We start from the raw sequence: 72,089 nt of genomic DNA, 5'->3' as shown, positions 1-72,089 counted from the left end.
TGGAAGCAATCCCATTAATCAACATCTCAACTGAGATAGTGGTCCAGGCTTTTCTTTCTGGATGGGTCGTCCATTTTGGCAGCCCCGCTATCATCATCATCGACCAAGGACGACAATTCAAATCATATCTATGGAAGGAACTTATGGAATTTCTCGGCACCACACACACACAACCAAACCGAAGCATACCACGCTGAGTCGACCGAATTGGTAGAACGCTTTCATAGACAACTAAAAGCCATCCTAAGATGTTAGGATACATTGACCATTGAGAGCTGGTAAATCTTTAAGACCAAAGCTAAGAGCTAAGAGCTATGAGCTTGACCTAAGAGCTCAAGCACGCCCTGATGATTGGATCGACAACCTTCCATTAGTTTTGCTTGGCATCCATTTGGCCACAAAAGAGGGCAGTGGATTCTCGGTAGCAGACTTAGTATACGGATGTAGCCTGCAGCTTCCGGGCGAATTCGCAACCTCGACGCCACTCGTCACACCTCCAAATCCCCTCTTTTGTTCAGAAATTACGGGCGGCCATGACAAGCATTCGACCTACACCACCACTCCAACCGACAACTCGTGCTACATGTGTGCCTCATGAGCTCCACTCAACTGAACACGTGTTTGTAAGAATCGGCGCTCTCCGACGCCCTCTGCAGTCACCTAACGAAGGACCATTTAAAGTGGTTTCTCGAACACCAAAGTTCTTCGCCATTGAACGCCGAGGACAGCGGGTAAACATCTCCATCGATCGCCTTAAACCAGCGCACAATGACGCTGCCCCAGACATACCTCCAGGGACAAATCCGCCGACAACGCCGTACATTTTTCGACAACAGTTACCACCAACACCACCACTTGATTTTACGACATCGGACGAACCTATGCCCACCCCACAACCGCAGTTACCAGCAGCACTGGCACCTACGACAATGGAAGATCCTGTGGGACCTCCCTCCCCACAACCCCCAGTTACCAGCAGCACCACCTCCTGATCCTACTACAACGGACGATCTTGTGCAACCTCCCATCCTACGACCCCCAGTTAGATGACAACAGCGAAGAGCAGGAAGTTAACTTTGAGGGTAATACAACGCGAGCAGGGCGTACAATTCACCGACCAGCCAGGTTCCTTGATCAAGTGTTTTTTCCTTTTGCAGGCGATGAGTCAAAATAACGTGGCTGAAGTATGTTGACCAATCCACACACTAGAAAATGAAGGGACAACGACGTTTCGGTCCGTCTTGGACCTTTCTCAAGTCGATTGTGATGAGGAAAAGAGATGATGGCAATAAATAGGCATCCGTTCGGCCACGAAAGAGGGTAGTGGCATTTATTGCCTATTTATTGCCGTCATCTCCTTCCCTCATCACAATATACTTGAGAATGGTCCAGGGACGGACCGAAACGTCGTCGTCCCTTCATTTTATTTTTCCTTTTATCCCCTGGGAAAGGGGAGTTATGTAGCGAGTAGAATATCCCAATAATACATTCGCTCCAACCTCATTAGCCTAATGAGAGAAGCAAAGCTCTCATCAGCACTAATTACAGAACTCAAACCTTTTTCTCTACTTACAGTTAAAATTCCTTCCATCCATTGGAGAACAGTGAGGTGTTGTCCGAGCAAATAAGCAGCAGAGAAGCGAGTAATAACCAGTCTACTTTTTAGTGTGGTTTAGAACAGACACTTGAGAGGCACTGTACCGACTCTCAGTGCACTCAACTCGATATCACACCATTGCTCGCCAAGTGTCACCTGCGAACTTGTGTATACTACATTCGTCCAAACATATAAATATTCTCTTGGTGACTGTGTTTATTGCCGCCGTAATTTATGTAACAATAGAAACGTTACATGCTCTTACAAATGAGAATAATCGATTGCGGTGTTATGGATCTTTATCAATACACAGGACCCACGACTATTTAGCTATGGCTATTGCTCTCTCTGACAACCTCAATGATCTTTAAATATTTACCACCTCTCAATAGACACTGTATCCTTACATCGTATAATATTCTTGTTGTCAACAGAGAAGGGATAGCTATTTTCACTACAACGACTGGTACCAATCAACCTGACGAATGTGTACAGTTGAAACGAGCCCTTAAAAAGGGTCACTTTTACCCATCCCCTAAACCTACTGTATCCGCAAATACTTCCCCCAAACATAGTACGCCAGCTACAAAATACTGTTAGACCTTTTGTTATTCCTTCTCATCTTCCTCTTCTCACCAATCAGACGAATTTTCTTACCTAACTCAGGTACTTGTTGTGCTTGTGCTGGTTGTTGTTGTTGTTGTTGTACAGGATTGGCTATAGGGGAGACTCCCATTGAAATACCTGGATAATTCATGTTTCCTATATTTTATATATATATATATATATATATATATATATATATATATATATATATATATATATATATATATATATATATATATATATATATATATATATATATATATATATATATATATATATATATATATATATATATTAGTATATTTTGGTAGCAGTCTTTCCTGTAGACATATATTATTAAATATGACCGAAAAAGTAAGATTAATAATTCTAACACGAATTTTCTCAATCTTTCGTACATTTCTTTTCACTGTTGGAGGTAATTCAAAAATCAATTCTCCAAAATTCATATTTATTTCTAGTCTAACACAACACCTGAGCGCGTTTCGTAAAACTTATTACATTTTCAAAGACTTTACACATACACAACTGAATAGAACTTACATATCTCCGATTTGTTTATATCTACATTTGAGTGAGGTGGATGGGGTGAGGTGGTATTTAATAGGGTATTAATTTCATCAACACAAGACAGAACACGAAACAATGGGTATTGAAATGGAAGTGATTGTAGAAAGCCTATTGGTCCATATTTCTTGATGCTTCTATATTGGAGCGGAGTCTTGAGGTGGGTAGAATATAGTTGTGCAATAATTGGCTTTTGATGGCTGGTGTTGACTTCTTAATGTGCAGTGCCTCGCAAACGTCAAGCCGTCTGCTATCGCTGTATCTATCGATGATTTCTGTGTTGTTTACTAGGATTTCTCTGGCGATGGTTTGGTTATGGGAAGAGATTATATGTTCCTTAATGGAGCCCTGTTGCTTATGCATCGTTAAACGCCTAGAAAGAGATGTTGTTGTCTTGCCTATATACTGGGTTTTTTGGAGCTTACATTCCCCAAGTGGGCATTTGAAGGCATAGACGACGTTGGTCTCTTTTAAAGCGTTCTGCTTTGTGTCTGGAGAGTTTCTCATGAGTAGGCTGGCCGTTTTTCTGGTTTTATAGTAAATCGTCAGTTGTATCCTCTGATTTTTGTCTGTAGCAATAACGTTTCTATTAACAATATCTTTCAGGACCCTTTCCTCCGTTTTATGAGCTGTGGAAAAGAAGTTCCTGTAAAATAGTCTAATAGGGGGTATAGGTGTTGTGTTAGTTGTCTCTTCAGAGGTTGCCTGGCGTTTCACTTTCCTTCTTATGTCTTCGACGAAACCATTGGAGAAGCCGTTGTTGACTAGGACCTGCCTTACCCTACAGAGTTCTTCGTCGACTTGCTTCCATTCTGAGCTGTGGCTGAGAGCACGGTCGACATATGCGTTAACAACACTCCTCTTGTACCTGTCTGGGCAGTCGCTGTTGGCATTTAGGCACATTCCTATGTTCGTTTCTTTAGTGTAGACTGCAGTGTGGAAACCTCGGCTCTTTTCCATGACTGTTACATCTAGAAAGGGCAGCTTCCCCTCCTTTTCCATCTCGTAAGTGAAACGCAGCACGGAACTCTGCTCAAATGCCTCCTTCAGCTCCTGCAGATGTCTGCCATCAGGTACCAGTGTAAAAATGACGTCAACATACCTGCAGTATATGGCCGGTTTCAAGTTCATGTCGACTAAGACTTTTTGCTCGATGGTACCCATGTAGAAGTTTGCAAACAGGACACCTAGGGGAGAACCCATGGCGACCCCATCTACTTGCTTATACATGTGCCCATCCGGGCTCAAGAAGGGTGCCTCTTTAGTACAAGCTTGTAGTAGTTTCCTCAGAATATTTTCTGGTATGTCAAGAGGAGTACAGGCTGGATCACGATACACTCTGTCGGCTATCATCCCGATTGTCTCGTCCACAGGTACGTTGGTAAACAGCAATTCTACGTCCAACGAGGCTCTTATCCCTGTGGCCCGTGTGCCCCTCAGTAAGTCAACAAATTCCTTTGGAGACTTCAGGCTGAAGGCGCAAGGAACATAAGGAGTCAGCAGGCCGTTGAGTCGCTTCGCCAGTCTGTACGTGGGTGTGGGTATCTGGCTAATGATTGGCCGAAGTGGGTTTCCAGGCTTGTGTGTCTTGACATTGCCGACAGAGTGTATCGTGATCCAGCCTGTACTCCTCAGGACATACCAGAAAATATTCTGAGGAAACTACTACAAGCTTGTACTAAAGAGGCACCCTTCTTGAGCCCGGATGGGCACATGTATAAGCAAGTAGATGGGGTCGCCATGGGTTCTCCCCTAGGTGTCCTGTTTGCAAACTTCTACATGGGTACCATCGAGCAAAAAGTCTTAGTCGACATGAACTTGAAACCGGCCATATACTGCAGATATGTTGACGACATTTTTACACAGGTACCTGATGTCAGACATCTGCAGGAGCTGAAGGAGGCATTTGAGCAGAGTTCCGTGCTGCGTTTCACTTACGAGACGGAAAAGGATGGGAAGCTGCCCTTTCTAGATGTAACAGTCATGGAAAAGAGCGGAGGTTTCCACACTGCAGTCTACACTAAAGAAACGAACATAGGAATGTGCCTAAATGCCAACAGCGACTGCCCAGACAGGTACAAGAGGAGTGTTGTTAACGCATATGTCGACCGTGCTCTCAGCCACAGCTCAGAATGGAAGCAAGTCGACGAAGAACTCTGTAGGGTAAGGCAGGTCCTAGTCAACAACGGCTTCTCCAATGGTTTCGTCGAAGACATCATAAGAAGGAAAGTGAAACGCCATGCAACCTCTGAAGAGACAACTAACACAACACCTATACCCCCTATTAGACTATTTTACAGGAACTTCTTTTCCACAGCTCATAAAACGGAGGAAAGGGTCCTGAAAGATATTGTTAATCGAAACGTTATCCCTACAGACAAAAATCAGAGGATACAACTGACGATTTACTATAAAACCAGAAAAACGGCCAGCCTACTCATGAGAAACTCTCCAGACACAAAGCAGAACGCTTTAAAAGAGACCAACATCGTCTATGCCTTCAAATGCCCACATGGGGACTGTAAGCTCCAAAAAAAAAACAGTATATAGGCAAGACAACAACATCTCTTCCTAGGCGTTTAACGATGCATAAGCAACAGGGCTCCATTAAGGAACATATAATCTCTTCCCACAACCAAACCATTGCCAGAGAAATCCTAGTAAACAACACAGAAATCATCGATAGATATAGCGATAGCAGACGGCTTGACGTTTGCGAGGCACTGCACATTAAGAAGTCAACACCAGCAATCAACAGCCAATTAATGCACAACTATATTCTACCCACCTAAAGACTCCACTCCAATATAGAAGCATCAAGAAATATGGACCAATAGGCTTTCTACAATCACTTCCATTTCAATACCCATTGTTTCGTGTTCTGTCTTGTGTTGATGAAATTAATACCCTATTAAATACCACCTCACCCCATCCACCTCACTCAAATGTAGATATAAACACATCGGAGATATGTAAGTTCTATTCAGTTGTGTATGTGTAAAGTCTTTGAAAATGTAATAAGTTTTACGAAACGCGCTCAAGTATCGCGTCAGACTAGAAATAAAAATGAGTTTTGGAGAATTGATTTTTGAATTACCTCCAACAGTGAAAAGAAATGTACGAAAGATTGAGAAAATTCGTATTAGAATTATTAATCTTACTTTTTCGGTCATATTTAATAATATATGTCTACAGGAAAGACTGGTACCAAAATATACTAATATATATATATATATATATATATATATATATATATATATATATATATATATATATATATATATATATATATATATATATATATATATATTAGTATATTTTGGTAGCAGTCTTTCCTGTAGACATATATTATTAAATATGACCGAAAAAGTAAGATTAATAATTCTACCACGAATTTTCTCAATCTTTCGTACATTACGCTTCACTGTTGGAGGTAAATAAAAAATCACTTCTCCAAAATTCATTTTTATTTCTAGTCTGACGCGACACGGGCGCGTTTCGTAAAACTTATTACATTTTCAAAGACTTCACAAATACACAACTGATTAGGACGTATCTCTGATTTTATATCTACATTTGAGTGAGGTGGGAAGGGTGATGTGGCATTAACACAAGACAGAACAGGAGGGGATATTAATAGGGTATTAAAAGTATCAACACAAGACAGAACAGAAACAATGGGTATTGAATAGAAGTGTTTGTAGAAAGCCTATTGGTCCATATTTCTTGATGCTTCTATATTGGAGCGGAGTCTTGAGGTGGGTAGAATATAGTTGTGCAATAATTGGCTGTTGATTGCTGGTGTTGACTTCTTGATGTGTAGTGCCTCGCAAACGTCAAGCCGCCTGCTATCGCTGTATCTATCGATGATTTCTGTGTTGTTTACTAGGATTTCTCTGGCGATGGTTTGGTTATGGGAAGAGATTATATGTTCCTTAATGGAGCCCTGTTGCTTATGCATCGTTAAACGCCTAGAAAGAGATGTTGTTGTCTTGCCTATATACTGGGTTTTTTGGAGCTTACAGTCCCCAAGTGGGCATTTGAAGGCATAGACGACATTAGTCTCTTTTAAAGCGTTCTGTTTTGTGTCTGGAGAGTTTCTCATGAGTAGGCTGGCCGTTTTTCTGGTTTTATAGTAAATCGTCAGTTGTATCCTCTGATTTTTGTCTGTAGGGATAACGTTTCTATTAACAATATCTTTCAGGACCCTTTCCTCCGTTTTATGAGCTGTGGAAAAGAAGTTCCTGTAAAATAGTCTAATAGGGGGTATAGGTGTTATACCTATATATATATATATATATATATATATATATATATATATATATATATATATATATATATATATGCAAACAAGCCTGAATGGTCCCCAGGACTATATACAACTGAAAACTCACACCCCAGAAGTGACTCGAACCCATACTCCCACAACTGGTATGTACAGGGACGCCTTAATCCGCTTGACCATCACGACCGGACATAAGGAAGTGATAGCCGAGGCTATATGAACCACTTCCCCGCCGGCACTCGGATGGTAATCTTGGGCATAGCATTTTATCAAATCACCTCATTCTTTGGGGCACACGTGAGGAACACAAATGCAAACAAGCCTGAATGGTCCCCAGGACTATATACAACTGAAAACTCACACCCCAGAAGTGACTCGAACCCATACTCCCACAACTGGTATGTGCAGGGACGCCTTAATCCGCTTGACCATCACGACCGGACATAAGGAAGTGATAGCCGAGGCTATATGAACCACTTCCCAGCCGGCACTCGGATGGTAATCTTGGGCATAGCATTTTATCAAATCACCTCATTCTTTGGGGCACACGTGAGGAACACAAATGCAAACAAGCCTGAATGATCCCCAGGACTATATACAACTGAAAACTCACACCCCAGAAGTGACTCGAACCCATACTCCCACAACTGGTATGTACAGGGACGCCTTAATCCGCTTGACCATCACGACCGGACATAAGGAAGTGATAGCCGAGGCTATATGAACCACTTCCCCGCCGGCACTCGGATGGTAATCTTGGGCATAGCATTTTATCAAATCACCTCATTCTTTGGGGCACACGTGAGGAACACAAATGCAAACAAGCCTGAATGGTCCCCAGGACTATATACAACTGAAAACTCACACCCCAGAAGTGACTCGAACCCATACTCCCACAACTGGTATGTACAGGGACGCCTTAATCCGCTTGACCATCACGACCGGACATAAGGAAGTGATAGCCGAGGCTATATGAACCACTTCCCCGCCGGCACTCGGATGGTAATCTTGGGCATAGCATTTTATCAAATCACCTCATTCTTTGGGGCACACGTGAGGAACACAAATGCAAACAAGCCTGAATGGTCCCCAGGACTATATACAACTGAAAACTCACACCCCAGAAGTGACTCGAACCCATACTCCCACAACTGGTATGTACAGGGACGCCTTAATCCGCTTGACCATCACGACCGGACATAAGGAAGTGATAGCCGAGGCTATATGAACCACTTCCCCGCCGGCACTCGGATGGTAATCTTGGGCATAGCATTTTATCAAATCACCTCATTCTTTGGGGCACACGTGAGGAACACAAATGCAAACAAGCCTGAATGGTCCCCAGGACTATATACAACTGAAAACTCACACCCCAGAAGTGACTCGAACCCATACTCCCACAACTGGTATGTACAGGGACGCCTTAATCCGCTTGACCATCACGACCGGACATAAGGAAGTGATAGCCGAGGCTATATGAACCACTTCCCCGCCGGCACTCGGATGGTAATCTTGGGCATAGCATTTTATCAAATCACCTCATTCTTTGGGGCACACGTGAGGAACACAAATGCAAACAAGCCTGAATGGTCCCCAGGACTATATACAACTGAAAACTCAGGCTTGTTTGCATTTGTGTTCCTCACGTGTGCCCCAAAGAATGAGGTGATTTGATAAAATGCTATGCCCAAGATTACCATCCGAGTGCCGGCGGGGAAGTGGTTCATATAGCCTCGGCTATCACTTCCTTATGTCCGGTCGTGATGGTCAAGCGGATTAAGGCGTCCCTGTACATACCAGTTGTGGGAGTATGGGTTCGAGTCACTTCTGGGGTGTGAGTTTTCAGTTGTATATAGTCCTGGGGACCATTCAGGCTTGTTTGCATTTGTGTTCCTCACGTGTGCCCCAAAGAATGAGGTGATTGGATAAAATGCTATGCCCAAGATTACCATCCGAGTGCCGGCGGGGAAGTGGTTCATATAGCCTCGGCTATCACTTCCTTATGTCCGGTCGTGATGGTCAAGCGGATTAAGGCGTCCCTGTACATACCAGTTGTGGGAGTATGGGTTCGAGTCACTTCTGGGGTGTGAGTTTTCAGTTATATATATATATATATATATATATATATATATATATATATATATATATATATATATATATATATATATATATATATATATATATATATATATATATATATATATATATATATATATATATATATATATATTAAAATAAAAAAGTAAATGTCAGCATCTTCTTCTTCATCTGTCCTTCAATCACTGTCATCACTATCAATAAAAATCCATCGGTTAATTTTATTAACGATAATGCTACTCTGTGTAATTTATTTTGAACAATTACTAGATAACAAATAAATATGATATGTAAATAATGATAGGTAAATAATGTATTGTTCAGTCTCCGTGGTGTAGTGGTAAGACACTCGCCTGGCGTTCCGCGAGCGCTATGTCATGGGTTCGTATCCTGGCCGGGGAGGATTTACTGGGCGCAATTCCTTAACTGTATCCTCTGTTTAACACAACAGTAAAATGTGTACTTGGATGAAAAAACGATTCTTCGCGGCAGGGGATCGTATTCCAGGGACCATAGGATTAAGGACTTGCCCGAAACGCTACTCGTACTAGTGGCTGTACAAGAATGTAACAACTCTTGTATACTGTATATCTCAAAAAAAAAAAAAAATGGATACATGCAAAATAACCTAATATAACAACCGAAGATTAGGATTGTTATTTACAGCGACTTGAACAGCTTTACATGAAAGACCAAGAAAAATTATCCATATCCAATGTATATAAATAAAAATGGAAATGTTCGTTTGTTCAAAATTGCTAATCTCTGAAAGTTCTTCACCGATTGTACTGAAATTCTGACACAACGTGCATTTGCATCCGAGCGGGTTTTTATACATTCTATATACATGTCACATCTGTGACGGAAAAAAACATGCATTTTTTTTTTAAACTTGCATTTTTCATGTGAGGGAAATCTTTGAAACATATTTACCGATTGTTTTGAAATTTAGACCCAACGTTGCATTCAAATAGGCGTGTGTTCTTATATACCTACTATATACATGCTTCACCTGTGACAGGAAAAAAAAAACTGTTTTTTTTTAAAAACAGCGCCATCTGTTGGATGTAAGAGCAACACATGCTGTAATCTCTGAAAGTTCTTCACCGATTGCTTTGAAATTTTGACATAACGTTGCATTATAATACGCGCGTGTTTTAATATGCCTATTATATAGCTGCCACACCTGTGACAGGTAAAAACATGCCTTTTTGAAAAACAGCCCTATCTTTTCCTTGAAATAGCAACACATGCTATACTAAATATGTTACTATTCCATTTCAGTGTTTCTGATTGCATTGATAAATTGAATTATAGATTTTGATTTATTTTCATTTTCATTTAATTATTTTGTGTGACATTGCATTGGAATTGGGCTGTGTTGTTTACCATACCTTTCATTTCATAAGTATAAGTATAGATGCCACACCTGTGACAAGTAAAAAATATTAAAAAAAAAAACAGCACCATATGTTGCACATAAGAGCAATACACATTATACTAAATATGCTACGATTCCATTTAAATGTTTCCAATTTCATTGATAAATAGAATTTTCATAGATTTCGATTTATTTTCATTTTGATTTAATTATTTTGTGTGACATTGCCTTGGAATTGAGCTGTGTTGTTTACCTTATCTATCATTTTGTGAGTATAGTTTATTTTCTTACTGTTTTAATTTTTTCATATCTGTTTTAACTCTTTTTCATATATTCAGTGATGGGAACATCAGATCATTTGATGTTCCCAATTTTCTTGAGGGAACATTAGATCCTTTGGGAATGCACTGGACGAAGGAATGGGGAATGGTGGGGAGGACGAGGGGATTGGAGTAGGGGAGAGTGGGGAGGACTAGGGGATGGGAGTGGGAGATAGTGAGGAGGACAAAGGGACAGGGGAGTTCGAGATGTTTGAGAGGACGAGGGGATGGTGGAGTGAGGGATGATGGGGAGTACAAACGGACGGAGGGGGGAGGGGTGGAATGGTGGGGAGGACGAGGGGACAGAGGAGTGAGGACTATGGTCGGGAGGACAAGGGGACGGCAAAGGGGAAATGGTAGGGACGAGGGGATGGGAGAGAGGGGGGGAATGGTAGGGAGGACGAGCGGACGGGGGAGTGGGAGATGATGGGGAGGACGAGGGGACGGAGGAGTGGAAGATGGTTGAGAGGACAAGGGGACAGTGGAGTGGAGGATGGTAGGCAGGACAAAGTGATGGGGTGGGGCGGAATCGTGGGGAGGATGAGGGGACGGGGGAGGGGAGAATGGTGGGGAGGACTGGGAGACAGGGGACGGTTCAGCAATCCACATGCGTTGCTGAGCCACAGCAACGCATGGCCGAGTACAGCTAGTACGTATATAAGTTTATCAGCTATTTGTCAACTTTGTTTATACGTTAAAATGGGTTTAATCTTTCAGGAAATTTTAAACGATTTTCACCTTAATGAGATGTGTCAAAACAGCAGAGGATTTACGCACACCTATAATTTAGGCTATTTCTGGCATGCTCTGTTTAGCGTTGATATTAATTACAATATCTATCCCCAGATGAAAAAAAAACACAAAATATTCTTCTTCCCAGGCTAAGTCATCTTACCCCTACCTAACATTTTATTACAAGATTTTAGCCATGCCGTCAAATCTCATAGATCAATGTGTTAAAATTATTTGGGTTAACACAAATGAGACAATAGATGAAATAAGTGCTGCTACAGATTTGGCTGAAATTTATAAAAAATATTGGAAAGTCTTCCCAATCCTTTGGAAAATGGTTATTATAAAAGTCCGTCAACCACAACAAGAGTAAAATGGAATGACAATGAGAAGTGAATAAGCTCTCCTCCTTCATCACGATTTATCAAAGTTTCAAAAAATAAGGCTAACTTAGATGATTTAAAAAACTTTTATATTAACAATATTATTCGTATGTATTATGTTAAGTTAGTTCCAGCTCAGTAGCGGCTCTTACAAATGAGAAATAATCGATTGCCGGGTTATGAACCTTTATCAACACACTGGATCCACGACTATTTAGCTATTGCTATTGCTCATTCTGACTCTCTCGATGATCTTAAAGATTTACCACCTCTCAATGGGCGATGTATCTTTACAACGCATAATATTCCCATTATCAACAAACAAGGAAGCGCTATTTTCACTACAACGACTGCTACAAGTCAACCCACCGAATGTATACAGTTGAAACGAGCCCTTATAGAGGGTAACGTTTACTCATACCCTAGACCTACAATATCCACCAATACTCCCCAGTGTATTACATCAGCTCCAAAATCCTGTTAGGCTTCTTGGTATTCACTCACCTATCAGACCGAATTTTCTTATCTGACTCATCGCAACCGAGAAACTCATGGATAAAACGTATCCAAACCGTTTAACTTCCAATACTGATCATTTGAAACAGTATTTTACGACATTTAATGATGATCTAAATGTGGATGTGGTAAACGTTAATAATCTCCATTCTCAATATTGCAATGGGCATATATCCTAGTAAAATATTAGATATAAATATGAAACCTGAAAAAGTTCATATATTGATATTCCCACCGATGATTTCAACGGGGAAAGAATAAGTATATTAGAAACCACTACTCCTAACGTTCTTTATTTTCTCCTCATATAGGATTTGCTAACCTTGAAAATATATGTTGTAATGAAAAGTTAGTTTTAAAGAATGCAAATACATTTTTACCAAATATATTAGCCTGAGGAACCGGCACAAACGTTATTGTTCAAAAATTCCTAGGGAATATTACCCAAAATACTTATCATCCATCAGTAATTATTTTGCTGAAATGAAAGATCCAGATGAGTTTAAATAATAATAAATTAAAACAAAAAATGACTACAATATCGACCGTTGATGTAAATAATCTTAGCAGTGCCTTAAAAAATAAACAGAGTAAAAAAGCTTTCGAAATCTACTTAGATTTTGAAAAATCTATTCTATAGACACTCCTTACACACACCACCATAAATTTTGTGATGAAAATAGTTCAGAAACTCTAAACCCATTTTCTCTGATAATATGTTACACCCTATTTAACTTAGCAACACAAGAAGATGGGAAAAGAGAGGTAAAACAATTTGAACTAAAGGAAAATACTCTAGAATTAATAAATTTCTAAAAAATACCAATAATATCGACCAAATAGTGGGTTTATCACTCATTAACGATTAATTAACTAACCCTATGTTTTGTGTGATCAAGGAATTTGAAAACGAAAATATGGACGGACCCAATCTCATGAACAGAATTTTTAGTGTAAATAAATTGTTTGAACAGTCTATCTGCCTTGAACGTAATCATCTTTATACACCCAATTCAATCATTGCCCAAAAGATTTACCTTTCTTATCTGTTACGTAAACGTATGAATGAACTCATTAAAGGTTGTTTAAATGTGACCACTGTCACTAATTCTAAAATAGATGAACTTGAAAACAAATTTCAAACTAATATGACCAAAATGGATAATAATAATAAATTTTGTAAACAACATTTACATGAACATTATCCATGGCAAATAAAAAATTCTCAAGAGGTCTTTGAAAGAACATTGAAGAAATTTATGGAAAAACTGAGGAAAGTGAAGATGATGAGTGTAGTTAATAAGTATGATAGAAATAAGAATACATAATATCAAAATATAAAGAACTTTGTTCTCATGGTGAGGAAATTTATACCCATGTGAGACGACGACATTGTCAACTGTTTATATGAGAATTTTCTGTTTTTTTTTTATTTATTAACAGTAACTGATCATTTTCAAATGAAATGATAAAGTAGTCACATTGTATCTTTTCTTTGTTTCGATAGTTGGTGATACTGTAACAATGGTTTTTTTTCACAGAAATATATTAAAGATAAGAAAGCTGTGTCACAATAAAAAGGACACTGGGCTAACTTTCCCTGAGGCTGGGAAGAACAGCTAGAAAATGCAAACCTGAACCAGTGCCTGGAAAAAATAAGCTCAGTAGCACTAGAAATATGTTCAAACCGCATACCCCTAAGAAAAAAGAGAAAGAGATGCAGATTGGAACGGGAACGTCGTTCCCTATATAGACGAAGAAAACGAATCGCGGAAAAACTTGAGAGTCGCACCCTACCTCAAGAACGGCGAAGAAGGTTAGGTAGAGAAATAGAAACAATTGAACTCAAGCTACAAGAATCATACAAAACCCAGGAGAGGCAAAGAGAGCAAAAGGCCATCAGTGAAATAGAAAGAAATCCGAATTATTTTTTCTCCTATGCAAAATCAAGATAAAAAACCACATCTAGTATCGGGCCCCTGCGAAAGGGAGATGGAACTTTCACCGATGACAACAAAGAAATGAGCGAGTTACTGAGGAAGCAGTACGACTCTGTTTTCAGCGAGCCAATAAATGCACTAAAGATTGATAACCCAAATGAATTTTTCATGGATATGATACCAACATCAAATCATATATCAGACGTCGCCCTATCCCCACTAGATTTTGAAGAAGCCATAAACAGTATGCCTATGCACTCTGCACCAGGCCCGGATCCTTGGAACTCCATATTCATCAAGAACTGTAAAAAAAACACTATCGCCGACCCTTCACATTCTGTGGAGACAAAGCCTAGATACTGGCGTTATCCCTGCCATACTAAAAACAGCAGAGATAGTACCACTCTATAAAGGAGGAAATAAGGCAGAGGCAAAAAATTACAGAACGATAGCACTAACAGCGCACATCATAAAATTTTTTGAGAGAGTGCTAAGAAGTAAGAGCACAAAATACATGGAATCACAGCATCTCCATAACCCCGGACAACATGGTTTCAGAACAGGGCGCTCTTGCCTGTCGAAGTTGCTGGACCACTATGATATGGCTTTAGATGCTATGGAAGACAAACAAAACGCTGATGTAATTTACACAGATTTCGCAAAAGCTTTTGACAAATGTGACCATAGTCTTATTGCACATAAAATGCGTTCAAAAGGAATTACCGGGAAAATAGGCAGATGGATCTACAATTTCCTGACTAACAGAACCCAATGTGTAATAGTCAACAAAATAAAATCCAGCCCATCAACCATGAAGAGCTCAGTCCCCCTGGGTACTGTGCTTGCTCCAGTACTTTTTCTCATCCTCATATCGGACATAGACAAGAACACAACCTATAGCACTGTATCATCCTTTGCAGATGACACTATCAATTTCATGAGAGTTGGCAACATAGAGGACACGGCAAACCTCCAATCAGATGTAGATCAGGTCTTTCTATGGGCTACAGAAAATAATATGGTGTTTAACGAGGATAAGTTCCAGCTCATGCGCTATGGAAAGATTGAAAATATAAAAACAGAAACCACGTACAAAACTCAGGCAAATCATAACCTAGAACGAAAAGGTAATGTAAAGGATCTGGGTGTACTCATGTCGGAAGACCTTACCTTTAAAGAACACAATAAAGTAGCCGTCACAACTGCAAGAAAAATGACAGGTTGGATAACAAGAACTTTTCACACTAGAGATGCTATACCGATGATGATACTTCTCAAAACGCTTGTGCTCTCTAGAGTGGAGTACTGCTGCACAATGACAGCCCCTTTCAAAGCTGGAAAAATTGCTGACCTGGAGAGCGTGCAGAGTTCCTTTACTGCTAGAATCCACTCAGTAAAACATCTAAATTACTGGGACCGACTAAAGAGCCTAAATCTGTACTCCCTTGAGCGCAGGCGGGAGAGGTACATAATAATTTACACGTGGAAAATAATTGAGGGGCTGGTCCCAAACCTGCAACACAGAAGTAAAATCACATGAGACCAGAAGACATGGCAGGATGTGCAAAGTACCCCAGTTAAAAAGCAGAGATGCAACAGGTACTCTGAGAAAGAACTCTATCAACATCAGAGGCCCGAGACTGTAGAACACGCTTCCACTACACATAAGGAGCATAACTGGCCGACCCTCACAGTGTTCAAGAGGGAACTGGATAAGCACCTCCAAAGGATACCTGATCAACCAGGCTGTGACTCATACGTCAGGCTGCGAGCAGCCGCGTCTAACAGCCTGGTTGATCAGTCCAGCAACCAGGACCGGGCCGCGGGGACACTAAGCCCCGGAAGCACCTCAAGGTAACCTCAAGGTAAGGAGGCGGTGCTTCTGTTCTTTTCCTACTACTATTATCATTTATTTTTCAATTTAAACCTTTAAAAAGAATAAAAATATAAATATTTGTTATTTTATGAGGGGGTATATTGAAAGCTCCAAATTCTTTCTCCACATCGCATATTGGCAGCTATATTGCTGTTTGACTGTTCCATCATCATTTGTCTCTGTCTCATAACTCTTTTTTTTCTTCCTATAGCATTATAAACAACCGAATTATCTATTAGTATTTCTCTCATATCTGAATATTTAGGGTATTTATTGACAATATATTTGTATGACTCACTAATGCCATATTTATTTCAAGAAAAACAGTAAAGAAAGCGAAAAAAAAACAGTTTAAAAAAATTACGTTACGGTAAACAACATAGCTGAATTCAAATGTAATGTCACACAAAATAATTAAATCAAAATGAAAATAAATCAAAATCTATGAAAATTAATTTTGTCAATGCAATCAGAAACATTGAAATGGAATCGTAACATATTTAGGATAGCGTGAGTTGCTCTTATGTGCAACAGTTTGCATTGTGTCCTAACCCTTAGACCACGCATATTGGGGGGCCTGGTAGCGAAAAATATTCGAATTATTTATAAATAATTTTAAAATGTTAAACAAATCTCCAACTTATTGACTTAATAAATGTTGTCAAACTTTCATCAGAATATTTTCTGAAATTGTTTTTAGGCGATTTTTTTTTTTACAAACAAGAACATTTTCTTGATAAGGCGAACATCTCCTAATAATTGGAACTGAAGGATTATGCAGAAATACAGAGATGCAAGTACCTGTCCGACGCTCAAAGAAAAAGAATAGTAGTAAGAAGTGTCCCCAAAGTGGATATCCAGTTGGTGCCTTTATATCATTGTTGAGCAATACATAATAACACAAATAACAATGAATAACTATGTTAATATGCTCTGTTTTGTTATATATCATATAAATTCATTGTCCAATGTTAATATATACTACTTTCAACAATGCCCCAAATATTTTGGTTTTTTGTGGATTTTTTTCGCTTTTGTTTATTATCTGATTTTGTTGTAACCTATACATCCTGGAGAATGCATATGTTTCCCAAACTATGGGAAGATACAATGAAATTGGTCAACAAATAAATCAGTCACAACTCTCAAAACTTGGGACTTTTAATTTTTTTAGGCTGATTTTTTGTCTGATTTCATACTCTCTTTTCTTTGTCTCTTTAAGTTGTTTTGATGATTAGGGACCATATTAGTGCTTTTTCACTAATATAAAGTATACTCTAAATATAGCCTCTAAATCATTATAATTATTATAATTATCCCTATATTTTGTGTTTTTTGGGAGTTAATATTTTCTTAACTTCATTTCAACACATATTGACCTATAACTTTCACATATTTAAGTACAAATCCCTTCAATGTTTATTAAAACATACAATTAAATTAACGAATTAAAACTACCTTGATTCATTGCTGATAACTTCAACTTCAATTATCTCTGAAACCAGAGTTTCAACTTTGAATGGCTTCTAAGATTCCATTTTTTTACCGATTATCACTACTTTGACATATTGTGTGCTCAGATGTCTGTTCTACAATCCCTTCAGAATGGATTTTTCATAAACATTATACATTTGGAGTTATAATTTTTTTTGGTCTAAATTTGCCGCATATTTCATATGGCCTTTTGACAATTTTTTTACAGTAAATTTTACTGAAAAACTATATTGTAATTTTATGAAAATGCAGATCATATGCTATTCTGAGAGAATTATAACATTACATGAACAATTGGTGATAGTTCAAATTTTTTATTCTGAGTTGAAAATCTTAGGTTTTCAATGTTAATTTTAAAATTAATTTTGATTCTCTTGTTTTTCAAGTTACGCTGTGATTATTTAGACAAAGTTGAAGCATTTGCCTAGTTGATTATGCCAAAAAAATGGAAAGTGTTTGTGCAAGTTTTAAAAACTTATGTTAAATTATTTTATGTCAAATCATATATGTATGTATTGCAAGGTCTAAGGGTTAAAAAAAATAATGTTTTACCTGTCACAGGTGTGGCATCTATACTTATACTTACGAAATGAATGGTATGATAAACAACACAGCTATATTCCAATGCAATGTCACACAAAATAATTAAATCAAAATGAAAATAAATCATAATTTATGAAAAATTTATTTATCAATGCTATCGGAAACATTGAAATGTAATCGTAACATATTTAGTATAATGTGTGTGTTGCTATTACGTGCAACAGACACATTATACTAAACAGACGGCACTGTTTTTTTTTGTTTGTTTTTTTAATAATTTTTCCAGTCCCTGGTGAGGCATGTATATAGTTGGTATATAAGAACAGCACCTATTCGAATGCAACGTTGTGTCAAACTTTCAAAGGAATTGGTAAAGAGGTTTCAAAGATTTCTCTCACATGAAAAACACAGTTTTTCCCGCTCAGATGTGAATGAAAAGATGTGTGAAAATTTCAAAGCAATCAGTGAAGAACTTTCGGAGATTCGTGATTATGAACAAACGAACATTTCCATTTTTGTTTATATAGATAATCAATTTATTTAACACTTTAGTGCGAGCGGCACTAGCTGAAAAAAAAAGCGGGTTGTGCGCGCGGCGTTCTGGGCGCTTAAGCTTAAACACAAAAAAGTTTATAATCTTTTCACGCTCCTAACATTAATTCTCGAGCTACGTTTTTCAATTTGGTATCAATGCGTTGGCAATAAAATTCTCTACATGATCATATGCATAAAATGTCACCCAAGCATTTGGTATCCCACCACGAAGTAAATAAACACGAAGATGACTCGCCGTGACACCCAAACAGGAAGTAAATGTTCATACTCTTTCGTTTGTTGCCAGCCTCACAGTCATCCTAGAGCGCTCATTTTGATATCACTGAACTCGCAATAAAATTCCTCACCCAGACATATGCCTATTAATGTCTAATTATGGTATCGAGTGACCCGCACGAGTGTGGGAACTGGGCGAAGCGTTAGCCGTGATTTCAGCATCGACGACACTGGTGTGATGCAGCGCTTTGAATGTTTATACTTATTTCACTGTCCTGACATTATTTCTGGAGCTACGTATTTCATTTTTATAGTAATGTGTTCGCAATAGAAAGTTCTATAAGAACGTGGGTAGAGTTGGCCAACACAGCGTCAAATAAATTTGCGGCGAATAAAATCTTACGCGTGTTTGTACCCGTGAGCGTCAAAAGTTTTTACTTTGCTCATGTTTTTCAAGTTTATACTTGTTTCACACCGTTTTTTTTTTTATAGTGTTCGGAATAAAATTCCCTACACAGACATATGCATATCAAATACAATTCCTTGGAATTCACAGCTGTAGAGATGACGGAAAACACACAACCGGAACCCGCTCTTGACACTCCAACTTACACCCGCAATGCCCGCAACACCCACAAAAAATGTTTCTCTTGTTTCGTGTATACTTACTTTAGTTTTCGTGCTACAGTTCTCATTTAGGTATCAAAATATTCCTAAGAAAATAGACTACAATACTAAAACAATCTAAGACAATTATGTGTACTTACCAAAGCAAAGACGATTGTAGTAAAATAAGTTGAGCATTTTATCTCCACTCCACCTCCTTCAGGTACTGATTCCTAAAGTGGCTCAACAGATGTTCCTAGGTGGAGTGAAGCTGGTGCGGGTGGTTATTTCTTGTCCACCCAATGCACCCTTTTCCTGTGATAAGTGGTGTAACAAGGTGTGACGCAAAGTGGAACATCGCATGTCTTGCACGCTATACCAGTTTCCTTCCTGATACCCGACTTTGCACACACTTCACACCTGCGACGTTTGGAGATTTTTACCAGCTCATGTTTCAATTTATAGTTCAGGCGAGTCTCTGCTATAACAACACGTCGCTGTTGTCTCTGGGTTGGCAATAAACTAATGTCTGAATCGTCGCTCTCACTATTGTTTTCAAACACTAATGTGGAATATGAATTATCTTCATCAGATTCAGCTTCAGCACTAGGTGTAGACGTGAAGAGAGGGCGCCTCACACCCAACGGGCCAGGTGTTGACGGGTCAGCAGCAGGATACTCAGGACCAGTGTCATCATTTATGTCTGGAGCATGAACTAGATGTGGAGATGGTGTAGTTGTTGCAGGCCACTCTGCCTTGTCAAATTTCAATAAAGACCAAATAGCAACTTCATGGAACTGGAGCAGAGTTAGTTTCCTTCGATCATCTGTGTTGGCCTTGTACAATGCATAAGCGTTTTGCAGTGCCATTTGCAAGAAATAAAATGTTATTTTCTTGGTCCACTTGTGACATTTCCTGGCGAAATGGTAATACTTTACCATTTGATCAAAGTGGTCAACACCCTTCATGAACTTATTGTAGTCAACAATTGCCTGTGGTTTGTTCACCACAACCTGCTGTAGTCTTACTGTTCCATCTGCCCTGCGAACTCGTTTTCTTTTCTGAACTTTCTTTGTGTCTGCATTGTGTAGGTTGGTAATCATAGAAACAACTCGCTTGTCTTTCCACAGCAGAATGAAGGTGTTGTCCTTGCGGCGGTAGACTGTGGTATCCACATCAATCTTACTCTTCGCAAGTTGTTGCAAGTCTTTTGGGGCGCCACGTAAGAGTCTAATTGTTCCACAGGTGTACACCCCCACTTCTCGCAACTTCTCTGTAAGGGTAACTGAGTTGTAATAGTTATCCATATAGAGGTGGTGCCCCTTGTTCAACAATGGCCGCATCAAACTAGTAACTGTTTCAATGATTGTTCTACCAATGCCAGAGTAAACCTCAAATGAATAAATGTAGCCAGATGTTGATTCGGCTAGCATATAAAATTTGACGCCATATTTGTCTGGTTTGCTTGGATTGTACACTTTGAACGACAGCCGGCCTCGCCATGCCATTGTGCCTTCATCCAAACACAACTCTCTCATTGGGTAATAAACTTCTTGAAAACGGTGTCTTAGGTAGTCCATCACTGGTCTCACTTTGATCAATTTATCTGTATTGTCCACTGGCGCCGCATTGCTGTTGAACGTATGAAAAAACTGACCTATGTGCTGAAACCTTCTGCTCGTCATAAACATGTTGAAGAATCTTGTATGCCATGGTTTATTTGTCTGCCAATACATGCGCATAGTGAGGTTTTTTGTTACTCCCATCAACATACACATTCCTAAGAATCTGGCCATTTCTTTCAACTTCACCGGTTTCCAAATATCATCAACATTTTCATTAGCCAGGTTGAATAATTGTAAAGCGTACAGATTGGTTTCATATGCCAAGTAATGAATCAACTCACGAGTAATAGACAATTGAATATATGCAAGTGCACTAGTTGGTTTTGTAATCTTTAGGCCTGGGCTTCCAGTAAAATTATCGAACACTGGTGGAACATTGTCCTCAAGCCACCCACCACTGGCCCCAGGCTTGCGAGTACGTACCGGACACGTACGTTTGCGAGGAGGCTGGGGTGCCTCATCTTCATCACTAGGTTCATCCTCACCTGATATATCAAAGCTAGAATCACTACCACTATCAACAACCCAGCAAACACAGAACGTTTGTGGACGTTTTTAAATGGTTCCACAAAGGTAATACTGTAACTTTTGACATAAATACGTATATCTGATGTTCTTAAAACCAAAGGATATAACTAAAAACATATATTCTTGAGACACAGTTTTTTAAGATTTATGTAAAAATTTAAAAATAATAGTGAATGCTATGGTATTATAATGTTTTCATGCTTTATATTTAAGAATAAATAATTTTCAGTCAACATTTAGTTTTTTTTGTTTACTTTCTGTAAAGCTATCCAATTTACGTTCTTATAACATAAATATAACATTTATATGACGTCAGTATAACGTTATTTACACGACATCATTACGTTATTATGATGTTATATTAACGTATAATTCCTGTGTGAAAACCAGAATATATATTGAACTTTATGTTTTAAACCTTGTAAAGTTATCATAAAACTTGGAATAAGACGGTAAGCATGCTTTACTTATGAAAATATACAAACAAATCAACAAAAACATTTTAACATAAAAAACATAAACATAACATAAATTAATTGCATGCATGGGAGTTAACTGGAACTCTGTAATATTGCATACATGAACCTTAAGGTACAAACCCAGTGTATTTACCCATGCAGTTCTTTCCTAAATCTAAATTTTTCCAATTTTTACACTTTGTTTCGAGTTCTGTCTTGTGTTGCTACTTTTAATACCCCATTAATGTCCCCTTTGTTATGTCCATTCATCCCATTGTGCACCTCTACCATATGTCACTCCTAATTCTTTGCTTTTCTAGAGAATGTAATATAAGCTTTGACAATCTTTCTTCATATGACAGGTTAACAGGTAGAACAAAGATTACCATTTATATATGGATAACTATTATAAGTCGGTTTGAATGAGTGAATTGCTGCTTGAAGATAGGTATATACACCTGTGGTACTATCAGATTGCATCGTGGTGAGCCTAAAACCCTTCAGATCCAAGCAAAGGGTAAAATGCCAGCAGATACAATTGCGAACACATTGATACCAAAATGAAAGACATATGACGAGAATTGAGGTAACCAAAGTGAAAAGAGTGTTCACATTACATTGCACTAGAGTGCTCCCGGGTTACTTTCTCTCACTTTCTCTGTTTTGTGCGGATGGTACACCTTGCTTTTGGAGTTTATATGCATTTAAACCTGTAGATAATTCTATTGCTAACACATTGATACCAAAATGAAAGACCTAGGATGACAATTGGGGTGACCAAAATGAAAAGAGTGTATACATTTTATCGCTCTTGTGCGCTCCCTGGTAACACACTCTCGCTTACTCTGTTTGTTGCGGATGGTAAGCCGGGCTTTTGGAGTTTATATGCCTTTAGTCCTGTAGAGAATTCTATTGCGAACACATTGATGCCAAATTGAAAAAACTAGGATGAGAATTGAGGTAACAAAGTTGAAAAGGGTATACACTTTTCAGTATTATCACGCTCTCTAATGTAATGAGAGTTGCCTGAGGGTGGCTCAGCTTTCTTTTTCTGGTACCCTTGGCCTACATTCATCTTGTCGGCGGGTGGAGCGCGCTGCTGTCTTTGACATTATATGCACATAGTTCTGTTGGGAATTCTATTGCGAACGCATTGATACCAAAATGAAAGACATAGGACGAGAATTAAGGTGACAAAGTTGAAAAGAGTATACACTTTTCAGTATTTCCGCGCACTACCTGGGAATGTCCAAACAAAAATGGAGAGAGTGGAGGGGTAACTTGCCCAAAACGCGAAAGTGTTTGGGGAGATTAACTTTCGTTCAATACTATTATGCAAAAGGAGCCACACATCTATGGTTCATCCAATAAAATCAGCAGACTTCTAGATGTTACTACTGCTCGGCTTAGACTCGGTTACAAGTATTTCTGGGAATTCTCATTATCTGCCGATGTAGACCTGACCAAATGTTAACTGTCAACAAAATTATTTGCACACCCCTCCGTCACTATGTGATAGTGAATTCAGAGACAATTCTATAACCAATGTACCAACGATGTGTCAATATTTCATTCAAAATGATCTGGTACCAGAAATTTTAGCCAAATATCCCCAGTTTGCTAACTGTAAGTAGTAACTAAGTGATTGTAACCTATCACCGCTGCCCACTGGATGGGGAGCGGTGTGCAGGACAAACATATCAATTGTGACACTAGCTCTCCACATATGTCAGTTGCTTAATTTAGAAACTGTACTTGTGATCGATCTCGAACCTATTGTTGATGTGACGACTTATACTGAATTTTGTAACTAGCTCATCAAGATTGTAACTTGCTTAGCTAAATGAATTGTTGGGTTCAGTCCCTGAGCCCATTATGTGCCTCTGCAACCCTTTCCACTACCGCCCACAAGATGGGTATGGGGTGCATAATAAATGAACTAAACTAACTTTAAGGCATCCTGAAAGAAAGCTTGGAGGGCTTGAAAAATTGCAGAACGAAGCCTTGAGGATAATCCTTGGGTGCCTTCGTACCACAAAGATACTTAATATGAGAAAGGAACTTAATATTCCGAGCGTTGTTTATCGTGTTACTGAAAATAACTGTCAAATTGGTATAAAAATGCTTAGGCTAGCTCATCCTAACCCTTGCACAGAAGCCCTCCAGAATTTCTTTATTGAATGTAAACATTGTTTCAAATAGATAAATAAAATTGGAACTGAACTCAGAAAGTATCAGATTTATAATTTGTACCAAGAGAGACAACAATAGCACTTTCCTGCACTGTAGGAAATTACACCCTTTTCAATTTTAATCCCTCCCTTTCCATCAAAGGAGCAAATTAGAGATCAGTCCCAGCTTTGTCTTGAGGCAAAGCTCAACGTCTTAAGCCATATTGATGCTCTGTCCACAGAGCATTCTCTCTCTCAAATCATATACACTGAAGGTTTCCTACAGCGCCCAACGGGTGCAGCTGGAAGTGCAGTTGTCCTGGCAATAGGATATGACTTATATTTTGAGTGGGGAGTCCGTATAAACAACTGGGCCTCTACCCTTCAGACTGAACTATTTGCCTTGCTCCTTGCACTGAAATGTGTACAAGTATCCAAACTTGATACATTAGTTGTAAGTGACTCTTTATCATCCTTAATTGCTCTCAACTCTTTAAGACATAACTGTAACATGCTTGTGTCTGAAGCTAGACACAAATACAATAACAACTTGAGGAACCTTATCATAAACAATAATCTCAACAAAAATCACATAGTTCTCAGAGGTGATTTCAATATTGACCTAGGGCTACAAAATAACCCTCAAGTAGACTGTTTCCTCAACAGCATGAATTCCTGTATGCTCATCCCCGCAATCACCAGGCCCACCCGAGTCACTCAAACATCTGCGACTACCCTGGATCACTGATGGACCAACATAACAGCTCCTCTTACATCAAGTATAATCACTGACAGAACAACTGACCACTATCCTACCTTCCTTGTAGCGAACATGGCCATAACACCACCAGGTAACAAGAAAATTACCTTTAGGTTACAATGTGAAGCGGCAATAGGCAATCTCACAAATGCCCTCCACAATGTAAACTGGGAATCTAAATTTATCAATACACAGGATAATAATTCGTTAACTAGCCTCTTTCCAAAATTTAAAGCCTTTACAATACTTATTGTCCTCTCCTCACCAAGCAAGTAACTGGCAAAAAGGTTAAATAATCCCTGGCTCACTAATGGCATACTTAAAGCAATCGACAAGAAACATGAATATGAAAAAAAAACTTAGGATTGGCCTAGTTGGAAAAGAAGTAGTTAAGAGGTATTCATCAGTGCTTACCAGTATAATAAGAGCAAAGCGTTCCTATTACGAGAATAGATTCAAAGAAGCAAAAGGCAACATAAAAAGCACATGGAGAGCCATCTCTACCATCCTAGGAGCTAAACAACATTTACATAATAAGATAAAAATCTCCAAGGATGGTTATACACCTGCAACAGATCTTGAAACAGCAACTGAATTTAATAGCTTCTTTTCATCGTTTGGTGCTCACCTTGCCCGAAAAATCCCAGAGACTCAGACATATGTTACCACATATCTTTCACGCAGCTATCCAAACTCTCTTCTCCTCTCTCCGGTCAGCCCTACAGATGTTGTGTCCATCATTCACTCGCTAAAAACCAAAGCTGGGAACATTAGTGAAATACCATCGATGGTACACAGGCGTGCCTCCCATGCCCTTGCACCATCCATAGCACTGCTGTTCAACAAATCCCTAGAGTGTCATACCTTCCCTGATATCCTTAAAAAAGCAAGAGTAACGCCAGTTCATAAAGGAGGTAACACGGCAGACATAAATAATTACAGACCCATATCGAATCTACCTATATTATCAAAATTATTTTTTTTTTTTTTACAAACAGCTCTACTCCAATCTTGTAAAATTCAATATACTAAGTCCCTGTCAGTTTGGCTTCCGCTCCCAAAAGAGTACCAATGATGCTATTGTTAGTCTGCTTGACTTAATCTTCTCAGCCCTTGACAAAAGTGAGTTTCCAATTGAACTCTTCATCGGCCTGAGAAAGGCCTTTGATACTGTTAACCATAACTACCTCTTACTTAAATTCCACCATTATGGAATCCGTGGCCTTGCCCTAAACTATATCCGATCCTATCTTAGTAACAGACACCAATATGAAGCCATCAATGATATAACCTCTCCCACTCTACCACTTAATTACCGTAAAGGTGCCACAGAGCAGCATCCTAGGACCCTCCTGTTTCTTATATACATCAATGATCTCCCTAATGTCTCTAACATACTTAAACCTATATTGTTGGCTGATGATACTACTCATCTACTCTGACCCCAACCCACTCCTGTTAAATAATGTTGTAAACAATTAATTAAAAAAAGTCTACTTGTGGATGTCAACCAACAAACCTCACACAAAACATAGAAAAGACCTACTATATCTTATTTGGAAACAAATCAACAAATGCAATTCAGCTTCAGATAGATAATGTAAACATTAGCAATAAAAATGATGGAAAGTTTCTTAGCCTATACTTAGACAAGAGACTCAACTTCCGCACCCATATACAACACATAACTAAAAAGGTTTCTAAAACAGTTGGTATACTGTTTAAGATCAGATATTATGTACCCTACTCTGCTCTCCTCTCACTCTATTATGCACTTATCTATCCCTATCATTCTTATGGCGTTTGTGCTTGGGGTTCAACCTCTGCAAACTACCTCAAGCCCATCATCATCCAGTAAAAATCTGCTATCAGGACAATAAATAACTCTACCTTCAGACAACACACAGCTCCCTTGTTCAAATCCTTAAACATGCTAAACAAATTCACTCCATACATTCTCCTGTGTAAATTACGTTTATAAAGCCCTTTTTCTAACTGCAAACCCTGTTCTGAAACTCTTCCTGGACAGATGTAATAGAACACATGGCCACGTCCCCACCAGACATAAATATCTCTTTGATATCCCCAGAGTCAAACTTAATCTATGTAAACACTCTATGTAAATAAAGGGACCTAGTCTATGGAACTCACTCCCTTATAATGATTTGAAAAGCTGTCCAACTTCTGCCATATTCAAAAATAAAACCAAAAAGTACCTGTAGTACTTTTTAAGTACGAGGGAGTAATGCGCAAAGCGTCCCTCACCTGTGACGTCACAGCGTCACCTGACGCCATATCAACACATCGGCCATTTTGTCGTCAGTTCAGTCATGGCGAGGACTAACCCTTCATGCAAACTGCACCTACTATCAAGAAGAAGAAGATTTTGTGTTCCACCGATAGTATTATCGTAAGTAAGCACTTATATTTTATATTTTATTAAATTAATTGATTCTATTTTTCTGTAATAAAGGTCCAAAGGGTTGTTAAGGAACAAGGGTGTAGCGATACCGACGCTCAGTGCGCTCAACTCACACCAAAGTATCACCTGTGTAGCTTCTGTAATTAGTGTTAATTAGTTATGCTATAAGATAATGAAGCGAGTATAAGATTAACTCGCTACAAGGGTACTGTGTTGGGAGGTGAGGGCTGTTACTGGTGTCTGTGGGGATGTGAGGACTTGTACCAACCACTATCACCACCAGTACCTTGTCTTGCATCCTGCTTAGTATTCCTATTGAGATATGAAGTATTATTGCATTCATATAATTATTCATTCATTGTCATTACTATTTTTATGGGCTATGTTCTGTTACCCTAATGCTTTTTACCCCTGGGCATGTCCATTTACTCTCCAGCCCTTCACAAGCCACTGCTGCACCCCCTCCATGCCCATACTTACTGTGCTTATTCTTACAGGACTGCACTGCATTATGTGGTGCTCACTGCCTGGACACCTTGATACATGCATTATAGGGTTCTGGTAGTTGTTCTACTCACCAAGCCCTTCCAAGGCCAGGCTTGACATGTGAGAGCTTGGTCCAACAGGCTGTTGCTTGGACAGGCCCCTCAGGCCCACATATCCACCACAGCCTTTTTTTGTCCGGCACTTCAAAATCAAATGTTTATTTACGTAAGGTACATACATATTTTTAGGTAAGGTACTCTTTATTTGGGTAAATTTATCTTCGTAGTATTTAGCTTTGGCTCGTCTAATTATCTTGGATAGCAATAACGAGTAATTCTTTGAGAATTCTTTGGAGACAATTCCTAACCTATACTTCTCCCAACCTATACTTCTTCTCAAGGTCATCTTCACTTCTTGAAGATGTTCAGGTTTTCTCTTGAAGATGTCGACGGTTGTTCCAGCAATACTGTATTTCTTTTATTGCTGAAAACCTGTTTTCAGCCATAAAAAAATAATCCTGAATCCAGAAAAAAATCCCTTTTGTATCGTCTGGAAATTTTCAAATATTGCTGATCAAACCTGAGTCTAAATTATTTGTATATATTATGAATTACAGAGGTCCCAGGACAGGGTTTTTAGGCACTCCACTTACATTTTCCCACTCTGACTTAACCCCCATTTATACAAACTCAGTCTTATCTTTTAGCTAATAATTTATTGTACACACCATACTCAGCCTGTGTAGGGTAGTTTATTGTGCATGTGTAGTATATATATTTGTGTAGTATATTTGGTATATTTAATGCCTCTAACCTCTCCTCATAGTTCTTGTCCTTCAGTTCTGGGAGCCACTTAGTAGCATGTCTTTGCACCTTTTCCAGTTTGTTTATGTGCTTCTTAAGATATGGGCACCATACAACCGCTGCATATTCCAACTTTGGTCTAACAAAAGTCGTGAACAATTTCTTGAGTATTTCGCCATCCATGCATTTAAAAGCTCTGAATATTATCCTTTACCTGCAATTGGTTGTTGCTGTATTTATAGAATATGATTTGTTCTACTTTACATTTGTTTGTTCCTTTTTTTCAAAATTTCTTTCTGCCTCTCTCCTCACTGCCGTGTAGTTGTTTCTCTTTGTATTACTGGTATGTTTGGGGGTTTGGCCTCTTCGTATATTGATTCCATTTTTGTGTCTATTGGTCTCTGTCCGTCTTGAAATTTCAGTTGAACAAATCCTGTTTCCTAGTTCTGCATCTTTGTTTTGGTATAAATGTTTTTGTTCCTTTATCATATATTTCACAAAATTGACATACTGTGCATTAATTCATCTCAATTACTTCCTTTCCTAACAGCAAGCCTTTCCAGTAAAATTCTTTGAATTCTTTTCTGACTTCTGGCCAAATGTTTGTTTTATCCTAGTGTGTATGATGCCTAGCGTGTGTCTGGTGCCTGTTGTGTTAAACCGAAGATAAATGCATAAGTATAGGTCAGTAATTTCTCCAGCTTTGAAAGGGGCTTTCATTATGCAGCAGTATTCCACTCTAGAGAGCACTAGCGTCTTGAAAACTATCATCATCGGTATAGCATCTCTAGTGTGAAAAGTTCTTGTTATCTATCCTGTCATTTTTCTTGCAGTTGTGACGGCTACTTTATTGTGTTCTTTAAATGTAAGGCCTTCTGACATCAGTACACCCAAATCCTTTACGTTGCTTTTCCGTTCAATGTTATGATTTGACTGAGTTTTGTAAGTGGTTTCCGTTTTTATATTTTTTATTTTTTCCGTAGCGCATGAGCTGAAACTTATGTTCGTTAATCACCATGTTATTTTCTGTAGCCCATAGAAAGACCTGATTTACATCTGATTGGAGGTTTGCCGTGTCCTCTATGTTGCCTACTCTCGTGAAGATTCTAGTGTCATCTGCAAAGGATGATCAAGTACTATAGGTTGTGTCCTTGTCTATGTCCGATATGAGGATGAGAAAAAGTATTGGAGCAAGCACAGTACGCTTGGGGACTGAGCTCTTTACGGTTGATGGTCCAGATTTTATTTTGTTGACTACTACACATTGGGTTCTATTAGTCAGGAAGTTGTATATCCATCTGCCTATTTTTCCGGTAATTCCTTTTGAACGCATTTTATGTGCAATAACACAATGGTCACATTTGTCAAAGGCTTTTTTTTGTCAAAGCGTTTTGTTTGTCTTCCATGGCATCTAGTGCCATGTCAGAGTGGTCCAGCAACTGTGATAGGCAAGAGCGCCCTGTTCTGAAACCATGTTGTCTGGGGTTATGGAGATGCTGTGATTCCATGTATTTTGTGATCTTACTTCTTAGCATTCTCTCAAAGATTTTTATGATGTGCGATGTTAGTGCTATCGGTCTGTAGTTTTTTGCCTCTGCCTTATTTCCTCCTTTATGGGGCGGTGCTATCTCTGCGGTTTTTAGTATGTCAGGGACAATGCCAGTATCTTGGCTTTGTCTCCAAAGAATGTGAAGGGCCTGCGATAACGTTTTTTACAGTTCTTGATGAATATAGAGTTCCAAGAGTCAGGGCCTGGTGCAGAGTGCATAGGCATACTGTCTATGGCTTCTTCAAAATCCAGTGGGGATAGGATCACATCTGATTTATGATTTGATGTTGGTATCATATCCATGAAAAATTCATTTGGGTTATCAATCAGATGGATGGAGAGCTACACTCGTGGTGTCCCATTTTCCCAGCACTCTTTGTCATATAATGCTTTGAAACTTTTGACGGATTTGGCCTCCACCACCTTCTCACCTAACATGTTCCAACCGTTTACCATTCTGTTTGCAAAGTGAATTGTCTTACATTTCTTCGGCATCTTTGTTTAGTTCGTTTAAATCTATAACCTCTTGTTCTTGAAATTCCAGGTCTCGGGAAATCTTCCCTATCAAGTTTATCAATTCCTGTTACTGTTTTGTACGTAGTGATCATATCTCCTCTTTTCCTTCTGTCTTCTAGTTTGGAATATTTAATGCCTCTAATGTCTCCTCATAAATCCTGTCCTTCAGTTTTGGTATGAATGTTTGTGTGCCTTCATCGTATATTTTGCAAAATATGGAATACATCTCATTTACTTTACTTTAGGAATATGGTTCGATCAATTAAAAACCCTCTTGTTCAAATTGCAAAGAGACTGAAAGAGATGCAGCATGCTCAATGGATTATATATTAGTGATTATTATTAGGATTATATATTAGTGAATCATATTAGTGATTCAATTATTATGGTCATAAAACAATAAACAAGTAGTTTTGGTGTTATTACACTCTATTCACAGGTTATATATAAGTATCTGCATGTTTTGTTCACCATTACAAACCACTAAGTTGGTTTGATTTTTGTTGAGATTGTTATTTATGATAAGATTCCTTACGTTATCTGAGAATGAAGCTATGTTGGTATTGGGAAATCTTTAGATGGCACTTATAGTCAAGGAGGATTTAAGGGATTTACTGGAGAACTTGGCAAAGGTATATTCACAATAGTCGTCTCTATTACTAATGAGACTATTGCAGATGAAGGTATCTTTGTAAGATATTGCTATGCCACCTCCTCTTTTTTATTAGGCCTGCAGTTGTGAATGGCTTTATTATCAGCCAAGTTGTAGCATACAACATAGCATATATATGTATGTATGTATGTATGTATGTATGTATGTATGTATGTATGTATGTATATATATATATATATATATATATATATATATATATATATATATATATATATATATATATATATATATTTATTCATTCAAAATTCGTCAGTGTACTACATTTTTGTTGTTGCTTTTAGGTGATGCTTTTAACCAGTGTACGTGGGTCTGATTGTGCAACCACAGTTCGAAGAATAATGAAGATATGAACAAACGGCCTGTGGTCACTATACAGTCTGGAAGGGCAAAAGAAGAAATTGGCATTTCTACAAAAACGAGAACTATATAATGTTATTTTAAGTAAGTAACCAAAAAATTAAATAATTTTTTTAAAGTTTAAAATTCACTTAAAAATTTAAATTTTAAGTTAAAAATTTTTAACCAAAAAAACTTAATATTTTTCATATTTGGAACCATTCCATAATATTTTCCCAAGCATAAATGATTATATTTCTATCACTTGCTCTTAAGATTGTTTCATTTAATAGAGGTTGGGCATAATTGTTCTCTGCTGCTAATAGAACTGACTGACTTAGCTATAGGAAAATGTAAACTTAATTGGTTTATCCATTACAGTATTGTGCAGTTTATTTCATGATCCTGTGCTTAATACTTGCATAAATAGTAGATTACAAAATGCATTTTTATATCATTAGTATTGAATAATAATAATGCAAATAATTGACTTATAAATGATGTACAATTAATTGGTAGGTGATATTATATTATTAATATTTTTTCATTCTTGCAAAGCCTTAACAAAGCCATTAACATGTTAATATAAACTTGATCACCTTCCACTTATTTTCTCATGTGCTACCTACATGTACAAAACCTTATTCCTAAATGCATATTTTGTTCTGAAACTTGTCCTTTATATGTTGTGTATCACCATCTCTGGAGAGTTTTATCTGATTGATGTATAAATTACTTTTAATTTTACAGAATATTATTGTTATACTGAATTTATTATTATATAAATAACTTAATTTTACAGAATCATCTATCAACGCACATCCACAAGTTGAGGAGGAGGATGTGACCTTCCAGATGTCTGAAGTACTGAAACATGCACCAAACAGGCCTGGTGGATCTAGGTACAAGGTAAAATAATTTAATTTTTTTTTTTTTTTTTTTACTAATTGTCCGATATATATATATATATATATATATATATATATATATATATATATATATATATATATATATATATATATATATATAAAATAAATATATATATATATAAATATATATATAATGTGTCGTACCTAGTAGCCAGAACGCACATCTCAGCCTACTATGCAAGGCCCGATTTGCCTAATAAGCCAAGTTTTCATGAATTAATGTTTTTTCGACTACCTAACCTAACATTTTCAGCTACCTAACCTAACCTATAAAGATAGGTTAGGTTCGGTCATATATCTCTATTAATTTTAACTCCAATAAAAAAAGAATTGACCTCATATATAATGAAATGGATAGCTTTATCATTTCATAAGAAAAAAAATAGAGAAAATATATTAATTCATGGAAACTTGGCTTATTAGGCAAATCGGGCCTTGCATAGTAGGCTGAAAAGTGCGTTCTGGCTACTAGGTACGACATATATATATATATATATATATATATATATAGTGTGTGTGTGTGTAATTACCTAAGTGTAGTTACAGGATGAGACCGTCTTCCCAGCACTCTTTGTCATATAACGCTTTGAAACTACTGACAGTCTTGGCCTCCACCACCTTCTCACCTAACTTGTTCCAACCGTCTACCACTATTTGCGAAAGTGAATTTTCTTATATTTCTTTAGTATCTGTGTTAAGCTAGTTTCAATCTATGACCTCCTGTTCTTGAAGTTCCAGGTCTCAGGAAATCTTCCCTGTCGATTTTTTCAATTCCTGTTACTATTTTGTATGTAGTGATCATATCACCTCTTTCTTCTGTCTTTTAGTTTTGGCATATTTAATGCCTCTAACATCTCCTCGGAGCTCTTGCCCTTCAGTTCTGGGAGCCACTTAGTATCATGTCTTTGCACCTTTTCCAGTTTGTTGATGTGCTTCTTAAGATATGGGCCAACTTCTGTTGTTGGGCACCACACAACAGCTGCATATTCTAGCTTTGGCGTAACAAAAGTCATGAACAATTTCTTTAGTATATCACCATCCATGTATTTAAACGCAATTCTAAAGTTAGAAAGCGTAGCATAGGCTCCTCGCACAATATTCTTTATGTGGTCCTCAGGTGATAGTTTTCTATCTAGAACCACCCCTAGATCTCTTTCTTTATCAGAATTCTTTAAAGATTTCTCACATAATGTATAGGTTGTGTGGGGTCTATGTTCTCCTGTTCCACATTCCATAACATGGCATTTATTAACATTAAATTCCATTTGCCAAGTGGTGCTCCATATACTTATTTTATCCAGGTTTTCTTGAAGGGCATGACAATCATCTAAATTTCTTATCCTTCCTATTATCTTAGCATCATCAGCAAACATGTTCATGTAATTCTGTATACCAACTGGTAGATCATTTATGTAGACAATAAACATCACTGGTGCAAGAACTGAACCCTGTGGTACTCCACTTGTGACATTTCTCCAGTCCGATACATTGCCTCTGATTACTGCCCTCATTTTTCTATCAGTCAGAAAATTTTTCATCCATATTAGAAGCTTACCTGTCACCCCTCCAATATTTTCCAGTTTCCAGAACAACCTCTCTATGTGGAACTGTCGAATGCCTTTTTTAGGTCCAGATAGATGCAGTCAACCCAACCATCTCTTTCCTGTAATATATCTGTTGCTCGATCATAGAAACTGAGTAAATTCGATACACAGGATCTTCCAAATCGAAAACCATACTGTCTGTCTGAAATTATATCATTTCTCTCCAGGTGTTCTACCCATTTAGTTTTAATTATTTTTTCCAATATTCCAATTCCAATTTTTTCCAATAATGTGTGTGTGTGTATGTATATTTGTGTTGTTGAATATGACCGAAAGTCATAGTCTTTCTGCCCCTCTCCTTACTGCTATTGTTGTTTCTCGCATCTTTGTATTGCTTGTATGTTTGGGCAATTTTTCCCCTTTTCCTAGTTTTGCATCTCTGCTTTAGTATAAATTTTGTTGTGCCATTATCATATATTTCACAAAACTTGACATACATCTCATTTACTTCATGTCCTAACAGCAAGTGTTTGTCAAATTCCTTAAGGAAATATCTGAGTTCCCCATAATGACCTCTCCACAAGTCAGGTTTTTCAACTGCTTCAAGCTCATTTTCTTCCAGATTATAATGCATTGCATACTTTATTCCCAAAAAGACATGGTCACTTTTACCCAAGTGACAATGTCACTTGGGTAAAAGGAGGGAGGTACTGAAAGGAGGAAAAGGGAGGTACCAAAGGAGGGAGGTACTGAATGATAAATATATCTTTCTCTTTCCTGGTAAATATAATATCCAGCATGGAGGGAACATCCCCTTCCCTCATCCTCGTAGCTTGTTTAACATGTAGAAACATGAATGTTTACAGGGTGAGGTTTACGAAATTATATATATATATATATATATATATATATATATATATATATATATTATATATATATATATATATATATATATATATATATATATATAATATATATATATATATATATATATATATATATATATAATATATAAAGTTTGTGTGTGTGTAATTTATATAAATAAATAATTAAATATTAATTTTGTTAATATCTTTTCAGGGAAAGCTTGCAAGTACAATTCGTATACAAGAGGGGCAACACGAGCCAGAGGATGTCTACTAAGAAAATATATGTCTTTATCCTCACACTCTTGATATATGGTCTTCTCTGGTCTCTTTATTTTCTCTCCTCACAAATGTCCCTTTTTTTTTATTTCTTTTACGTTTCTCTCCTGTTTTTCTTAACTTTTAATCTCTCCTTTCCTCCTCTCTTCTAACACCTCTCGTTTCCTGTCTCTTCTAGCTTCTCTCTTCCTTTACTTTTTATATTTGTGGTATTCATTTATGTCATTTTTATGTTGTATATTTTTCTTGTATCTTTTTCTTATCTTGTGTTTCTCTTCCCCTTCTCTTCAATGATTTCTCATTTCTCTCCTCTCTCTGTTGTTTCTGTTCTGTCTTCTCTCTCCTTGCCTTAATTTTGTTCTGTCTCCTCTTTTGTTGTGTGTGTGTCTTTCTGTCTCTGTCTGTCTGTCTCTCTCTCTCTCTCTCTCTCTCTCTCTCTCTCTCTCTCTCTCTGGCTCTCTTGCTCTCTCTCTGGCTCTCTCTCTGGCTCTCTCTCTCTGGCTCTCTCTCTCTCTCTCTCTCTCTCTCTCTCTCTCTCTCTCTCTCTCTTTCTTTCTCTTTCTTGCTCTCTCTCTGGCTCTCTTGCTCTCTCTCTCTCTCTCGCTCTCTCTCTCGCTCTCTCTCTCTCTCTCTGGCTCTCTTGCTCTGGCTCTCTTGCTCTCTCTCTCTGGCTCTCTTGCTCTCTCTCTCTCTGGCTCTCTCTCTCTCTCTTGCTCTCTTTCTGGCTCTCTTGCTCTCTCTTGCTCTCTCTCTGGCTCTCTCTCTCTCTCTGGCTCTCTTGCTCTCTCTCTGGCTCTCTTGCTCTCTCTCTGGCTCTCTTGCTCTCTCTCTGGCTCTCTTGCTCTCTCTCTGGCTCTCTTGCTCTCTCTCTGGCTCTCTTGCTCTCTCTCTGGCTCTCTTGCTCTCTCTCTGGCTCTCTTGCTCTCTCTCTGGCTCTCTTGCTCTCTCTCTCTGGCTCTCTCTCTCTCTCTCTCTCTCTCTCTGGCTCTCTCTCTCTCTGGCTCTGGCTCTCTGGCTCTGGCCCTCTCTCTCTCTCTCTCTCTCTCTCTCTCTCTCTCTCTCTCTCTCTCTCTCTCTCTCTCTCTCCCCCCCCCCTCTCTTTCTCTTTCTCTGGCTCTCTCGCTCTCTGGCTCTCTCTCTCTCTGGCTCTCTCTCTCTGGCTCTCTCTCTCTGGCTCTGACTCTCTCTCTAGCTCTGACTCACTCTCTCTCTGGCTCTGGCTCACGCTCTCTCTCTCTGGCTCTCTCTCTCTCTCTCTGGCTCTCTCTCTCTGGCTCTGGCTCTCTCTCTCTCTCTGGCTCTCTCTCTCTCTCTGGCTCTCTCTTGCTCTCTCTTTCTCTCTGGCTCTCTCTTTCTCTCTGGCTCTCTCTCTCTCTCTCTGGCCCTCTCTCTCCCCCTCTCTTTCTCTCTTTCTCTGGCTCTCTCGCTCTCTCTGGCTCTCGCTCTCTCTGGCTCTCGCTCTCTGGCTCTCTCTCTCTCTGGCTCTCTCTCTGGCTCTCTCTGGCTCTGGCTCTCTCTCTCTGGCTCTGACTCTCTCTCTAGCTCTGACTCACTCTCTCTGGCTCTGGCTCACGCTCTCTCTGGCTCTGGCTCTCTCTCTCTCTGGCTCTGGCTCTCTCTCTCTCTGGCTCTGGCTCTCTCTCTCTCTGGCTCTCTCTTTCTCTCTGGCTCTCTCTCTGGCTCTCTCTCTCTCTGGCTCTGGCTCACGCTCTCTCTCTGGCTCTCGCTCTCTCTCTCTGGCTCTCATATTTCATTTGATTTAAAAATGTCTGAGATTTTTACTTAATCTAAGTTATATTGCATGGTGCTAATATGAATATTATACATGACTTTTTTCTTTTCTTTCTCTCTCTTTCTCCCTTTCTCTTTCTTTCCTTCTCTCTCTCTTTTTCTTTCTCTTTCTACATGAATATTATACTTGACTGTTTACATTCACTTGTAGATTTTTATTTTTAGTTAATTAGTCCTAAACTTTTGATTAATAGATTTTTATTATTAGTCATAGAAAAACTAAAGTGTTATATGTATACTCGGAAAATTTTACTTGTTTTAGTTTTAAGTAACAATAACTGCTTGTAACGTCAGACTGATCTCAGCATGACATGAATCACAGGCTGCTTGATCACAAAATCTATTGTGTTCACATATTGCATATATAGATTTTTATAGATTTTTAAATTTTTACTTTTATATTCTGTTATAGATATAGTCTATATATTTCGAGCTATTACATATATTTTGTTGTATTACTCATTCTTAATTAAATAAATATAATATTTTAATTCTCTTTTTGTACCCTATTTATTTGTAATTTGCACATACATATATAGGATGTCCATTTCTTTCTCAGATATGTCTTCTTTCTTTCTCTCCCTTTCTATTTCAGATATGAATTACAAAATTATTATACCCTAATTTACCCTAAACGTTTTAATGTAGGTAATTAAAAGATTATAAAAAAGTTTTTAGAAATGTTAATTATTTACGTTCTAAGGTTGTATATAAAAGTTCTCAAAAAACCTTTTCTAAACGTAATTATAAACGTGCTGAAAACAATGAAATGTCGTTTTTAGGATGTTTTAAAAACATGAAAATGTTTGCTGGGAAATGGGTTATTTTCAAACGACGAGTAGGATGTCGTTTACTTGGCTGGATTTTAGGGGTGCACGCACACCGTGTGCGCCTTGTGGTGAGAGGCGGCGGTGCTGGCAACCCGTTCTCGCAAATTTAATAAGTCAATATTGACTTATTAAATATGTGCACAGGTGACATACTTAACATAATAGATACCCTTAAAAAGATTCATAGAAAACACCGACCTTACCTAACCTTGTTAGTATCTTAAGATAAGCATCTTATTGCTTCGTAACTACAATTATTACCTAACCTATAATAGGTATAGGTTAAGAAATAATTGTAATTACGAAGCAATAAGATGCTTATCTTAAGATACTAACATGGTTAGGTAAGGTCGGTGTTTTCTATGAATCTTTTTAAGGGTATCTATTATGTTTAGTATATCACCTATGCACGTAGTTAATAAGTCATTATTGACTTTACGAATTTGCGAGAACGGGTTGGTGCTGGTGCCCCCTCCTCCTCCTCCTCAGTTTGGCTTTCATTCTCATCCTCTGTTGAGTCATCCCCAAGGGGTCTACGGCCCCCAATTTCAAATTCTTCTTCTACATCCTCACCTTCTGCATCACTTCGTTCATTTTCAGCTTGATCAAAGGCATCCAAGACATTGGGAATCTTGGTGGGAGTGAGCCTCACACCAGCAAGCCTCCTATAAATGGCGGTAATCCTGTCTTTTCCACTTGATTCTGAGGCTCCTGGAGCCGAAACACCGCTTGGGCCTGGTGCTGGATCCATTATTGATGAATTTAGTGGGTTATAAACACACAAACAGGTAATAATCCTTGAAAACGTGGGAGTTTGGCGGCCGAGGGGAGAGAGATCCGATCGCTCCACGTGACATCAAAACAATGGGCCTGTCACGTGACCCAGTAGGCCGACGTGACTTGCAGCCTACCCGAGAGAACGAGAATTACATGGCGCGGAGTTTGAAACAAACCCCAAGTAAATCGGATTTAAACTAGATTTTTTACAAATATTTTAAACCGCACCGTAAATTTACATCGTGATCCGACAAGCGGTTAGGGAAAACGCCCGTAATTCCAAGTCGAAAGTGTTGTCTAACAAGGTAACTATAGGTAACATTGGATGACCAAATAATGTGGAAGGTATTACTTCCTCAATTAAATGTTTGTTAGAGTGCCGCATTTTCTCGGTGGGAAGTATATTTTCCTCGAGTAAGCATTTTAAATGAATCATGATATGAACGATAATAACACAGATATTAAGAGTTGGCATTCCCATTCCTTGTAGACAAGTGTTGAACATTTCTCTATTAGACACATTTACAAATGTGTTATATAAAATACAATGTGAACCTAACACTTTATATCGCTTATCTGCTCCAGGCATAACCAAACTGTAGGCATCTAAATCACTTACCAGAGACCACTCATTATTCTTGTTTAATGAATTTTTGTCATCATCTATATTGGTTTTGTAAATGCTTTGTTATTCAATTATTGAATAAACAATATACATATTATTAGTAATATGGTCAAATTAAAGATTAATATACTCACAATCTTGAGGATGGGGGAGTTTACCACTTTGATATCGATCACCCTCTAATGCCAAATTCAAAATTTACTTCCATTCTACTAATCGCAAAATCAACAAAGAGATAATTTACTGGAGGTGATCTTGATTTTTTTTTCAAATTAACTCTTAAACAAAAATTGATCAGCAGCTCCAAATAAATTTTCATTTGTTATAGATGTAAGTTGCTGAGCCACATGTTCGATAAACCTAATCTAGTTATGATAAACTTTATTTATAATAAATTGGGCACTTTCATGGGTATATATTAGAGCCGTGATTGGCTCAGCTTTGATAATGTTACTCTTACCTAGACACTCTTCAATATACTGTAAACGTCTTTGTACTCTAGCTAAACGTGTTCTTTCCTCTAAATCATAATCATCAATATAACCTTCTCTATTTAAGTTTTTTTCGATTGTTATATGACCATCTGTGTTTACACAATATGCGTCACTGGAGGGTTAGAGTCCAGCTGCTGTTTTGATGAATGACTTACGTTGTTATTGTTGCTGCTGCTTTCTTCTGTAACGCTTTTGTTTATTCTTTCTTTCTTTAGTTGTTGTTGTTGTTTTTGTTTCGGTTGTTGCTGCTGTAGTTGCAGTTTTTTTTCTAATTTTAATATAAAAATCTTCATTATCACCGGTGCTGTAGATTCCTACTTTTGAGGAGAAATAGGCCATCGACTCAATACTTTCTGTTTCTTCTTCTTTTTCTTTTTTTAACATGTTAGTGTAAAATGCATTATTACTTTTTTTAATTATTTTTAACTACTTTAAATTTTATTGTATTTATAAATACCTTCTTTCATGTTCAACGCATTCTCTTGGAAAAGCGTCTCAAAAATCTTCATCTTGTTGTGTAATTCTTATCAATTTTTTTGGGTCCCCCAATGTTGAAGAAGAGATTTAGATGACATCAGCAGTGGAGACAGAGGTAAAATTTTAATATTTCTTCACAAAATGATAATAATAATAATAATAATAATAAATCCGATGGCCAGCTTATCAACTACCAATATTTTATTACTCAATGAACAGAAACGGCTAAAATGTCAATATGCATTTGCTTGACTTAAAAAATCCAAGAAATGATGGAACCGGAAATAAGGACCTGGATGAGTTTCTGATGATATATGTTTCAAAGTTTTATATGTATATCGTATATATAAAAGATTACAAATCTAAATTAGGTAGTAATATTTCTATTATTGAAAAATATGATAAACAGTGTTTATCTAGTTCTCCTCAATATATATTAGGGCATTACCTTATGGGCGATACAAATATTAATATATATTATCAAGAATTTCAGCAGAAACTACATGATAATGGTCAGTCATCGGCTAGTTTTGCCCTAGGTAATATGATATCCCCTAGTTTGGATTATTCGATGTGAATTAGGTCTGAAGATTTACAAATCATTTGTATATTTGTTGATCAAATATATCTGGAAGTTTCACAGATGCGTCAATTAATAAGTCAGTCACCATAACGAACTCATCAAGTATTAGGTTTCAATGATGTTACCACACCTTCGAAATTTGAAAAACTGCTAAACCAAGAAAATGCTGTTCAATTCTTTGATTTTTTTCCATTTCTTCCTTACCCTCAAAAAGTTCTTGAGAATGACATGGTATATATTACCGAAAAAATAGTATATTGTAAAAAAAAAAAAAAAAAAAAAAGAAGAGAAAATTTTTAATAAAAAATAGTTTATACCTTTTCAGACAAACTTTTGATTTTTATTCTGGTGTGTTGTGAATAATAATATTGAAGGAATTTGCTTCTGATTAACTCTTATTTCCTTACTTCTCTTTTTATTTGCTTCTGATTCTATTATTTGACCTTCGTTCAAAGTCGACATAGTCAAGAAAATCTTGTCTATGTATCGCTGAGTCGCATCAGCCCATATCTGATTGCGGTTTGGTTCTCCTGGTCGTTCACGTGCAGGAGGTTCTGGCAGTCTGAGACGTATTGTCCACAGAATAGACCATCGACGATGACGTATCATTCCATTGGCTCTGTGATGAGACATTGGCTTCACCCAAGACTGACCTCTTTGCGTGAGTCTTGCACTTGAGACTTCACATTTATCAGATGGTGTATATTCCCGATTCCATTCGTCCTGACCCACTACCATTGTTACCACCACCACCACCAGCATTATCCTCAATATTCTCATAAATATTTATTATTCTCGATGTTTTCAATAATCTTTTCAGTCTCTAAACAACTACATAGTTGAAGTAGCTTCCAGGCACTACATGGGAAATAATAATGTTACTCAATCAATGAGTAACATTATTATAACTTGCCCGAAAGGCAATGCGTATTAGTGGCTTCAATTATTGTATGTACTAGCTCTATCTATAAATCCAACAACATGTTTGTAACTCTGTATCTATGTATGTACTTTTCTTAAATACATTATTATTATTATTATTATATACAGTTGTATTATTTATCAGTTATAACAAAATAGAATTATAGAAAACACCTTGTAATAAGTAACCCCCAAAAAAACTCAAACAACTTATATTCATACCGTTGGTAATTTATAATTTATATAGTTGGTAAGATTCATGAAGAATGCTTTATATATCCTCTGGATACTATTGGTCATCATTAGTTATTTCTTTGATGATGCTGGTACCATCTACATCCTGCTATGTCATCTTTCGTTATTTCTACACAAATACACTCAACTTTTATAATTACGTAAAACAATATATGATGCTTAATTGCTCAAGTAGATATATGGCCTTTAAACCCAGTATAACATTTCATTTAGAAATTGGAACCTCGCTTTTTATTTCTTAACCCACCCCACTTAACTATGTATCTTCATATAACTAAACTCAAAGGTTAGATCAACAATATTTCTTTCAAAGTTGAAATAACTTTTAACACACAATCTTGACCGAATATTAGATAAAAATGATCTATCATGTGTATATATAATTAACTCTTTTTTTTTTTTACTTTTTTAAAGGAAGTATAGTGTACATACATATTTACATATTCACTTAAATATAACTATATAACATTTTATTTTAGAAATTGAGATGTTTGCTATATATTTCTGAACCCACCTTATGTATAACCACAAAAATGATAGCCATAATTTATTTTCTTATACTAATAAACTTATTTACATGTACAGTAATTAATGGAGGCGAGACAATACAAAGAAAAAGAAAGTTATTTCACTACAGTATAACCAGACAAAAAAATATATCATCATTAGAATGGTACATTGATCAGGCTGAAATTGATGATGTGTTAGATAATAATCCCTTATTAATTTTATCAACATTTGGACACCATCAGGATGACAATCATTATCTAGCCTGTAAAGTGTGGGAAGGTATGAAACTAAATCAATCTTGTATATTTTTACCTTCTCCGTTATATTCTAAAGAAGATAAAGAAATATTACCAGCTAGTGCCTCCTGGCAGGACGGATATTGGTTTTAAATATCTCCTACTACTCCCACAATAATACCTACAATTCCTGTATATCCAACCACATTAGGTAAATTAATATGGCAGGATTACCAATTTATATGTGAGTGTACAACTCGTGGATTATTTAGTGGAGAGCATTGTGATCAACCCATGACTAAACTTATTCGAGATAATTGATGTAGAAAAGTTGGATGGATTCATGATCTCAATATTATAGACATATCTAAATTCAATGCAGACAAAGAAGATATATGTGTGGAATGTTCTGCTCCCGAAACTGTACCGAACATAGAAAGAATGGAACCTTCTTATATCCTTATTCACATTAATTCTTCCTCTCCAAACTCCACTACACCGATTAGTAGTAGTAGTAGTAGTATTAGTAGTAGTAGTAGTAGTAGTAGTAGTAGTAGTAGTAGTAGTAGTAGTAGTAATAGTAGTAGTAGTAGTAACCCCTTTTATAAAACAAATGTTCCATCAGATACCAAAGCACCTTGTGTGTACGACACATTGAATCCAAATAACCAGAATGAACTTAAGAAATATGTAGAGGGATATGGTTGCTCATGTGACTATTACAGTGGCTATGTTGAGGCTCTAATTCCTACATTGGCCGGCCTGTTTTGTGAAACAAATTTGATTAGTAATGCCTGTGTGAAAATTGGCCATTGGCCATAACACAAAGGATCCTTATTGAGTTGATTTAGCTTATTATACGCTGGTGAATGGTGGAAAACCTTTACAGATGCACACTTACTATTAACTCGAACCCCTTTTCCAACCTCTCATGTCTAAAGCCAAGTCAAAATTAAAGAGTGATGTGGAATTTATTATATCTCATCCGTCAATAGCACAGGGGCACGCTTGTGATTGGATGAATCGTCTCATTAAGGCCGATCCACACCAAAAGCTCTTGCATTTGAGACATGACGAACGAGATGATTGGCTTGTTCTTCATAAGACGAATTTGATTAATCATTATAGAGGCCGTCAAGAAACATATCCCCTCTATGCTTATCGATTAGCAGTTAGTCTGGGATACAAAGATAAAAAAATTATGAGTCGACTGACGATCGTCGACTTTCTAATGCTATTTGGGGCTATCCCATTGTATTCAGTCTTTACTCAGATAGTATTTGGCATGAACTTGCTACCCTTAATCCCTTGGGTGTAACTGAGGGGTGGTATTTTGGTTTATCTATGCTCACTCAACCAGGCTATAAAGTTTGATTAGACACACATGGACAATTTAAGAACCCGGGAGAGGTTGCACCTAATGTGTACCTCCTGATTATCATGATTTGATTTAATTAACCTCCGGCAACCTATTGCCCATCCAGGTATATTATATATTACATATATAGTTAATACATAATAGGGGTATTTATTGTTACGGTACATTACGTTTAATAATAATAAAAAAATACAACCCATTTTAAACTTACTTTATGTTTGTAATGGTCTATTATCATTATTAAGTTTTTCCTTTCTTCGTTTTCGTTTAAGATAACAATGATTTCATAGGGGTTCTTGTAAATAAAGTAAATAAATATTTTCGCCATTAGCTCTAATTTTTTATTAATTTTATACATCCAGTGAGTGCAAGATTATGGAGAAGTGTAAGCGGATTTTTTAGATGGTGTGTGTGTGTTAACAATATGTCACTAATGTATATATGCTACTTTTCATATATTCAAGGGGTCGGCGACACATTTTTGTTTTTTGTGGGATGGTTAGAGAAGTAGTTGATTTTTCCACCAATAAAACATATCATTTCAGGAAAGTCTGATAATGTACAACATGTATTATAATTTTGGGGGGAAGTAGGATGGTAGATGAGTTGGCCTTGTTCTACAAACAAAAATATAATTTCGAGGCATAATACTAACCAAAACATTTGTATTATTATTATTGTTATTACGCTTATAGACGGCCAAAGAGTATGGTATGAGTGGTGAAGATTCTCTTTCTATTGCCTCTCTCTTATGGCTTAGTATCAGTTTTTTACTTATTTCAATCTGATTAGGTCAACATTATATTAATAAATAAAACCAAATAATAATACTAAGAAAAATTAGAATAACAAAATATAAAATATCATAGATACACATATTTTGTGTAATTAAACAACATTTATTTAGTGACTATTTTTTGCGATGGTAAATCTGGAGTGGTAAGATTTTTATAAATAATTGATAACAAATATATGGTATTATTAGTATTACATGATGATATGTCTGATAATACAATTTGAGCTTCTCGCAGAGATAACTGTAGTCCCCCCTTCATATTCTCCATTCTCTCTCTCTCGTGTGTGTGTGTGGGACAATTGTCTCTATGCATAGCACATCTCATACTTTCTATATCCCATTGCTGTGTACTGGGTGGGCTAATAATCCTGATGCGTTCCAACAAAATATTAATCATAGTTGACGATAAATGCTCAATACCATCTTTTATTTAAGATTCATTTTCTTTAAAATCTTTTCAAATACTTTAATTAAATTTTCATCTTGTTTTGTAATATTAAATAACTTCTTGGGATTCCCCAATATCGACCATGAGGTGATAACGTTAGATGACCCTAATGTAGGAGGTGGTAACACTTTCATATTTCAAATATAAAAAATAATAAGATTAAATAAGTCGATGGCGAGCTTATCAACGACTGATATTTTGAAATATGAATAGACCCAGTAAGCTCTCATTCTATTTTTTTTATAATTATTTATATATATTTTATAATATTGTATTATATATATGTATATATGATGCACAACTTGCCTAAACACGCAAGTGAAGTAATACAACTTTAGAACACTTTCCCACCAGGAGAGTCGAACCCTAGCCAGCACAGAAACCATCCAGCAACTGGCATAACAGGTACGGCTTTAACCCACTGCACCACGCTCAGACCCTTAAAAGAGATGGAAATTTTGGGGTATTTAAACACCCCATTGCCCTTGGGAGGTGGTAATCTTTGGGGTGTTTAAATACCCCGAATTATCCTTATTCACATTAATTCTTCATCTCCAAACTCCACTACACCGATTTGTAGTAGTAGTAGTAGTAATAGTAGTAGTAACTCTTTTTATAAAACAAATGTTCCATCAGATACCAAAGTACCTTGTGTGTACGACACATTGAATCCAAATAACCAGAATGAACTTATGAAATATGTAGAGGGATATGGTTGCTCATGTGACTATTACAGTGGCTACTTTGAGGCTCTAATTTCTACATTGGCCGGCCTGTTTTGTGAAACAAATTTGATTAGTAATGCCTGTGTGAAAATTGGCCATAACACAAAGGATCCTTATTGAGTTGATTTAGCTTATTATACGCTGGTGAATGGTGGAAAACCTTTACAGATGCATACTTACTATTAACTCGAACTCCTTTTCCAACCTCTCATGTCTAAAGGCAAGTCAAAATTAAAAAGTGATGTGGAATTTATTATAGCTCATCCGTCAATAGCACAGGGGCACCCTTGTGATTGGATGAATCGTCACATTAAGGCCGATCCACACCAAAAGCTCTTGCATTTGAGACATGACGAACGAGATGATTGGCTGGTTCTTCATAAGACGAATTTGATTAATCATTATAGACACCGTCAGGAAACATATCCCCTCTATGCTTATCGATTAGCAGTTAGTCTGGGATACGAAGATAAAAAAATTATGAGTCGACTGACGATCGTCGACTTTCTAATGCTATTTGGGGCCATCGGATTGTATTCAGTCTTTACTCAGATAGTATTTGACATGAACTTGCTACCCTTAATCCCTTGAGTTTAACTGAGGGGTGGTATTTTGGTTTATCTATGCTCACTCAACCAGGCTATAAAGTTCGATTAGACACACATGGACAATTTAAAAACCCGGGAGAGGTTGCACCTAATGTGTACCTCCTGATTATCATGATTTGATTTAATTAACCTCCGGCAACCTATTGCCCATCCAGGTATATTATATATTACGTATATAGTTAATACATAATAGGGGTATTTATTGTTATGGTACATTACGTATAATAATAATAAAAAAATACAACCCATTTTAAACTTACTTTATGTTTATAATGGTCTATTATCATTGTAAAGTTTTTCCTTTCTTCGTTTTCGTTTAAGATAACAATGATTTCATAGGGGTTCTTGTAAATAAAGTAAATAAATATTTTCGCCATTAGCTTTAATTTTTTAAGAATTTTATACATCCAGTGAGTGCAAGATTATGGAGAAGTGTCAGTGGAGTTTTTAGATGGTGTGTGTGTGTTAACAATATGTCACTAATGTATATATGCTACTTTTCATATATTCAAGGGGTCGGCGACACATTTTTGTTTTTTGTGGGATGGTTAGAGAAGTAGTTGATTTTTCCACCAATATAACATATCATTTCAGGAAAGTCTGATAATGTACAACATGTATTATAATTTTGGGGGGAAGTAGGATGGTAGATGAGTTGGCCTTGTTCTACAAACAAAAATATAATTTCGAGGCATAATACGAACCAAAACATTTTTATTATTATTATTGTTATTACGCTTATAGACGGCCATAGAGTATGGTATGAGTGGTGAAGATTCTCTTTCTATTGCCTCTCTCTTATGGCTTAGTATCAGTTTTTTACTTATTTCAATCTGATTAGGTCAACAATATAATAATAAATAAAACCAAATAATAATATTAAGAAAAATTAGAATAAGAAAATATAAAATATCATAGATACACATATTTTGTGTAATTAAACAACATTTATTTAGTGACTATTTTTTGCGATGGTAAATCTGGAGTGGTAAGACTTTTTATAAATAATTGATAACAAATATTGTGGGTATTATTAGTATTACATGATGATATGTCTGATAATACAATTTGAGCTTCTCGCAGAGATAACTGTAGTCCCTCTTCATATTCTCCATTCTCTCTCTCTCGTGTGTGTGTGTGGGACAATTGTCTTTATGCATAGCACATCTCATACTTTCTATATCCCTTTGCTGTGTACTGGGTGGGCTAATAATCCTGATGCGTTCCAACAAAATTTTAATCATAGTTGACAATAAATGCTCAATACCATCTTTTTTTTAAGATTCATTTTCTTTAAAAACTTTTCAAATACTTTAATTAAATTTTCATCTTGTTTTGTAATTTTAAATAACTTCTTTGGATTCCCCAATATCGACCGTGAGGTGATAACGTTAGATGACCCTAATGTAGAAGGAGGTGGTAACACTTTCATATTTCAAATATAAAAAATAATAAGATTAAATAAGTCAATGGCGAGCTTATCAACGACTGATATTTTGAAATATGAATAGACCCAGTAAGCTCTCATTCTATCTTTTTAATAATTAATTATATATATTTTATAATGTTGTATTATATATATGTATATATGATGCACAAATTGCCTAAACATGCAAGTGAAGTTATACAACTTTAGAACACTTTCCCACCAAGAGACTCGAACACTAGCCAGCACAGAAACCATCCAGCAACTGGCATAACAGGTGTGCCTTTAACCCACTGCACAACCCGTTCTCACACAAGACAGCACATATATGACTTAATGCTTAAAGTCAATATGTTGAATATGAATTAGTAAATATGTGATATATTCCCAGTTACTTTTTTTACCAAGGCCCAAACTCTTCCTCACGTACCAATTTACGTGTCACAGTACCCGTCCGTCAACATAGATAGCAGAATATTCGTGATTGGCTCAATTATAAGGAAAATTGTAGTTTTCAGGTCCCACATGGGTTGTGAAATTTACCTACTATTGTCCATGCTCTTAGAATATTACAGATCAGCTACTTCCTATTGAAGGCTCGTAGTTTTGTTTTGAGAAATATTAGTTGTTCTTAGTAAATTATAATAAGCACTAAAAATTATTACATAGAATAACAGTCCTTCACCAATCAATATTATATACCATAGTTTGTGCTTTACAAATCTTTAAAGGATGTTTTGTAGGAACGCTAACAGAAAACGATGTTACGTTGGAATGTCTATGGGGTAAACTACTGCAAACAGGACGGTATTGTGTCTACTATACCAACTATAGCTAGGATGGGTATATTGTCACCTACCGCCTGTTAGGTGGGAAAGGGGTCCAATACCACCCACAGGATGGGTATGAGGGTCACATCCACCCACAGGTTGAGTATGGGGATCACATCCACCCACAGGAAGGGTATGGGGTCCAATACCACCCACAGGATGAGTATGGCGTCCACTACAACCCACAGGATGGGTATGGGGCTCCAACCACCCATAGAATTCGTATGGGGCTCCAACCACCCATAGAATGGGTATGGGGCTCCAACCACAAATAAAATGGGTATAGGGTCCAATAACACCCACTGGATGTGTATTGCGTCCATTGCCGCGCGTCGAGCTCGAAAACCGCAGCATTCATCTCAGAACCATGCCTATTTCACACAGATTCCTTAATAAACGTAAGAGTTTTATATGTCACAAGAAAGATAGAAATATAAGCTTCATTCTAAATACCTTACCATGGGCATATTTAAATTTAAAGCGAAGATACGTGTACTTTTATAATAGCCGAGCTTTAACCCCGGACAGATTGATCGACCGAGCAACTCTCTCTCAGAACAATGTTTATTTCACGTGAATTCGTTAATAAACATATATGTTTTATATGTCTCAAGAAAGGCAGACATATAAGCTTCACTTTAAACACTTTACCATGGACAGATTTAAAGTTCTAATGAAGATACATGTATTTAAAAAATTACGGAGCTCCCACCCCGTACAGACTGAACGACAGAGCAACTCTCTCAGATCAATGTTTATTTCACGTAAATTCGTTAATAAACACAAATGTTTTATGTCTTAAGCAAGATAGAAATAAGAGCTTCATTTTAAATACATTACAATAGACATATTTATAGCTCAAGTGAAGATACATATGTTTTTATAGTAGCGCTCAGTAGCTTGTCGGGCATGGAGTGCAGACGCCTACGCACTTGCCGATATATTGTATAATTAACAAAGATACGCTAATAAAGCCTAAAATCTTATATGCCTCCAGAAAGATCGAGATATGAACATTATTATGATTTCACCAAATGAAATATATCATGTTCGAGAACAAAGATATATCAATTTTAAATTAAGTTTCGACTCTTGCTCGGGCGAGAGAGAGGGAGCGACTCTCGCCCCATCTATTGGAGATTCTGTCCACTAAAGACCCAAAGCAACTCAAACCCTCCTAGCATTATTTAAGTAATGAAGTAATATGGTATATTTACTATAATGTGGGTGCTGAATGCAGAACATGAGAAAACATATATTTACTCCAAACTAATATAATTTCATTATGAAATAAGTAAATAAGTAGCATCAAAGGAAGTCGACAGTCCAAGCGTCTATGTTGTGGAGCGACTTATCCAAGATATATCGTTGTTTGGAAAGTGTTTGTTGGCATATCCAGTTGTCGCACTTCTCTGCACAAATTATCACAAATTTAAATTATAATGTTAACAAGTAGAATACGTATTTTTAATAAAATCTAACATAACTAGCCAGAAAACATTTAACATTTATTAAAAAAATATATGTTTGGAAGTTAAATCGACTTCATAGGACAATTGTTTTATTATATCAACCAATATATCTTTGTTATATTGTTTTTGTTATATCAACCAATCCTTGTAAAAATTTATTGTATGTATGTACCTTACCTAAATAAAATTGTATTGTATTGTATTGTATATATACTCGTTATTCGTTGACATGCGTTCGCTACTTAAACTACCATGTACTGTACTTATGTAAAATCTCCCATGTCAAGTTCAAGTTCAAGTATGTTTATTGAGATAAGCAATAAATACATCTCAAAGGGATAGAGTAGCTTAGGCTATTTCTACCCCCCCTCTACTTCTAGTCCCTCAAAGGGCGCACAAATTCAGTGAGTACAAATAGACAAATAACATTACAAGAATCCCATTTAATCTCCCATGTCTCTTCGCTCATCTCACCGAACCCTACAGGCTCTGTGATATATTGTTTAATTAATTGAGATTCACAAATAAAGCTGATAATTGTATCTGTTAACAAAAAGGCAGAGCTTAGTTTAGTTCATTTATTATGCACCCCATACCCATCCTATGGGCGATAGTGGAGTGTTACAGAGGCACATAATGGGCTCAGGGACTGAGCCCCACAATTCATATAGCCAAGGAAGTTATAATCTTGATAAGCTAGTTACAAAAGTCACTGCACATTGTCACATCAACAATGGGCTCGAGACCGACCACAAGTACAGTTTATAATTTAAGCAACTGACATATATGGAGGGCTAGTGTCACAATTGATATGTTTATCCTACACATAACCCCCTCTCCCCCATCCAATGGGCAGCGGTGAATAGGTTACAATCAAGTCGTTTTTTGCTTTTTATTTAGAGATTAGATCTTATTGGGTGCGGAAAGATATTCATATTTTAAAGAAGGCTTCTTGGCTGATGCACTCCATTGATGGAAAATATACAACCTTTGAAAATCAATGTTAGTTTGATCTAGATATTGTAATTAACGCAGTTACCTTGTGTTATTCTTCACCTATATCTTTTTCTGGTTAATCCCTATTTACATTATGCAGTTCAGGTTTCGTCGCCAGACTATAGTTTTTAGTTTAGTTAATTTATCACATAATGGGTTCAGGGACTGAACACACAATATATTTATCTAAGCAAGTTACAATCTTGAGGAGGTAGCCACAAAATTCATAACACATCGTGACATCAACAACGTGGGTTCGAGATCGACCACAAGTACAGTTTCTAAATTAAGCAAATGCCATATGTGGAGAGCTAGTGTCACAATTGATATGATTGTCCTGCACATTTCCACAGTGGTTTGCTTGGGTTCTTTTAATTATCTTAGATAAAATTGAAGAGAACCTCCTAGGTACTATAGTGTATATATGCTGGTAAGAAGTATAATTATCCTGAGAAATCGTGTAAATTATGTTGTACGAGTGCTTCCAGTTAAGTAACATAGTTCATTTGCGCGTGCTTGAAGAGGAAATGTTATCCCCCCCCCCCCATTATAAATATTTGTGGGTTTCAGACCATACGCCCACGGCTTACCGAGGGTAAGAACACCGGATGTATACCCAGTATTACAAGTATACATTAGCAATAACAATTATGGAAAGTTCCTTCACCTATACATAGACAAGAGACTGAACTTCAGCACCCACATACAACACATAAGGGGATGCTCTGAGAGAGAGAGAGGGAGAGTAAAATTATCCACTGAGGTCTGATTAAGTCCTTTTGGGGACCTTAATCATTAGGACGTTCAATGATTAACGCAAAGTGAAGCGTATTCAGATGGTATATTGACAACATTCAGCATATCTCATAATGACCTAGTAGTACTTGGTGCACAAATACCTTTTCCAAAGGAATCGCAAAACATAATTAAACACAACTGTACCGTACAGTGTTATATATTTATTTCAGTTTGAACAATTTTTAACATTAACATTCCAACATTCATTTTAGCAAGTTCTCTCAGAATGACGTGTGGGTTAGCAATGTCAAAGGCTGACTTAAGATCTAGGAAAGTGGTATATGACCTATCAGTATGCAGGGTGAGGAATGTGGTAATACAGTGATGTACACTCTTTCCATGCATAAAGCCATATATCTGGGGAGACAACATATTAATAATTTTGTAAAGGAGACGGTTGAGAACCATCCTTTCAAGACACTTATAGAGACAACTAGTGAGGGAGATTGGGCGAAAAGCACTCGGCTGGTGAGGTTTAGGAATGGGAATAATAACACTGTTGGTCCATGACTTAGGAAGCTCCCCAGTTACATAGCACATATTATACAATTGAAGAAAGGTATTCCCTGGAACTAGCAGAAGCATATGCAGTATGCCGTCAGTAACTCCATCCTCCCCGGGTGATGTAGCTTTGCCTTTATGTAGAGCAGAATCTAGTTCGTATTCAGTAAAAGCATGTCACAGTCATCCTCTTGATGAAGCATGAAGTCAAGGAGCCTTGCCCTATCAGTATATCTATCATTTAATTCATTCTGTGAGGGTAGAGGAAGACTGTCAAAGCTGGAAGTCGTGGCCCAAGCATCAACAAGCTCATTTGCTCTGTGCAGAGGATTAGGGTACGAGATCTCTGCAGCATTTTTCCCTTTGATCTTGTTGATATCCTTCCATGCCCGACTTAGTGGCGTGTGAGAATTGAGACCACGGACAAAAGTTTCCCAGTCTGTCTGCCTCAGCTCCACCATACGTTCCCTGGCCTTAGCCAGAGCCGCTTGAAAGAGCCGAAGCATTTCAGCAGTGCGGGTCCTTCTACAAGCTAGTCCAATTATTCTGGCAGTGCGTTTTAGTGTCTGCAATTTAGAATCATTATAATAAACATAAGTGCTATGACCAGTGTAATTTGGGTTACGTGGCCTGGACGATGAATCAAGTGATTCTATAAACTGCTCGATAGTACCTGTCAGCTCATTGTTAAAATCTTCAACTGATGAAGGCTCAGATGAACTGCACCAATCTGACACATGAGCAACAAGATTGTCTCGTTGATCGATGGGCACAGCCAGCCTCTTCCGCTTGAACACTCCACCAGGGAGGATAGAGCTGCCAATGTTTACAGTGGCTAATATGGCCAGATGATCAGACGCCATATCTGGCACTATTGACGAGGCACACACGGTGTGGGAGACGTTGAAACCGAGACATAGATCAAGAATACCTCCATAGATATGCGTCGGTTCAAGGTCACCCACAATCTGTGCATCATCGTGACTACCTAATAGTGACACCAGTTGGTTGCCGTTACGATTACTGAACTGCGAATTACCAATATTCCTATGTCTAGCGTTATAATCACCTCTAATGATGGTAGGCTCAGTCTGAATACAGACAGGAAGGTCAGCATAATTAAAGTTACAAGGAGTCGATTATTTAGTACATAGTTGTTTTTCTCTTAAACTGGATGATAGAGGGGGAGTCTTTAACGTGATTGGGAATACATACATACATACATACATACATACATACATACATACATACATACATACATACATACATACATACATACATACATACATACATACATACATACATACATACGTACATACATACGTACATACATACATACATACATACATGCGTACATACATACATACATCCATACATACATACATACATACATACATACATACATACATACATACATACATACATACATACATACATACATACATACATACATACATACATGCATGCGTACATACATACATACATACATACATACATACATACATACATACATACATACATACATACATACATACATGCATGCATACATACATACATACATACATACATACATACATACATACATACATACATACATACATACATACATACATACATACATACATACATACATGCATACATGCATGCATACATACATACATACATGGGAGAATGGGGACCCACATGGTGGTGCAGATACGTGGCGAGCTAAACTCTTGGAAGTGGCAACAAGGAATTTTCTGAGCCAGCATGCCAAGGAACCCACAAGAATGAGAGGCAATGATGAACCAGCTAGACTCGACTTAATATTCACCCTGAATGAGTCAGAAATAAGGGAAGTCAAAGTTGAAGCCCCCATAGGAATGAGTGACCACAGTGTACTGACCTTTGAGTACTTGGTGGAGGTAGGGATAACCTATCCAAGGATGGGAGTGGAGGGGAAAAGACTGAATTACCGAAGAGGAAAATATGACGAGATGAGGAACTTCCTCAGGGGAATACCATGGGAAACAGAACTTAGAGACAAGAATGTGCAGGTCATGATGGATATTGTCACCCAAAAGTGCCAGGAAGCTGCAGACAGGTTTATCCCCGTCCAAAAGGAGAAAAACGAAAAACAACAGAAAAACCCATGGTTCAACCAGGAATGTAAGGTAGCGAAACAACTGAGCAAAGAACATGGAGAAACTACAGAAATAACAGAACACCAGAGAGCAGGGAGAGATACCAGAGGGCCAGAAATGAGTACATCAGAGTGAGGAGGGAAGCAGAGAGACAGTTTGAAAATGACATCGCGAGTAAAGCCAAGACCCAACCAAAGCTGCTCCACAGCCATATCAGGAGGAAAACAGCAGTGAAGGAACAAGTGATGAAGCTGCGGAAAGGGGAGAACAGATACACAGAGAATGACAAGGAGGTGTGTGAAGAACTCAACAAGAGATTCCAGGAGGTCTTCACAATAGAACAAGGAGAAGCCCCTGCACTAAATGAGGAGGCGGCAAACCAAGCAACCTTGGAGGAATTTGACCTCACCAGTGATGAGGTCAAAAGGTGTCTGCTGGAGCTAGATGTGACAAAGGCTGTTGGGCCTGATAGAATCTCACCATGGATACTAAAGGAAGGTGCAGAAGCACTAAGTGTGCCACTCTCTATGGTGTATAACAGGTCACTGGAAACAGGAGACTTACCAGAAAGTTGGAAGACAGCTAACGTGGTCCCAATATACAAAAAGGGTGACAGGCAAGAGGCACTGAATTACAGGCCAGTTTCCTTAACTTGTATACCATGCAAGGTGCTGGAGAAGATCGTGAGGAAAAGGCTCGTAGAGCATCTGGAGGGAAATAACTTTGTAACGCACCACCAACATTGGTTCAGAGATGGTAGATCGTGCCTCACAGGTTTAATAGAATTTTATGACCAGGCAACGAAAATTAGGCAGGAAAGAGAAGGGTGGGCCGACTGCATTTTCCTGGATTGCCAAAAAGCCTTTGACACAGTACCCCATAAAAGGCTGTTAAAAAAGTTGGAGCAACAGGCAGGAGTAAAAGGGAAGGTGCTCCAGTGGATAAGGGAGTACTTAAGCAACAGGAAACAGCGAGTAACTGTGAGGGAGAAGACATCAGAGTGGCGAGATGTCACCAGCGGAGTCCCACAGGGCTCAGTACTTGGACCCATCCTGTTTCTAATATATGTGAACGATCTTCCAGAGGGTATAGACTCATTCCTCTCGATGTTTGCTGATGATGCAAAAATTATGAGAAGAATCAAGACGGATGAAGATAGACAGAGACTACAGGATGATCTGGATAAACTGGAGGAATGGTCTAGAAAATGGCTGCTGAAGTTCAACTCTGGAAAGTGTAAGGTGATGAAATTAGGCGAAGGGAGCAGGAGGCTGAACACAAGGTATCATCTGGGAGGGGAAATCCTGCAAGAATCAAATAGAGAGAAGGATCTGGGGGTTGATATCACACCGAACCTGTCCCCAGAGGCCCACATCAAAAGAATATCATCAGCGGCATATGCTAGACTGGCCAACATAAGAACTGCCTTCAGAAACTTGTGTAAGGAATCTTTCAGAACCCTGTATACCACTTATGTAAGACCAATCCTGGAGTATGCAGCTCCAGCCTGGAGTCCATACCTAGTTAAACACAAGACAAAGTTAGAGAAGATTCAGCGGTATGCCACCAGGCTCGTCCCGGAACTGAGAGGATTGAGCTACGAGGAAAGGCTAAAGGAGCTGAACCTCACATCCCTGGAAAACAGAAGAGTAAGGGGAGACATGATAACCACCTACAAAATTCTCAGGGGAATTGACAGGGTGGACAAAGACAAACTCTTCAGCACGGGTGGGACACGAACAAGGGGACACAGGTGGAAACTTAGTACCCAGATGAGTCACAGAGACGTTAGAAAGAATTTTTTCAGTGTCAGAGTTGTTAATAAATGGAATGCACTAGGAAGTGATGTGGTGGAGGCTGACTCCATACACAGTTTCAAATGTAGATATGAGAGAGCCCAGTAGGCTCAGGAATCTGTACACCAGTTGATTGACAGTTGAGAGGCGGGACCAAAGAGCCAAAGCTCAACCCCGCAAGCACAATTAGGTGAGTACAATTAGGTGAGTACATACATACATACATGCGTATATAAATACATGCGTATATACATGCGTATATAAATACATACATACATACATACATACATTACATACATACATGCATGCGTACATACATACATCCATCCATCTATCCATACATACATACATACATACATACATACATACATACATGCATACATACATACATACATACATACATACATACATACATACATACATACATACATACATACATACATACATACATACATACATACATACATACATACGTGCATACATACATACATGTATGCATGCGTACATACATACATCCATCCATCTATCCATTCATACATGCATACATACATACATACATACATACATACATACATACATACATACATACATACATACATACATACATACATACATACATACATACATACATACATAAATACATACATACATACATACATACATACATACATACATACATACATACATACATACATACATACATACATACATGCATCCATGCATACATACATACATACATACATACATACATACATACATACATACATACATACATACATACATACATACATACATGCATGCATACATACATACATACATACATACATACATACATACATACATACATACATACATACATACATACATGCATACATACATGCATGCATACATACATACATACATACATGCATGCATGCATACATACATACATACATACATACATACATACATACATACATACATACATACATACATACATACATACATACATACATACATACGTGCATACATACATACATGTATGCATGCGTACATACATACATCCATCCATCTATCCATTCATACATGCATACATACATACATACATACATACATACATACATACATACATACATACATACATACATACATACATACATGCATGCATACATACATACATACATACATACATACATACATACATACATACATACATACATACATACATAAATACATACATACATACATACATACATACATACATACATACATACATACATACATACATACATACATACATACATACATACATACATACATGCATGCATGCATACATACATACATACATACATACATACATACATACATACATACATACATGCATGCATGCATGCATGCATACATACATACATACATACATACATACATACATACATACATACATACATACATACATACATACATACATACATACATACATACATGCATACATACATGCATGCATACATACATACATACATACATACATACATACATACATACATACATACATACATACATACATACATACATACATACATACATACATACATACATAACATCAGCGGCATATGCCAGGCTGGCCAACATACGAACGGCATTCAGAAACTTGTGTAAAGAATCATTCAGAACTTTGTATACCACATATGTCAGGCCAATCCTGGAGTATGCAGCCCCAGCATGGAGTCCATATCTAGTCAAGGATAAGACTAAACTGGAAAAGGTTCAAAGGTTTGCCACCAGACTAATACCCGAGCTGAGAGGTATGAGCTACGAGGAGAGACTACGGGAATTAAACCTCACTTCGCTGGAAGACAGAAGAGTTAGGGGGGACATGATCACCACATTCAAGATTCTGAAGGGGATTGATTGGGTAGATAAAGACAGTCTATTTAACACAAGGGGAACACGCACAAGGGGACACAGGTGGAAACTGAGTGCCCAAATGAGCCACAGAGATATTAGAAAGAACTTTTTTAGTGTCAGAGTGGTTGACAAATGGAATGCATTAGGGGGTGATGTGGTGGAGGCTCACTCCATACACAGTTTCAAGTGTAGATATGACAGAGCCCGATAGGCTCAGGAATCTGTACACCTGTTGATTGACGGTTGAGAGGCGGGACCAAAGAGCCAGAGCTCAACCCCCGCAAACACAACTAGGTGAGTACAACTAGGTGAGTACATACATACATACATACATACATGCATACATACATACATACATACATACATACATACATACATACATACATACATGCATACATACATACATACATACATACATACATACATACATACATACATACATACATACATACATACATACATACATACATACATACATACATACATACACGTCCAGTCAGCATACAGCTATTTCGGGACAAAATCCAATACAGTTTATATTGGTGAGACGCCACTGTGATGAGCAGTTTAAATATCACAGGAACTGTAGGTTAATGTGTGACATAAGTGAGGTTAGATGAGGCATCTACAAGCATCAGCTGGAGGCTGATGGAGTGTTGTGGAGGCTGCTGGTACTATGTCCAGATGTTGGAGGGTGGATTTGACTCTCCCACCCTCCCTACAACTCCCCCCTTCCCCCCACATTGACCGCAGTACGTCTAAGGTTACTTTCCACTCTCGCTTACCAAGGGTATAACCCCCGCCCCCCCCCCCCAACACACACACATGCATCAGATTCTTAACTTACAATATTTATGATTTACCAATTTATGTTACTACACTGACTCTCAATTTCACAATATTGTATAAACTTTCATGAATCGCTCGTCTATGGGTCATCCAATAATGTTAGCAGACTTCTAGATGTTACCACTGCTAGGTTTAGGCTCAGCTACAAGTACCTCTGGGAGTTTGTAACATCTGATGATGTAGATTTGACTAAATGTAAACTCTGTCAGCAGAACTATTCGCATACTTTGCGTCATTATATAATGGAATGTGAAAAATCGCGGAATTTAAAGATAACAACATCAATAGTGTCCATGAAATGTGTAAGTACTTCATTCATAATGATGTGCTGCCCGAAATCTTAGCGAAGTATCCAAAATTTGCTTACTGTAGGTAATGCATACACATGACTGTAAAGCTGCCGCCCAGTTGGGTGGGTGTGGAGCACATGACTGTAAAGCTGCCGCCCAGTTGGGTGGGTGTGGAGCACATGACTGTAAAGCAGCCGCCCAGTTGGGTGGGTGTGGAGCACATGACTGTAAAGCTGCCGCCCAGTTGGGTGGGTGTGGAGCACATGACTGTAAAGCTGCCGCCCAGTTGGGTGGGTGTGCAGCAAGACTAGTAACTGTGTGACTCACCATAAATGTAAAGTGCCTTGTATAGTGACTGTTGTGAGCCTCTTGTTGAATCACTTGTGACACAAAAGATTACTGATGTGTGTATTTGTGGTGGTGATTAATATGTATGTGTATGTATATATGTATACGTATGAATATGTACATGTATGCATAAGTATGTGTACATTAATAATTTTGTAACTAGCGTCAAAAGATTGTTATTTGCTTAGCTAAACGAACTAGAGGGTTCAGTTCCTGAACCGATTATGTGCCTCTGTAATCCTTTACACCACCGCCCACGGGATGTGTATTATGGGGTGCATAATAAAGAAAGAAAGTGAATGGACCGAACCCCACAATTCATTTAGCTAATCAAGTTACAATCTTGATGAGCTAGTTACAAAATTCACTATAAGTCGTCACATCATAAATGGGTTCGAGATGGACCACAAGTAGTGCATTACATAATTTATCAGTATTGAGCAGCCTGTGATCCCCGCCTGGCTGGATACTGATACCTAGGTAGTTTTCATGTGTCCGGACACCGGCAATAAGGTGGTATTATTTATTTAACTTAAGATATATATATATATTTTTAAATGTTGTCACATTAACGGCTACATCTTCCTTTCTTCTGACATATAGATTTTTAAGATTAATTAAAATATATGGAAACTAATTATACAATTTATTGGCTGGTGTGCAGGGCTTCACACTCTCAGAGCTAGCCATCAAGTAACTATCAAAACGCATATATCTTCGTTTTCACTTCAGTTATATTTATGACAAAGGATTTTAAATGTAGCCTATATTTCTACCTTTCAGATGACATAAATACTTTTGTTAATTACAATATCTAGATCAAACTAACATTGATTTTCAAAAGGTTGTATATTTTCCATCAATGGAGAGCATCAGCCAAGAAGCCTTCTTTAAAATATGAATATCTTTCCTCACCCAATAAGATCTAATCTCTGAATAAAACGCAAAAAACGACTTGATTGTAACCTATCCACCGCTGCCCATTGGATGGGGGAGAGGGGGTTATGTGTAGGATAAACATATCAATTGTGACACTAGCCCTCCATATATGTCAGTTGCTTAAATTATAAACTGTACTTGTGGTCGGACTCGAGCCCATTGTTGATGTGACAATGTGCATTGACTTTTGTAACTAGCTTATCAAGATTATAACTTGCTTGGCTATATGAATTGTAGGGCTCAGTCCCCGAGCCCATTATGTGCCTCTGTAACACTCCACTATCGCTCATAGGATGGGTATGGGGTGCATAATAAATGAACTAAAATAAGCTCTGCCTTTTTGATAACATATACAATTATAAGCTTTATTTGTGAAGCTCAATTAATTAAACAATATATCAAAGAGCCTGTAGGGTTCGGTGAGATGAGCGAAGAGACATGGGAGATTTTACATAAGTACAGTACATGGTAGTTTAAGTAGCGAACGCATGTCAACGAATAACGAGTATATATACAATACAATACAATACAATTTTATTTAGGTAAGGTACATAAATACAATAAATTTTTACAAGGATTGGTTGATATAACAAAAACAATATAACAAAGATATATTGGTTGATATAACAAAACAATTGTCCTATGAAGTCGATTTAACTTCCAAACATATATTTTTTTAATAAATGTTAAATGTTTTCTGGCTAGTTATGTTAGATTTTATTAAAAATACGTATTCTACTTGTTAACATTATAATTTAAATTTGTGATAATTTGTGCAGAGAAGTGCGACAACTGGATATGCCAACAAACACTTTCCAAACAACGATATATCTTGGATAAGTCGCTCCACAACATTGACGATTGGACCGTCGACTTCCTTTGATGCTACTTATTTACTTATTTCATAATGAAATTATATTAGTTTGGAGTAAATATATGTTTTCTCATGTTCTGCATTCAGCACCCACATTATAGTAAATATACCATATTACTTCATTACTTAAATAATGCTAGGAGGGTTTGAGTTGCTTTGGGTCTTTAGTGGACAGAATCTCCAATAGATGGGGCGAGAGTCGCTCCCTCTCTCTCGCCCGAGCAAGAGTCGAAACTTAATTTAAAATTGATATATCTTTGTTCTCGAACTTGATATATTTCATTTGGTGAAATCATAATAATGTTCATATCTCGATCTTTCTGGAGGCATATAAGATTTTAGGCTTTATTAGCGTATCTTTGTTAATTATACAATATATCGGCAAGTGCGTAGGCGTCTGCACTCCATGCCCGACAAGCTACTGAGCGCTACTATAAAAACATATGTATCTTCACTTGAGCTATAAATATGTCTATTGTAATGTATTTAAAATGAAGCTCTTATTTCTATCTTGCTTAAGACATAAAACATTTGTGTTTATTAACGAATTTACGTGAAATAAACATTGATCTGAGAGAGTTGCTCTGTCGTTCAGTCTGTACGGGGTGGGAGCTCCGTAATTTTTAAAATACATGTATCTTCATTAGAACTTTAAATCTGTCCATGGTAAAGTGTTTAAAGTGAAGCTTATATGTCTGCCTTTCTTGAGACATATAAAACATATATGTTTATTAACGAATTCACGTGAAATAAACATTGTTCTGAGAGAGAGTTGCTCGGTCGATCAATCTGTCCGGGGTTAAAGCTCGGCTATTATAAAAGTACACGTATCTTCGCTTTAAATTTAAATATGCCCATGGTAAGGTATTTAGAATGAAGCTTATATTTCTATCTTTCTTGTGACATATAAAACTCTTACGTTTATTAAGGAATCTGTGTGAAATAGGCATGGTTCTGAGATGAATGCTGCGGTTTTCGAGCTCGACGCGGCAATGGACGCAATACACATCCAGTGGGTGTTATTGGACCCTATACCCATTTTATTTGTGGTTGGAGCCCCATACCCATTCTATGGGTGGTTGGAGCCCCATACGAATTCTATGGATGGTTGGAGCCCCATACCCATCCTGTGGGTTGTAGTGGACGCCATACTCATCCTGTGGGTGGTATTGGACCCCATACCCTTCCTATGGGTGGATGTGATCCCCATACTCATCCTGCGGGTGGATGTGACCCTCATACCCATCCTGTGGGTGGTATTGGACCCCTTTCCCACCTAACAGGCGGTAGGTGACAATATACCCATCCTAGCTATAGTTGGTATAGTAGACACAATACCGTCCTGTTTGCAGTAGTTTACCCCATAGACATTCCAACGTAACATCGTTTTCTGTTAGCGTTCCTACAAAACATCCTTTAAAGATTTGTAAAGCACAAACTATGGTATATAATATTGATTGGTGAAGGACTGTTATTCTATGTAATAATTTTTAGTGCTTATTATAATTTACTAAGAACAACTAATATTTCTCAAAACAAAACTACGAGCCTTCAATAGGAAGTAGCTGATCTGTAATATTCTAAGAGCATGGACAATAGTAGGTAAATTTCACAACCCATGTGGGACCTGAAAACTACAATTTTCCTTATAATTGAGCCAATCACGAATATTCTGCTATCTATGTTGACGGACGGGTACTGTGACACGTAAATTGGTACGTGAGGAAGAGTTTGGGCCTTGGTAAAAAAAGTAACTGGGAATATATCACATATATACTAATTCATATTCAACATATTGACTTTAAGCATTAAGTCATATATGTGCTGTCTTGTGTGAGAACGGGTTGCACTGCACCATGCTGAGACCCTTAAAAAGAGATGGTAATTTCGGGATATTTAAACACCCCAAAGATTACCACCTCCCAAGGGCCACTAGAGCAAGTGAGGGGTCACTTACGTTTTTCATCAAGTCCCTGTAAATATGGGAGAACTCGGTGTCTATGCTTGATGCACAACTTGCCTTAACATGCAAGTGAAGTTATACAACTTTAGAACACTTTCCCACCAGGAGACTCGAACCCTAGCCAGCACAGAAGCCTTCCAGCAAGTGGCATAACAGGTTCGCCTTTAACCCACTGCACCACTCTCAGACCCTTAAAAGAGATGGTAATTTTTGGGTATTTAAACACCCCATTGCCCTTGTGAGGTGGTAATCTTTGGGGTGTTTAAATACTCCAAAATTACTCTGGATTGCCACACTAAGGCGCTGAAAAAGTAAACTGGCAGCTCTAGGGTGTCTAGTTGTTTCGATTAGCTAGACCCCAACTCCTTCAAAAAGCTAGCAGCACTTTTACCCCTGGCACCAAGTGTCTCTGAGGCAATGGGGACAAAATTGTAGTGGTGCTCAAGGTCTCTGTATTTACGTGACTTGGCTGCTTCCGGATGATTGGCAGCTCCTCCTGCTTGTGTAGCACTGAAGTCAACATAGGTATTGGCTAAATTTGAAACGCAGGTGTAGTCCCACACCAACTGTCTACTATTCTTCCAGGGGTTCACTATGATTCCGTCTTGCCGACCGACAGGCTCATCAGAGTTACGGGACATTAGGTAACGGGGCTCTCTCTCTGCTGGACAACCGACTGTGGTAAGGCTTCTCTTAATAATGTCATTGACCTCGCCGTGTCTTGCATGCATATCCTCCTGTCCTTTGGCAGAGAAGGCCATGCCGTCTGTATCTGTCGGCCTCTCCCTCGCCGCAAATACACCTGTATTTGGTGTGGATTGGGGCAGCGAGGCGGAGAGTAACGGCAATTCGGAGGGCCTGCGGTGTGAGACGGGTGCCGGTTGCTGACATTGTGGTTGTTAATAGGAAATCACCTGCATGGGGAGCTGCTACAGCTCTAAGTCGGGCAGTGTCATGTAGTGTTGTCGCAGCTTCTAGGAAAGTCGCAGCTTCTTGGTCGTCAATGGGGCGATCCCAGCTGGATTGCTTATGGGCTTCAGAAGGCGGTGGTTGGGGTGCTGGTCCTGCGAGAGAGGCCCATTTGGTTGTGCAGTCTGTGAAGCTGGGATCATGTACCCCTGCCTGTTGAACTAGGTGCTCAGGTAGGATTTCCTTCACCAAGTTGTCAGACCCCACTGAAGAGGACAGGAACGCTGGTACAGCAATTTGTGTTGCTGTGCGCACGCCAAGGCCCCCGAGTCTGACAGGAGGGAGGCCTGTTTTTACTGTAAGTCGCTGAGGGAAAGATTGAGGGCTTTTTCTAGTGTTGATTTCAGCAAGCTGTCGTATTCTTCTAATTTAATATTGTTGAAAGATGGCGAACATCTTAGAAAGTAGGTCAGCCTGGGGAGGGACAAGAATCTGGTGATGAGGTAAAGTGCATCATGAGCATCGATGTCTTCAATCCTCTCATTCATCCTCTTCAGGTCGGTGATCTTCTCACCAAGGACCCCGTCGATGGCATTCCTTCCATGAGGAGCACCTAGGAGTGTGCTGTTCTTAGGGTTGGTTGCATGAATGTCAGGCAAAACAACCTTTAATTGGTCTATTATGTGCTGGTTGGTAGAGGTTATTTCGCACTTGGAAGAGTTCAGGGTGAGGCCTAGGCTTGCTCCTTACTCCTGAATTATTCTTATGTCGTCCAAGAGTGAGGCTGGGGAGCCGGCTAAAATACTATCATCCAAAAACCAAATGTTGAGCTCACTGGACAGGTTATCGGTGACTTCCTTGATAACTAGGCAGAAAAGAAAAAGAACAAGGGGGTCACCCTGTTGGACACCTTCTTGTGATTCAATTTCATGTTCCCCCAAAAGCAGAGTTAGATTCTTGCTGTAGCATGAGTTTACAAACGGGTAGAGGGAAGGAAAAAGGCGATGAACTGCACTGAGTACTGCATCTCTTCTAACTAGATTGAAAGCATTTTTAATTCCAGCTTTATCAGGGCTTTTTCATTCGTAATGTTGGCAATGTAGGCTCTAGCTGCATGATCCGCTGCCTCACACCCTTGGGGAATGCCAGACCCAAGCTGTTTTGGCTTCAGCATGTCGGCTGCTGCCTGACTAACTGCTCTAGCAGCAGCCTTAGCGACGAGACGCTGGAGTGAATTGCCCACAGCTATCGGTCTGACTCCTCCATCTTTTTTCCTCAGGGCACAGAGGGTAGCGCCAAAAAAGAGAGGCCGTATAGTCTCTGGTATGTTGCCAGCTAGACATGTGTTGGCGAATCTAGTTAGTTCCACCAGGAGGCCCTGTGCAATGTCTCTCAGTGCAGGGATGAGCATTTGTTTGATGTGGTTGGGTCGTAGTCCTGTGAACCCACCTGCTGATCCTGGTGGGAAGGATAAAGCTGTTTTATGCACCATGGATTGGATATATATATATATATATATATATATATATATATATATATATATATATATATATATATATATATATATATATATATATATATATATATATATATATATATATATACATATATGTATATATATATATATATATATATATATATATATATATATATATATATATATATATTTATATATATATATATATATATATATATATATGTCGTACCTAGTAGCCAGAACGCACTTCTCAGCCTACTATGCAAGGCCCGATTTACCTAATAAGCCAAGTTTTCCTGAATTAATATATTTTCTCAAATTTTTTTCTTATGAAATGATAAAGCTACCCATTTCATTCTGTATGAGGTCAATTTTTTTGTATTGGAGTTAAAATTAATGTAGATATATGACCGAACCTAACCAACCCTACCTAACCTAACCTAACCTATCTTTATAGGTTAGGTTAGGTTAGGTGGCAGAAAAAGTTAGGTTAGGTTAGGTTAGGTAGGTTAGATAGTCGAAAAAACATTATTTAATGAAAACTTGGCTTATTAGGCAAATCGGGCCTTGCATAGTAGGCTGAGAAGTGCGTTCTGGCTACTAGGTACGACATATATATATATATATATATATAAATATATATATATATATATATATATATATATATATATATATACATATATATATATATATATATATATGTACATATATATATATATATATATATATATATATATATATATATATATATATATATATATATATATATATATGTCGTACCTAATAGCCAGAACGCACTTCTCAGCCTACTATGCAAGGCCCGATTTGCCTAATAAGCCAAGTTTTCCTGAATTAATATATTTTTTCTAATTTTTTTCTTATGAATTGATAAAGCTACCCATTTCATTATGTATGAGGTCAATTTTTTTTTATTGGATTTAAAATTAACGTAGATATATGACCGAACCTAACCAACCCTACCTAACCTAACCTAACCTATCTCTATCGGTTAGGTTAGGTTAGGTAGCAGAAAAAGTTAGGTTAGGTTAGGTTAGGTAGGTTAGGTAGTCGAAAAAACATTAATTCATGAAAACTTGGCTTATTAGGCAAATTGGGCCATGTATAGTTGGCTGAGAAGTGCGTTCTGGCTATTAGGTACGACATATATATATATATATATATATATATATATATATATATATATATATATATATATATATATATATATATATATATATATATATATATATATATGTCGTACCTAGTAGCCAGAACGCACTTCTCAGCCTACTATGCAAGGCCTAATTTGCCAAGTTTTCATGAATTAATTGTTTTTCGACTACCTAACCTACCTAACCTAACCTAACCTAACTTTTTCGGCTACCTAACCTAACCTAACTTATAAAGATAGGTTAGGTTAGGTTAGGTAGGGTTGGTTAGGTTCGGTCATATATCTACGTCAATTTTAACTCCAATTAAAAAAAATTGACCTCATACATAATGAAATGGGTAGCTTTATCATTTCATAAGCAAAAAATTAGAGAAAATATATTAATTCATGAAAACTTGGCTTATTAGGCAAATCGGGCCTTGCATAGTAGGCTGAGAAGTGCGTTCTGGCTATTAGGTACGACATATATATATATATATATATATATATATATATATATATATATATATATATATATATATATATATATATATATATATATATATATGCAATTGACGATCACAAAACACTGATCATTTTATGCGGAAAATCCACAGAGAAATATGAAATGAGGTGAACGTTTCGGCTTTGTTAAAGCCTTTGTCAACACCAGACTGACTAAGGAGAAGGGGGGAAGATATATAGGCCGACACCTGACCACCCCATCCCAGGGGTTGGTCAGGTGTAATTAACCAAAACAGGTATAGCTTAGCTTAGAATGGTCAAAGAGGATTAAGCGGTCAGAGAATAAGGATGAAAGATTAAAGAAAAGCCTCATGAACACACAATATATGAATATACAATTATAATGAGACATTGTAAGCCTCTCTATCAGAGTTGTTTCTTAAACTGTTGTGCAATATTATAACTTAAAAATGGATCAAGTTTGTACATTCCAGTACTAACATTAAGAAGATTTGGACACTGACTGATTAGAGCAGACTCAATCAAATTCCGTTCCACGAAATCCCCACAATTGGTAATGCTTTTTGCCCCATTCCAGTTAATATTGTGATCGCATAAACTCGTATGTAGATACAATGCATTAGACGTTTGGGCAGTTCTAATACTATAAGCATGTTGTGACAACCGCAATTGTAAGGACTAAGGATTACACCTGACCAACCCCTGGGATGGGGTGGTCAGGTGTCGGCCTATATATCTTCCCCCCTTCTCCCTTCTCCTTAGTCAGTCTGGTGTTGACAAAGGCTTTAACAAAGCCGAAACGTTCACCTCATTTCATATTTCTCTGTGGATTTTCCGCATATATATATATATATATATATATATATATATATATATATATATATATATATATATATATATATATATATATGTCGTACTTAGTAGCCAGAACGCACTTTTTGGCCTACTATGCAAGGCCCGATTTGCCTAATAAGCCAAATTTTCCTGAATTAATATATTTTCACTAATTTTTTTCTTATGAAATGATAAAGCTACCCATTTCGTTATGTATGAGGTCAATTTTTTTTATTGGAGTTAAAATTAACATAGATATATGACCGAACCTAACCAACCCTACCTAACCTAACCTAACCTATCTCTATAGGTTAGGTTAGGTTAGGTAGCCAAAAAAGTTAGGTTAGGTTAGGTAGGTTAGGTTGGTGAAAAACAATTAATTCATGAAAACTTGGCATATTAGGCAAATCGGGCCGTGCATAGTAGGCTGAGAAGTGCGTTCTGGCTACTAGGTGCGACATATATATATATATATATATATATATATATATATATATATATATATATATATATATATATATATATATATATATATATATATATATATATATATATATATGCGAACAAGCCTGAATGGTTGAATGAGTTTTCAGTTGTTATATATATATATATATATATATATATATATATATATATATATATATATATATATATATATATATATGTATGTATATATATATATATATATATATATATATATATATATATATATATATATATATATATATATATATATATATGTCGTACCTAGTAGCCAGAACTCACTTCTCAGCCTACTATTCAAGGCCCGATTTGCCTAATAAGCCAAGTTTTCCTGAATTAATATATTTACTATAATTTTTTTCTTATGAAATGATAAAGCAACCCTTTTCTCTATGTATGAGGTCAATTTTTTTTTATTGGAGTTAAAATTAACGTAGATATATGACCGAACCTAACCAACCCTACCTAACCTAACCTAACCTATATTTATAGGTAAGGTTAGGTTAGGTAGCCAAAAAAAGCTAGGTTAGGTTAGGTTAGGTAGGTTAGGTAGACGAAAAAACATTAATTCATGAAAACTTGGCTTATTAGGCAAATCGGGCCTTGAATAGTAGGCTGAGAAGTGCGTTCTGGCTATTAGGTACGACATATATATATATATATATATATATATATATATATATATATATATATATATATATATATATATATATATATATATATATATATATATATATATATATATATATATATATATATGCAAACAAACCTGAATGGTCCCCAAATAACAGCAATATTGCAGAGCCAGATAATATAAACGATGAGAGCAACAGTGAGACAGAGTACATAGATGAAGGAATTGGGACGAAAAACGGAGATGGCTCCAATAAAGAGGTAGACAAGACAGTCACAGATATAAATACCTTGAAAAACGCAAAACCGGAACACATTTGCAAATTCTACGATAAAGGAATATGAAAATATGGAAAATTAGGAGCAAAATGCCATTTTCTGCATCCTCGAAAATGCAGGAACATGTTGGAGAGGGGTACATGCCGTTTTGGAACAGGGTGTAGATACTTCCACCCTAAATTATGTCAATTTTCAATTAGGGAAAAAAAATGCTACAATCTTCAGTGTCCGGAATTCCACGTGAGAGGTACACAGCGTTATAGACGGGAAGATCAATATGACACTACTGGAAATTTTTTAGAGGAAGGCAGAAACAGAGTAGTAAATATTAGAGAGAGGAGCAGTCAGATGGAACTACTACAGGATTACAGAGGGGAACGGAGATACCCACAAGACTGGAATTCAAACTATCAACAAGCACACAGGTACTACACCAGACAACACCGTCCTACTACCAAAACTGGACGAATCACTTCCAAAACGACACACCCTGGACGCAAACACAGTGGCCTCCTTACCAGAGCCTCAGATATTAACACCAAGTAAGGCTTCCAGCACTTCCACTAACACGATTACATCATTTATATTTGCCAACATCCAGGGTATAAAAACACGCAAATCCAACAAAGTTCACTTTATAGATGGTCTCCTTCATGAGGCAAATGCAGTGTTTGCAGCCCTAACAGAAACCCACACAAAGGACTACCTTAATGGTGAAATATGAATCTCAGAGTACAATCTTTTCAGATGTGATAGGAAACACCGGCTTCAGGGTGGGGTGTAATTAAAATAGAGATTTTAAATGTAGTTATTGTCCTTGTATATAAGTCACCGGAGTCAAACCCCCAGCAGTTTAAAGACCAACTAACGAAAATAGAACACTGCTTGGAAAACCTCACAAATCCAGCTCCGAACATCATCCTGCTTGGGGACTTCAACCTACGGCACCTGAAATGGAAGCACCTGGCTAATACAGTAATATCAGAAAGAATACCAGGAAGTAGCCTAAATGAACAGGCACATGCAAATGACCTGCTACAGATGTGCGACAGGTTTGCCTTAAACCAGCAAATAGTAAAACCAACTAGGAAGGAGAACACGCTGGACCTCAATTTCACTAATAATGATGAATTGATCAGGAACATAATGATTACAAATACCTGTTACTCAGATCACAACTTAATTGAAGTTATGACAACCATGGGGAGTAGACCTTCAAAACCAGTCCAGATTCCCGGTGGAGGAGATTTCAGCAAAATCAACTTCAATAATAAACAGATAAACTGGGAGCAAATAAACCAGGACCTCACAGAAATAAACTGGGAAGAACAGCTAGAAAATGCAAACCTGAACCAGTGCCTGGAAAAAATAAGCTCAGTAGCACTAGAAATATGTTCAAACCGCATACCTCTGAGAAAAAAGAGGAAGAGATGCAGATTGGAACGGGAACGTCGTTCCTTCTATAGGCGAAGAAAACGAATCGCGGAACAACTTGAGAGTCCCACCCTATCTCAAGAACGGCGAAGAAGGTTAGGTAGAGAAATAGAAACTATTGAACGGAAGCTACAAGAATCATACAAAACACAGGAGAGGCAAAGAGAGCAAAAGGCCATCAGTGAAACAGAGAGAAATCCGA

The 72,089-nt window shown here is 37.5% G+C and overlaps 1 protein-coding gene and 1 long non-coding RNA gene across 2 annotated transcripts; one reads left to right on the top strand and one right to left on the bottom strand.

Moving 5' to 3' along the window:
- Positions 1–16,345: 16,345 nt before the first annotated feature.
- On the bottom strand, positions 16,346–21,510 carry LOC138371029 (piggyBac transposable element-derived protein 4-like). The gene is made up of 2 exons (XM_069335671.1): positions 20,743–21,510; positions 16,346–16,351 (listed from the first exon to the last, which is right to left on the bottom strand). Exons 1-2 carry the CDS (start codon positions 21,508–21,510, stop codon positions 16,346–16,348), a joined length of 774 nt encoding a protein of 257 aa, XP_069191772.1.
- A 6,056-nt stretch (positions 21,511–27,566) lies between these two features.
- LOC138370969 (uncharacterized) lies at positions 27,567–36,089 on the top strand. The gene is made up of 3 exons (XR_011230281.1): positions 27,567–27,666; positions 32,844–32,950; positions 35,595–36,089. It is a non-coding gene; the product is annotated as an uncharacterized lncRNA (long non-coding RNA).
- Positions 36,090–72,089: the final 36,000 nt, after the last annotated feature.

Source organism: Procambarus clarkii, chromosome 34 (genome assembly GCF_040958095.1).
Source record: "Procambarus clarkii isolate CNS0578487 chromosome 34, FALCON_Pclarkii_2.0, whole genome shotgun sequence".
NCBI classification, from domain to species: domain Eukaryota; kingdom Metazoa; phylum Arthropoda; class Malacostraca; order Decapoda; family Cambaridae; genus Procambarus; species Procambarus clarkii.
Note: the sequence above shows the minus strand (reverse complement) of the source record. Positions and strands in the feature narration are given on the sequence as shown.

Excerpts from the sequence above, each read along its gene's own strand:
- LOC138371029 (XM_069335671.1), bottom strand. The coding sequence starts at position 21,510 with ATGGCCAGATTCTTAGGAATGTGTATGTTGATGGGAGTAACAAAAAAC.